The sequence below is a fragment of the Loxodonta africana genome, chromosome 3 (genome assembly GCF_030014295.1).
Source record: "Loxodonta africana isolate mLoxAfr1 chromosome 3, mLoxAfr1.hap2, whole genome shotgun sequence".
Classification (NCBI taxonomy): Eukaryota; Metazoa; Chordata; class Mammalia; order Proboscidea; family Elephantidae; genus Loxodonta; species Loxodonta africana.
In genome coordinates, this window is record NC_087344.1 from 63889682 (window position 1) to 63960726 (window position 71045).

The 71045-nt window shown below is 42.1% G+C and overlaps 1 protein-coding gene across 6 annotated transcripts; it reads left to right on the plus strand.

Annotated features, from left to right (window-relative positions):
- Positions 1–22475: 22475 nt before the first annotated feature.
- Positions 22476–51993, plus strand: GMEB1 (glucocorticoid modulatory element binding protein 1). Of its 6 annotated transcripts, none has more exons than XM_064281583.1 (10): positions 22476–22571; positions 28464–28617; positions 33507–33619; positions 34317–34441; positions 36783–36886; positions 39542–39699; positions 41276–41407; positions 41778–41915; positions 44187–44309; positions 46685–51993. In XM_064281583.1, exons 2-10 carry the CDS (start codon positions 28490–28492, stop codon positions 47383–47385), a joined length of 1722 nt encoding a protein of 573 aa, XP_064137653.1. In that variant the 5' UTR covers positions 22476–22571; positions 28464–28489; the 3' UTR covers positions 47386–51993. The 6 variants fall into 6 exon arrangements, with proteins under 6 accessions (XP_064137653.1, XP_064137654.1, XP_023410201.1 ...); XM_064281584.1 differs by having other exon boundaries at positions 22547–22571; positions 28429–28617; XM_023554433.2 differs by lacking the exon at positions 22476–22571 and adding an exon at positions 22948–23396.
- The last annotated feature ends 19052 nt before the right edge of the window (positions 51994–71045 follow it).

Consider the following 71045-nt stretch of genomic DNA (forward strand, 5'->3'; position numbering starts at 1 on the left):
TATGGGTGAGACTTCAGGCATATTCCATCCTGGGACAAAATTCCTCTTCATCTGTGAATCTGTGAAATCTAGACTACAAGTTATCTGTTTCCAAAATACAATGATAGAAAAAGCACAAAGTAGACATTTCCATTACAAATAGGAGAAATTGGAGGGAAAGAAGGGATAATGGGCACCAAGCAAGTCCAAAACCCAGCAGAATACATTACATTAGCTCTGAAGGCTTGAAAATAATCTTCTGTTCTCCAGACTGTGGATGTTGGCTATGCTGTCTGGATTCTCGGTGGAGGCCCCTCAGCCCTGGACTTCAGCTCCACCTTCCAGGACCACTGTGTTGTTAACTCTACCCCCTCAGCTTTGAATGGCTCCATTCTCCTAATCCATATGAGTGGTAACCCCACTCCCTTGGCTCCAGCAGACTCCACTCTTCTACCCCTTGGGCATTGTGGCCCTACCCCCTCAGCTTTGGGCAGCAGCCCCATCCCCCTGGCACATCTTCACAGGAGCCCCACACTCCAGAGCCAAGTTGGCAAAGATCCAACTCTTTGAAACCTAGGAGGCTGTGTCCCCACCCTTTGAGATGCAGGAGACCATGGCCCCACCCTTTGAAACTGAGAAGGCTCTGCTTTCTGCGCTCCTTCCAACAGTCCTGCTGATCTCTGAGCTGCTCCTGGCATGGCCCTTTTCTTTTATTGGAGGACAAGGGATGTAGCTCCTTTGGTCTGTTACTTGCTGTCTTAGTCATCTAGTTCTTCTGTAACAGAAATACCACAAGTGGATGGCTTTAACAAAGAGAAATTTATTTCTTCACAGTAAAGTAGGCTAAAAGTCTAAATTCAGGGTGTCAGTTCCAGGGGATGGCTTTCTCTCTCTCTTGGCTCTGGAGGAAGATTCCTTGAACTCAGACCTCCCCTGGTCGAGCCGCTTCTCAGCTGCAGGGATGCCAGGTCCAAAAGACGCGCTCTGCTCCTGGTGCTGCTTTCTTGGTGGTATGAGGGCCCCAACTCTCTGCTTGCCTCCTTTTTCTTTTATCTCTTGAGAGATAAAAGGTTGTGCAGGGTGCACCATGGGAAACTCTCTTTACATTGGATCAGGGAGGTGACCTGAGTAAGGGTGGTGTTACAATCCCGTCCTAATCCTCTTTAGCATGAAATTACAATTACAAAATGGAGGACAACCACAGAATACTGGGAATCATGGCCTAACCAAGTTGATGCACGCATTTTTTGGGAGGCATAATTCAATCCATGACACCTGCCTACAGAATTCCAAGAGGCAGGCATCATTCTTTCCTTTCTTTCTTTCTCCCCTTCAGTCTAAACTGATGGTTTTTCTGCTGTGGTAGTTGATCAGATCCATTAATCACAGGCTTAATCTCTTTAACAAAAGATTGTGTAGCCACATCCTTGGTAAACATTCTGGAAGCATATGTCCTTAATTTGTACAACAGAATTTTCTAAATCTTTAAGCTTTGTTTTCATTTTGCAAGTTCATTTTTAAGTTCATCTCTTTCCTCTTCCATTTTACTAAAAGTGGCAAGGAGAAACCATGCAGCCCCTTTAAGATCTTGCTTAGAAATCTCCTCAGCCAGATATCAAGTTCATTGCTTATAACTTCCACCAAACATTTGAACATAATTCAAACAAGTTCTTTGCCACTGCATAAAAAGCATCACCCTACTTCCATTGTCCAATTTCATGTTCATCATATTCTTTTAAAGCTTCACCAGAAGCAGATTTAATATCCACATTTGTAGCAACATTCTGTTGCTGGTGCCATATGTATTCTCAAAGATGGTAGAGACTTTCTCTATAGTTCTCCTCACTTCCTTCTGAGCCCTCACCAGAATTGCCTTTGACGTCCATGATTCTACCAAGTGTCTTCAAGGCAATCTAGGCTTTTATATTAGGCACCTTAAAACTCTTCCAGCCCCTACCCATTACCCAGTACCAAAACTGCTTTCACATTTTAGGTATCTGTTAGAACAGCATCCCGCTCTTCCAGTATCAAATTCTGTCTTAGTTATCCAGTGATGCTATAACAGAAATACCACAAGTGCATAGCTTTAACAAATTTATCCTCACAGTTCAGGAGGCTAGAAGTCCGAATTCAGGGTGCCAGCTCTAGGGGAAGCCTTTCTTTCTCTGTCAGCTCTGGAGGACAGTCCTGTCTCTTTATCTTCTGCTACCTGGCTCCTTGGAGATCTCCATGCGTCTTGGCATCTATCTTAACCCATCTCTCCTCTGCTTGCTTGTTCGATCTTTTTTATGTCTCGAAAGAGATTGACTCAAAATACAACCTGCACTAATCCTGTCTCACTAACATAACAAAGACGACCCGTTCCCAAATAAGATTATAACTATAGGCATAGTAGTTAGGATTTACAACACGCATTTTTGAGGGACAGTCTCTCACATGGAAGGTAAGAATTATACTACTAAATACCAATATCCTCCCAAAGCTGCAAGAGAGACACAACCCAGATGAACTGGCATGGCTGTGTTTCAATAAAACTTTATTTGCGAATACTGAAATTTGAGTGTTATGTAATTTTGATGTAGTGAAATAGTATTCTTTTTCGGATTTTTTTTCTCCAATCATTTAAAAATGTGAAAGCCATTTTTAGCTTATTGTTTTTAGGTGTCATTGACTCATAATGGGCCCTATGTACAACAGAACAAAACACTGCCCAGTCCTGTGCCATCCTCACAATCATTGCTATGTTTGAGTCCATTGTTGCAGCCGTTGTGTCGACCCATCTCATTGAGGGTCTTCCTCTTTTTCGCTAACCCTCTACTTTACGAAGCATTATGTCCTTCTCCAGTGACTGGTCCTCCCTGATAACATGCCTAAAGTATGTGAGATGAAGGCTCTTTCTGGCTGTACCTCTTCCAAGACATTTTTAGCTTACAAACTTACAAAAACAGGCAGCCACCAGCAAACTATAGTTTGGAGACCCCTGACCTACACATTCTACAGCAATATATCATTATAAAAAGCCATAGAGTTAGCTCAGACTAACAGCGACCACCATGTATAACAGAACACACCGAAAGCAACTACCAGATATCCACACGGTGGATTACTATGCACCCACTGAAATGTTGAAAGAAAGGCATTTGTTCTCTCCATGATAATGGTCCCCAAGTGCCAGACCCTATAATAAGCACTTTGGATATATTAGCACCTTTAATCATCACAGGAACCAATGCTGTAGGTGGTGTTATGATGCTCACTTTATGGATGACAAAACTAAGGTTGGGGGAGGCTCACATCACACAGCTAGAAAATAGCAGTGTCTGTCACTGCTCAGAGGATGCCCAAAGGGAAATATCAGCTACAGTGGAATCAATTAGAGAGGGACGATTTATTGGGAAAGTGAAGGGGGACCATTATCATGGACAGAACAAATGCCTTTATTTCAACATTTCAGTGGGTGCATAGTAATCCACCGTGTGGATATCCGGTAGTTGCTTTCAGTGTGTTCATAAGCCAAAAAAACCAAACCCATTGCTGTCGAGTTGATTCCAAGTCATAGGTATCCTATGGGATCCCTGGTGGTGCAGTGGTTGAGTGTTAGGCTGCTAACCAAAGGGTCGGCACTTTGAATCTACCAGTTGCTCCTTAGAAATCCTACGGGGCAGTTCTACTCTGTTCGTTGTCTAGGGTCACTATGAGTTGGAATCGACTCGATGGCAAACTGGTTAGTTTTCTTTTTTTGGTTTTAATCTTTACGGAAACGGACTGCCACATCTTTCTCCTGCAGAGGGGCCGGTGGGTTCAAACCACCCACCTTTCTGTTAGCAGCTGAGCACTTAACCACTGTGCCACCAGGGCTTCTCTTTGGGTTAGCAGTCGAGGGCAATTTGCACCATCCAGGGACCTGGAATACAAATGATGGTAAGTAAAATCAAGCACTCACAAAAAAAGTCAGATGTAACGTGATTAACCCCACATTCCTTAGATCTCAACTCAAATGTCACTTCCTTAGGGAAGTCCTTACTGAATCCCCCCACCCACTACTAGGTCAGCTCCCACCACTCTGTTGCACTCTTTCATAGTACCAGCTACTTCTACTTTTAAGAACTTTATCAAAATAGTTATTAAAACATTAGCTGTAAAATTAGTTGTTTAATGTTCCTATTCCCCAGCCAGAATACCAGCCATTTTAGGGCCGGAGATTTATTCATGTCTTGTATACTATTTGTTTCCCTGGTCTAGCTTAGTACCTGATACATAGTAGGCATTTGAAAAATATTTGTAGAGCATTTCATGGCTTATAAAGTACTTGTACATACACAATTACATTGTTGTTGCTGTCGTTAGGTCCCCTTGAGTTGGCTCTGGCTCATAGAGAGCCCATGTACGACAGAATGAAACACTGCCCCGTCAGGCTTCATGCCCACAATGGTTGCTATGCTTGAGCCCATTGTTGGCAGCCACTGTGTCAATCCATCTAATTGAAGGTCTTCCTCTCCTTCACTGACTCTACTTTACCAAGCACGATGTCCTTCTCCAAGGACTGATCTCTCCTGACAACATATCCAAAGTATATAAGGTGTAGTCTTGACATCCTTGCTTCTAAGGAGCATCCTGGTTGTACCTCTTCCAAGACAGACTTGTTTATTCTTTTGGCAGCCCATGGTATATTCAATATTCTTCGCCAACACCACAATTCAAAGCTGTCAATTCTTCTTAGGTCTTCCTTATTCATTGTCCAGCTTTCATATGCAAATGATGCAATTGAAAATACCATGGCTTGGGTCAGGCGCATCTTAGTCTTCAAGGTGACGTCTTTGCTTTTCAACACTTTAAAGAAGTCCTTTGCAGCAGATTTGCCCAATGCAATGCGTAATTTCCTTTCTTGACTGCTGTTTCCATGGGAGTTGATTGTGGATCCAAGTAAAATGAAATCCTTGACAACTTCGATCTTTTCTCCATTTATCATGATGCTGCTTGTCAGTCCAATTGTGAGGATTTCTGTTTTCTTCATGTTGAGGTGCAATCCATACTGAAGGCTGTGGTCTTTGATCTTCATCAGTGAGTGCTTCAAGTTCTCTTCACTTTCAGCAAGCAAGGAAGATCACTCAAAAGCGGCTGCAGCAGTATATCGACAGAGATCTGACAGAAATTTAGGCCAGATTCAGAAGAGGATGTGGAACCAGAGATATCATTGCTCATGTCAGATAGAGCTTGGCTAAAAGCGGAGAATCCCAGAAAGATGTTTACCTATGTTTTATTGATTATGCAAAAGCATTTGACTGTGTGGATCATAACAAATTATGGATAACATTGCAAAGAGTGGGAATTCCAGAACACTTAATTGTGCTCATGAGAAACCTGTATATAGATCAAGAGGCAGTTGTGAGGACAGAACAAGGGGATACTGTGTGGTTTAGAGTCAGGAAATGTGTGCATCAGAGTTGTATCCTTTCACCATACCTATTCAATCTATATGCTGAGAAAATAATCAAATTTAGAAGCTGGACTATATGCAAAAGAACGGGGCATCAGGATTGGTGGGAGACACAATGACATTGGCCGCTATTTATTGAGCAAGTGTAGGTCCTGGGATATAGAGGTGAACAAGGCAGCCTTCTCCTGTTCATTCTAGAAAACCGACTGTACTCTCCGAAGTAGGACAGAAGAATCCTCCCATTTTACAGATTTTCTGAGCTTACACTGATAGTAAGGAAGTAGCAGAGCCTTCTGAAACTAACATGGAACTTCGACTAAGGTCATAGACTTCCCAACACGATCAGTTAACTGCAGATGGGTGTGGGAGATGGATTTTTAGAGGTTGTGAGGGTTTGGAACTTTGAAGAGTGGAGGGCAAGAGGTGTCAGTTTGGCAGAGGGGAGGAAGAAGGTCTTCCCTCCTTCCTGGGGCAGATGCAAACATGGCTTCTCTGTCGGAACCAGATTCCAGAGCTGGCCTACCAGTCCTTTTCCAGGACGTTAGGATCAGTGACCATAGATAAGAAACAGTGATGTAGAGCAAGGTTTTGGGAGCCTGGGTGGCACAGTGGTTCAGATGTCGGTTGCTAACCACAAGGTCGGCAGTTAAAATCCACCCAGCGCTCCTTGGAAACCCCTATGGGACAGTTCTACTCTGTCCTATAAGGTTGCTGTGAGTCAGAATCGACTCAACAGCAACAGAGATTATATCCTCGAAGGAACCTAGTGGCACAATGGTTAAGGGCTTGGCTGCTAACTGAAATGTTGGCAGTTCGAACCCACCGAGCTGCTCTGTGAGAGAAAGATGGAGCAATCTGCTCCCATGAAGATTACAGTCTAGAAAACCCTATGGAGCAGTTCTACTCTGTCACAGGTGGTTGCTAGGAGTCAAAAATCAACTCGATGGCACCTAACAACAACAGCTTATGCTCTCCCACCATCCACCTGTCAGTTTGTCCTACTGTGGTAGATTGCGTGTTGCTGTGATACTGGAAGCTACTCCACTGGTATTTCAAATACTAGCAGGGTCACCCATGGTGGACAGGTTTCAGCAGAGCTTTCAGACTAAGACAGACTAGGAAGAAAGGCCTGGTGTTCTACTTCGGAAAATTAGCCAATGAAAACCCTATGGATCATAACATAACATTGTCTGACTTGCTTGCTTTGGCCATGTCATCCAAACCAAAACCGAACTCACTCCCGTCAAGTCAATTCTGACTCATGGTGACCCTATAGGACAGAGTAGAACTGCTCCATAGAGTTTACAAGGAGCTCCTGGTGAATTCAAACTGCCGACCTCTTGGTTAGCAGCTGTAGCACTTAACCACTATGCCACCAGGGTTTCCGGCCACGTCATCAGGAGGGATCAACTGCTGGAGAAAAACATCTCATTTGGTTGGTGTAGAGGGCCAATGAAGCCAAAGGAGACCCTTGGTGAGATGGATTGACACGATAGCCCCAACAATGGACTGGAGCATGCTTGCAATCGTGAGAATGACGCTGGACAAGGCAACACTTCATTCTGTTGTGCATAAGGTTGCCTGAGTTGGAGTCAACTAAACAGCTGCTATCTATTTATCTCTCTTTTTTTTTTTTATTATGTCCTCAGTACTGGGTTGGAGAATGGTCACGGGCTCAGGGAGCTTACACTGTAGTGGGCAAGACAGTGTAGATGCCAAATGCACAGAACAGTGGTCAGAGCAAGCGCTCCTAAATGTAACTACTAATGGTCTCCATCACAGATGAGGCCCAGAGAGGGCCTAACCAAGGTCTATAACCAATACAGGCACTGTTGAACCCCGAATTCTGTAAGGTGGGCAGGTAGTTGAAGTATAAATAGTAATAACAGCTGACATTTCTTGAGTGCTTACTACCTTCCAGACATTATTCTAAGTCCCATTGTGCATGTGAATCACTCTATTTAATCTTCACAGACCCCCTCTGAGCGAGGTACCATTACCATCTCCCTTTTACAGAGGAGGCAACTGAGGTTCAGACAGAAGACTCTTTCAAGGTCACAGAGCTAGCAGGACTTGAATCTAGTCTTCTCCGTCTCCCACACCAGAAAGCCAGCCTTTCAGTTTGGCCCTGGTGGTGGACAGTGGGTAGTGGCGGCACCGGAGTGGGGGAGGAAGTGATTCACCTGACTGTATCTAGGCTCATTCCAGACTTTCTGTTTTTGTTCACCGCCTGGCAGAGTTTCCTCCTTCTCTCTCTCTCTCTGCCTCCTTTTCTGATTCACTCTCCATCTGTTGGTAGCTTCTGGCTTCTGGGAATGTGGATGTGGGGAGATGGGGTAAGCTGTGGGGGGTGGGGAAGCAGACACAAAAGTGCAGGCAGTCCTTAAGAAACAAATCTTTTCTAAGCTCCCTCTATGTGCCAGGCAATGTTCCAGGGGCTGGGAGTTCTGCAGTGAATAAAGCAGACCCTGTCCCTGCTCTCACACAGGGTCCATTGCTGATATATATGTGTGGAGGGGAGGGGGCGGTGGTGGATACAGACAAGGGAGGAGATAGATATGTCCTATAGCGGTAAGGGCTATAAAGGAGATGTGAGAGAGACTGGGAAGTGGGCACAACTTGAGATGGTGTGAACAGGGCAGCCTGAGGAGATGAGACCTGGAGGATGGGAAGGAGCCAGCCCGCTGATGACCTGGAGGGAGAGTGTTCTGGGCACGGGGAAGCAGCACAGGCAGAGGCCTTGTGTTAGAGGAACTACAAGAAGGCTGTGTGTACATATATGAAAGGCAAGTGTATAAAGATCAAGGTTTATTAGTGGTTACCAGGGGTGGGTGGGAGGGAAGGGGAAATTAAAGCTTAGGGGACACTGAGCTTCTGTTAAGGGGGAGAGACAAATACGATAACTGTTAATGGTGATAGCTGAACAGTATGATGAACGTGATTAATATCACTGAGCTGTACATGTGAAGATTGTAGAGATGGCAAATGTTAAGTTACCTGTATATTTGTTGCTAGGTGCCGTTGAGTAGATTTTGACTTACAGTGACCCGTGTGACAGGGTAGAATTGACCCATAGAGTTTTCTAGGCTGTAATCTTTATGAGAGCAGATCACCAGGTCTTTGTCCTGTGGAACTGCTGGGTGAGTTCAAACTGCCAACCTTTTGATTAGTAGCCAAGCACTTAACCATTGAGTCACCAGGGCTCCTTCCTATATATTTACCACAATTAATAAAAAAAGAAGAAGGCCAGTGTGGCTGGAGCAGAGTGAAAGAAGGAAAGGAGCAAAGAGAAGAGCCCAATGTCAGGTCATATAGGGTCTTGTAGGCCACAATGAGGAGTCGGGATTTTGCTCTAGAGGAAAAGTGGGGGGCATTGGAGGAGCCAAGCATGGAGACTGGAAGCCCATGACTGGAAGTGGGGAGGCCAATTAGGGTGCTCTATCTGTAACAGGTTTTTTTTTTTTTTTTTTTTATCTGTAACAGAGGCAGGGATGATGGTAGCCTGGACCAGGTGGGGTTCAGAACACAGGTGGTATTCAAGGGCTTCTGGAAGGTGACTCTGCCTGAAGGAGGTGCCATTCCCTGACTGAGGTGGGGATGCTGAGGGAGAAGCAGCTTTGGGCCATGGTCAGAGGGGAGGGAGGTGGGGATAGAAATGATGAATTCAGTTGTAGACATGTTGAGTTTGCAGACTTAGTGGCTGGTTAGGGAGCTAGAGATACTGCTCCAGGCTAGAGGGAGACACTTGGGAGAAGAGACCAGAGAGTCCCACCTGGGGACACAGGCCACATTTCCTGGCTGATGGGTAATGTAGAACCCAGAAGATGCTTGAGGCTTGTTTTTAAATTGGTTATCAACATTTACAAATCCAGAGAAACCAGTACCTCTTCCAAATTAGATGCTCTGGCCACACTGGACCCACATTCTGGAAAGGCCACAGCAAGCTAGTGGGGAAGCTGCTGCCCCTCCAGGTGATGCATAAACTCCCCCACCCATCTGACCCCAGCAAAGTCCACTCAAGGCCTGATCCTGGAAGGCACTGGAGTTTACCACCTGTGGTGTGGGTGGGAGGTAGCCCTATGGAAAGGGATGAGATGGCCAAGAAGCTGGCCTGGACAGACCCATTGGAGTTGCAGCTCTGCTGCTTCCCAACCTTGTAACCCAGGTGTGCCCCTTAACTTCACTGAGCCTGTCTGGCCTCTCTTAGGAAATGAAAGATAGACTTACAGGAATTTCACCTATGGGAAAATTCCTAGCGTAGTGCCAGACACAGAGAAGGCGCTTAACGGATGTTAGTTTTCTTTCCTTTCAACCCCCTGAGTAGCTAAAGTCTCAGGAAATTGAAATGGTCAGGCCATAGCATAGACTGAGGTTAAGAGCCTAGATTCTATCTCTACCACTTACAAACCGTGCAACCTCAGTTTTGCTACCTGTAAGATGGAGACACTACTACCTCATCTTATAGATAGCAATACCTACCTTGTGGAGATTACCCAGTGCCGTCGAGTCAATTCCGACTCATAGCGACACCATAGGATAAGTTAATACGTATAAGTGGTTTAAAACAGGGCCTGTCACTTGGTAAGGGTTCACCTGACCCATTGCCATTAAGCCAGTTCCAACTCATGGTGACCCTATGTGTGTCAGGGTAGAACTGTATTCCATGGGGTTTTTGATGGTTAATTTTTCAAAATTAGATTGCCAGGCCTTTATTCTGAGGTGCCTCTGGGTAGACTTGAGCCTCCAACCTTTCGATTAGCAGCCTAGCATGTTAACCAGGGACTCCCAGTAAGGGTTAGCCGTTATTGTTTTTACTTGGCGTAGGATGAACATACTCCAGAGCTAGCAGAGTTGTGGTTCTCCACCCTGGCAGGCCGTAGAATCATCTAGGACATTTTAAAAAATACTCATGCCCGGGCCCTACCCTCAGAGATTCCAACTGAATTAATCTGGGGTAGGGCCCTGGTATAGGTATTTTATAGAAGTGATCCCCAAGTGATTCTACATGCCGCCAGAGACAAGAGCTCTATCTGCAGTGTGTGTGCGAGGGGGGAATAATTAGGAGTGAGCTCTGGAGTACAACTGCCCATGCCCAGCTCCAACCAGTCGCTAACTAATTATGTGAACTTGAGAAAACTGTTTAACCTCTCAGGTTAAATGAGTTAGTAACAAGAGCTGTGAGGTTGGATAGATCTATGGTGCTTAGGGCAGGGGCTGGCAGCTAGCAAGCTCTCCTCAGGCCTGGGCATCACCATCCCTCAGCTTCCTCGCTGTTTCCAAACTGACTGCAGCCACTTGTGGACCTGTGTACAGCTCATACCCACATCTCTCCAAGGGGGCCTGGGTGTTTCGAACATCCCACGCTGAGGTCCCTCCTAACCCTGTCTGCTGCCCCCAAAGTTATTTTTGGTCCTTCTGCTGTTCAGTTTTTTTTATTCACTCAAATGAATAGAATTATTTCCCAAACAAAATTGCTCAGAAATCAGGGAGACCCCAAGAATGCTGGAGGGAAGGGAAAACCAATATGCTCACTCAATTATTGCTCATGTTTAAAAAAAAAGAATCCTGGATGGTGTAAACAGTTAATACACTTGGCTGCTAACTGAAAGGTCAGAGGTTCCACTCTACCCAGAGGTGCCTTGGAAGAAAGGCCTCGTACTGTACTTTCAATCAGCTATTAAAAACCCTATGGAGGATAGTTCTACTGTGACTCACATGGGGTTGCCATGAGCCAGAGTTGACTCAATGACAACTGGTTGAAATGATAAAGCAAAATTAAAAAAAAAAAAAAGAATTAGAAGAAGAAAAATTGTTTTCAGTGCTTAGGAAACAGTGTTTAGTGGGGGGAAAAAAGTATAACACAAAACCGTACATTCAAGATGTCTTAGTCATTAGTGCTGCCATAAAAGAAATACCACGAATGGACGGCTTTAAAAAGAGAAACTTATTTTCTCACAGTCTAGTAGGTTACAAGTCCAAATTCAGGGCACTGGCTCCAGGGAAAGGCTTTCTGTCTTTGTTCACTCTATAGGAAGCTCCTTGTCCTTAGTCTTCCCACGGTCTAGGAGCTCCTCAGGCACAGGGACCCTGTGTCCAAAGGACACGCTCTGCTCCTGGTGCTGCTTTCTTGGTGGAATGTGGCCCCCAACTCTCTGGTTGCCTCCCTTTCCTTTTATCTCTCAAGAGATAAAAGGTGGTGCAGGCCACACCTCATGGAAACTCCCTTTACTTTGGATCAGGGCGTTGAACCGAGTAAGGGTGGTGTTACAATCCCACCCTAATCCTTTCAACATAAAATTACAATCACAAAATGGAGGACAACCAACAATACTGGGAATCATGCCCTAACCAAGTTGACACATATTTTTAGGGGGACATAATTGAATCCATGACACAAGATAATAAGGTAATGGAAAAAAATGCATAGAAAAAAGATTAGAAGGAAATATGCCAGATATTAATAGAGGTTTTTTCCTTTCTCTGCTTCTCCATCCTTTTATGCACTTTCAATTTTCTATAGTGAACATGTAATTACAGGAAAAACCATTAAGTGAAAAAAGTAAAAAGCCTTCAGTTGAATTCCTTTCCTCTTAAAACAATCATCTTATTGCCTTATGTCTTATTTCCTCCTTTGTATCAAAAATTTTTAGAGTTGTTGCTCCCTGTTTCTACCACTTCTACTCTCACTCACTACTTGACCCAAGGACAATCTGGGCTCCTCCCCAAGTGTGGAGGTAACCCCACCCTGGAAGTGTCAGCAATGACCTCTTAGTTGCCAAGTCCAGTGGCTTCTTTTTCCTTGCCAGAGCTCTCTGCAGTACCTGATGTTGTTGTTGGCGTCTCCTCTTCCTGTAAGCTCCCTACCTGTTCTCTGGGCTTCCTCTCTCCTCCATCCAGAGGCCTGGCCTTTCTGGTTGGTTTCTATGGGTCCCTCAAGTCTCGGTGTTCCCCAGGTTCGGGCCTCTGGTCCCTCCCTTTCTACATTCTTTTCCTGGGTGACCCTGTCCACTCTTGGCTTCAGTGGTCCAATCTACTCTAACAGGTCCCGAGTTCCAGCCCTGGCCTCTTGCCTTAGACAAGTCAGTCCAGCTTCATCTGAACACCTTCCATCTGGATGTCCTTCAAGTACTCCAGACTCTATATGTTCAAACTGAGTCATTTCTACTTTTCCTCAATCCCCAACCAACTCTTCCTTCACTTGGGGTCATCCTTGTCCCTTTTTCTCCCTTAACCCCATGTTCAGCTGATCACTGATGCCTGTTGGTTACAATTTGGGACTATGGCTAGAATCCAAGCTCACCGCTCATGTGCTCTGGCTCTGCCCACCCTCTCTCTTTCAGGGGGGATCACAGCAGTTTTTCCCACCTGGTTTCTTTGTCTTGGTCTTTCTCCTCTCCAGTCCATATCTTCTTATATTTTTTCTGATCATTCAATCATTCATTCAACTATCAAACTTTTGCTGTGCACCAAACTCTGCTCCAAATACTGTGTGGGGTAGGTGACAAAGACTGACATAAAATAAGGAAGTAAATAAATAATCTAGGGTATTTAAAATTGCATAAATTGCTATGAAGGTAAATAGGGGGATGTGAGAAAAAGTAACTGGGGCATGAGGAAGGGATTCTCTCGGATGTGGTCTTTGCCCTGAAATAGTCCACCTAATGAACATGACAGGTTTCCTGATGGAATCAGGGGCAGCAATGATACAGAAGAATGTAGCTGGGGACCTTACTTTAGGTTGGGAGCCAGGGAAGACAGTGAGGAATAAATGATGAGAATGAGCTCTGAAGACCTGGGGAAGGAGCATTCCAGGCAGAGGAGAGAGCTGGTGATGAGGCTCTGAGGGAGGTTGCAGGCACCCAAAGTCACCCAGGGTGTCTGAAGCACAGTGAGTGAGGGGCAGAGAAAAGGGTGGCAGGAAGGAGATCATGCACGGTGGCCCTGGGGAGGAATCCGAGTTTTATTCTAAGTGCAATGGGAGGCCAATTTTTGACAGGGAAGTGACATGATTTGGCTTTTTTAAATCATTACTTGTCTAGGGTGGATATCATTTGGGGGTGGGGTGGATAGGGATGCTGAGGGCATTCAGAAGGAGCAGCTGGGAAATTACTGAAGTGGTCCAGGGCTGAGTGTTAGCATCGGAGTTGGAGGCGACTTCAATATCCCCCTTACCTCCCTACCCGCTGTATCATTGCTCCCCACTCCTTACTGCAACCATCTGTTTCCAACCTCCCTCTTCAGTCCCATCTCCCGTTATTTCCTATGCCATTGTCTTTAAGAGATTGGCAGTTGAAAGCCACCAATGGCTCTGCAGGTGAAAGGTACAGCAGTTGGCTTCCGTAAAGATTTATAGCCTTAGAAACAACTATGGGGTTGCTACGAGTGGATGTTTTTGTATATGTTGTGCCTTTTGAAATGCCCTTCCCCACTTGTCCCCTCCATGAACTCCTATTCATCCTTTACAACTGGACTCAAATGCTATGAAGCCTTTCAGTAATCCTCAGGGAGAGAGCATGACACTTTTTCAGTGTTTTGCTCATATAACTAGGATAACACTTACTGTACTGTACTGTCTTTTATCTGTTTACCATTCTGCCCCCCAAGAAAGTGAACCAAGAGCTTCTGGAAGGAAGGAATAGAGTTTTAGTAAATGTTCTATGAGTGTACAATGCATAATCAAAACATACAGATGATTCCATTAAGGAATAGCTCATATAGGTCAAGATTCCAGTCATGATCAGCCCTCTTTACTCAGAATCATTTGCTAGTATGTAAATTTTTTTTTTTTTAATCATAAGTACAGACACTAACATTTGATCCTCCTGTACGGTCACTATGAGTCAGAATCAACTTGACTGCAAGGAGTTTGGTTTTTGGTTTTTTTAAGAGCCCTGATGCCAAACTGACTTGTCATACTGTGGTGGTGTGCCTGTTGCTGTGATACTGGAAGCTTTACCACTGGTATTTCAAATACCAGCAGGGCCACCCTTGGTAGACAGGTTTCAGTGGAGCTTCCAGACTAAGACAAACAAGGAAGAAGGATCTGGCAGTCTACTTCGGAAAAAATTGGACAGTGAGAATCTTATGAATAGCAGTGGACCACTGTCTGGTACGGTGCCGGAAGATGAGTCCCTCAGGTTGGAAGTCACTCAAAATACGACTGAGGACGAGCTGCCTCCTCAAAGTAGAGCTGACCTTAATGACATAGATGGAGTCAAGCTTTTGGGACCTTCGTTTGCTGATGAGACATGACTCCAAATGAGAAGAAACAGCTGCAAACATTCATTAATAATTGGAATGTGGAATGTACAAAGTTTGAATCTAGGAAAATTGAAAATAGTCAAAAATGAAATGGAACCCATAAAGACAGATATTTTAGGCACTAGTGAGCTGAAAAGGACTGGTATTGGCCATTCTGAATCAAACAATTACATGGCCTACTGTGTTGGGAATGACAAATTGAAGAGGAATGGCATCCCAGTCATTGTCAAAAAGAACATTTCAAGATCTATCCTGAAGTACAACACTGTCAGTGATAGGATAATATACATGTGCCTATAAGGAAGACCAGTTAATACGACTGTTATTCAAATTTACCCACCAACCACTAACGCCAAAGATGAGGAAATTGAAGATTTTTTTACCAACTTCTGCAGTGTGAAATTGATGAAATACGCAATCAACATGGATTGATAATTACTGGTGATTGGAATGCAAAAGTTAGAAATGAAGAAGAAGGAACGGTAGTTGGAAAATATGGCTTTGGTGATAGAAACGATGCTGGAGATCGCAGGATAGAATTCCGCAAGACCAACGACTTCTTCATTCAAACACCTTTTTTCAACAACATAAACGGCAACTATACATTTGGACCTTACCAGGTAGAAAACACAGGAATCAGATTGACCACATCTGTGGAGACAATGGAGCTCAATATCATCAGTTAGAACAAGGCCAGGGGCTGACTGTAGAACAGACCATCAGTTGCTCATATGCAAGTTCAGGTTGAAGCTGAATAAAATTAAAACATGTCCACGAGCACCAAAATATGACCTTGAGTCTATCCCACCTGAATTTGGAAACCATTTTAAGGATAGATTTGACACATTGAACATTAATGACTGAAGACCAGATGAGTTGTGGAATGACATCAAGGACATCATGCATGAAGAATGCAAAAGGTCATTAAAAAGACAGGAAAGAAAGAAAAGACAAAAATGGATGTCAAAAAAGAGTCTGAAACTTGTTCTTGAATGTACCGTAACTAAATTGAAAGGAAGAAATGATAAAGTAAAAGAGTTGAACAGAAGATTTCAAAGGGTGGCTCGAGAAGACAAAGCAAAGTATTATAACGAAATGTGCAAAGACCAGGAGTTAGAAAACCAAAAAAGAACATGCTCAGCATTTCTCAAGCTGAAAGAACTGAAGAGAAAATTCAAGCCACGAATTGCAATTTTGAAGGAGTCTATGGACACAAGAATGACACAAGGAGCATCAAAAATAAATGGAAGGAATACACAGAGTCACTGTACCAAAAAGAATTGGTCAATGTTCAAACATTTCAGGAGGTAGTATATAATCAAGAACCGATGGTACTGAAGGACTAAGTCCAAGCTCTGCTGAAAGCATTGGAAAAAGCCAAGTCTCCAGGAACTGACAGAATACCAACTGAGATGTTTCAACAAACGGATGCATTGCTGGAGGTGCTCACTCATCTGTGCCAAGACATTTGGAAGACAGCTACCTGGCCGACCGACTGAAAGAGATCAATATTTGTGCCCATTCCAAAGAAAGATGATCCAAAAGAATGCAGAAATTATCAAACAATACCATTAATATCACACGCCAAGTAAAATTTTGCTGAAGATCATTCAAAAGTGATTGCGGCACCACATTGACAGGGAACTGCCAAAAATTCAGGCTGGATTCAGAAAAGGACATAGAATGAGGGATATCATTGCTGATATCAGATGGATCTTGGCTGAAAGCAGGGACTACCAGAAAGATTTTTTTTCTCCCCATTTTTTTTTTTTAATTGTGCTTTTGGTGAAAGTTTACAGCTCATGCTAATTTCTCATACAAAAATGTGTACACATATTGTTATGTGACATTAGTTGCAATCCCTACAATGTGACAGCACACTTCCCCTTTCTACCCTAGGCTTCTTGTGTCCATTCAACCAGTTCCTGTCCCTTTCTGCCTTCTTATTCTGCCTCGGGACAGGAGCTGCCCATTTGGCCTTGTGTACCTGATTGAACTAAGAAGCACCCTCCTCAGGAGTATTAGTTTTTGTTTTATAGTCCAGTCTAATCTTTGTATGAAGAGTGGGCTTTAGGAATGGTTTTTGTTCTGAGTTAACAGAGCACCCGGGTGCCATGGCTTCGGGGGTTCCTCTAGTCTCTGTCAGACCATTATGTTTGGTCTTTTTACAGGAATTTAAGTTCTGGTCTGCACTTTTCTCCTGCTCCATCTGGGACTCTCTGTTGTGTTCCCTGTCAGGGTGGTCATTGGTGGTAGCTAGGCACCATCTGGAAACCCTGGTGGTTTAGTGGTTAAGTGCTACAGTGGCTAACCAAGAGTTTGGCAGTTCGAATCAGCCAGGTGCTCCTTGGAAACTCTGCGGGGCAGTTCTACTCCCTCCTATAGGGTCACTATGAGTCTCAATTGACTCGATGGCAGTGGGTTTGGTTTTTTTTTTTTTTTTTTTGGTTAGGCACCATCTAGTTCTTCTGGTCCCAGACTGATGGAATCTCTGGTTTATGTGGACCTTTTTTCTCTTGGGCTAATATTTCCCTTGTGCCTTTGGTGTTCTTCATTCTTTTTTGCTCCAAGTGGGTTGGGACCAATTGATGCATCTTAGATGGCCACTCACAAGCTTTTAAGACCCAAACGCCACTCACCAAAGTGGGATGCAGAACATTTCCTTAATAAACTTTGTGATGCTAGTTGACCTAGATGTCCCCCGAACCAGAAAGATGTTTATCTGTGTTTTATTGACTATGCAAAGGCATTTGACTGTGTGGATCATAACAAATTATGGATAACATTGTGAAGAATGGAAATTCTGGAACACTTAATTGTGATCATGAGGAACCTGTACATAGACCAAGAGGCAGTCATTTGAACACAGCAAGTGGATACTGCATGGTTTAAAATCAGGAAAGGTGTGTGTAAGGGTTGCATTCTCTCGCAATACTTATTCAGTCTGTACGCTGAGCAAATAACCCAAGAAGAAGAACATGGCATCAGGATTGATGGAAGTCTCATTAACAACCTGCCTTATTCGGATGACACAACCTTGGCTGCTGAAAGTGAAGAGGACTTGAGCCACTTACTGATGAAAGTCAAAGAAAGCCACTTACTGATGAAAGTCAAAGACCACAGCCTTCAGTATGGATTGTACCTCAACATAAAGAAAACAAAAATCCCTATAATTGGACCAGTAAGCAACATCATGATAAATGGAGAAAAGATTGAAATTGTCAAGGATTTCATTTTACTTGAATCCACAATCAATGCCCAAGGAAGCAACAGTCAGGAAATCAAGCAACATGTTGTATTGGGCAAATCTGCTGCAAAAGACCTTTTTAAAGGGTTAAAAAGCAAAGATGTCACTTTGAAAACTAAGGTGCACCTGACCCAAGCCATGATATTTTCAATTGCCTCATATACATGTGAAAGCTGGACAATGAATAAGGAAGACTGAAGAAGAATTGATACCTTGGAATTATGGTGTTGGCAAAGAGTATTGAATATAATATGGACTTCTAGAAGAAAGAGCAAGTCTGTCTTGGAAGAAATACAGCCAGGGTGCTTCTTGGAAGCAAGGATGGTGACAGTCTGTCTCACACACTTTGGACATGCTATCAGGAGGGACCAGTCCCTGGAGAACATCACACTTGGTAAAATAGAGGGTCAGCAAAAAAAAGAGGAAGGCCCTCGATAAGATGGATTGACACAGTGGCTGCAACAGTGGGCTCAAACATAACAATGATTGTGTGGATGGCAGAGGACTGGGCAGTGTTTTGTCCTGTTGTACATAGGGTCACTATGAGTTGGAACCGACTCAAGGGCGCCTAACAACAACAACAGCCCTGAGAGGAGGGTGGAGTAGGATAATTATTCCTATTTTACAGATGTGGAAATCAAGACTTAACCCTTTCTGGACCCATAGGATATGCTGTATCCCAACCACTTTTTTTTTTAATTTACATAATATAATCAACTTTGTGAAAAAAAAAAAAGTATGTATACACACATTGTGAAAAATAAAAAGTACTACAAAGAAATAGACCAAAGTGTTAGCAGTTTTCTTAGAGGACTGTTATGGATTGAGCTGTGTCCCCTCAGAATGTGAGTTGGCTGGCTGGGTCATGATTCTCAGCGGTTTGTCAGTCGTAAGATACTGTGTTCACTTCCATGATGAGATTTGATATTACGTGATCACCTCCATGATGGGATCTGCTGTGAGTAACCAATCGGTTGAAAGGGAGTTTCCTTGGGTGTGTGGGCTGCATTGGATATAAGTAGACATTCTTGCAAGGCTCCCGGACTTTTGCTCACTCTGGATCCTGCAGCTGGCTCCTGTTCATCTGACCTCCAGTGCTTGTAACTTGAGCTAGCAGCTTACCTGTGGTCTTGCCTGCCAATATTGGGATTAGTTGATCTTTGCAGCCTGTGAGGAAACCCTGGTGGTGTGGTGGTTAAGTGCTATGGCTGCTAACCAAAGGGTCGGCAGTTCAAATCTGCGAGGCGCTCCTTGGAGACTCTATGGGGCAGTTCTACTCTGTCCTATAGGGTCACTATGAGTCGGAATCGACTCGACAGCACTGGATTTGGTTTGGTTTGGTTTGCAGCCTGTGAGCAAGAGCCCTGCCCTCTGAACTGCCGATCTGGGGTTCACTAGCCCCTGTGGCTACTTGAATCAGAAGACACCATTATCCTGACCAACTGACTTAAGATGTTCCAGCCTCTGCAATAATGTGAACCATTTCCTTGATATAAATCTCTATACATATTTATACACTTTACTGGTTTTGCTTCTCTAGAGAAAACAGCCTAGGACAAGGAGAGACTATGGGTGATAACTATATTCTTCATATGTTTCTATATTAAAAAATTTTTTTTCCAACCACTTTTTATGCCTCTGGAGTTCTTTGGGAAGGAGGGGGGGCGGGGAACAAAAACCAAACCCATTGCCATCTAGTCAATTCCTACGCATAGGAACCCTACAGGACAAAGTAGAACTGCCCCGTAGAGTTTCCAAGGAGTGCCTAGGTGAATTCAAACTGCTGACCTTTTCGATTAGCAGCTGCAGCACTTGATCACTATGATACCAGGGTTTCTTTGAGAAGGAGGTAGCCCAGTTTTAATGTGTTTAGCGTCAAGGTGGAAGCCTTTTGAAACATGTGAAACTCAAGAACCCAGAGTTAGAGCCTCATTTTTGTGTAGTTTGAGCATTGTCTTAGGTGATACCTCGTGGATGTGTGAGTTTTCTAAACTTTTGACTGTTTTGCCTTTATTTCTGCAAGATAAGCCTTCCTCGCTGTTTCCCAGTTACTATGTTCTCTTTAGAATGTACTTATACCAAGAATAAGCTGTTCTTAGTCTTCATTCAGTCATAGCGGCCATTTTCTCCTTGATGCCATTCATTGTTTACAGGTGTTACTGGCTCCCTGCTTTTCTAACTTCTGATCAGTAAATAACACCTTCGCAATAAGGAATGATGCATTGCAGTGGTACTTTCCAAGAAACTCGAACTCCCCTAAGTTGTTCTTACCACACAATCTTAGGGCCCAATCATTGCTTCCACATGTGGCAGGTAGACTGCACCACTGCGAACAGTGCTGCAGTATTCCAGGGCAGCTCTCTTTGCTTCTTAGCTATTAGTACTGCTTTTATTATAATGAAGAATACATAGTAGTGGTAATTTTCCAGAGATTTGAATTCCTTTAGTTTTATTTATTTGGCCTGTAAGTTCTGCTTTTGCAGTAATGAAGAATGCATTGTAGTGGTAATTTTCCTGAGATAAAGAATCCCTTGGCTTTATTTATTTTGGCAGCAAGTACTGCTTTTGCAGTAGGGATGAATGCATTGTACCATGTTTTGAGAAGTTTCATGAAAAATAATAAAACGGCTAGAATAAAATGTATGTGCAGATATTGCGGAAACCTTGGTGGTGTGGTGGTGAAGTGCTACAGCTGCTAATCAAAAGGTCAGCAGTTCAAATCCACCAGCAGTTATTGTCAGGTGCCTTTATCTTTTGCAAATTTCCGAGGGGGGAAAAAAGCTATTTTATCATGACTCATGCCGGCATGATTTACTACATCCAGCGTCCACTGGGACATATGTGATCGCAGATAATGGGTATCAAAATCCACACAACAAAACTGTGAATTGGTCCTTTAATCAGCATGCCTTCCGTTAGTGAAAACCCATAGCATCAACAAAAAAATTAAAGGAGACAATAACTGCACCTTTTAAGGGAGGCTGCAACTTGGCCAAGGTCTCTGAGCTGCTAAAGCCAAACCTAGAATCCAGGTTGTCTGACCCCTAAATTCAATTCTATTGATTCCAGGGCTGTCTCACCTCCTTTGAATTAAAAAGCTGTAGAACTTCTGTCACCTCTTCATGTCTCCTCAAACTGAGGAGATAGAGTAGCAGAGATGTGATTCATAGGAGGAGGCAAGTTGGGGAAGCAACCCTACCCTCCCTCCCAAAAAACAAACAAACCTGTACACCACCACCTCATTTGTTCTTAATAACAACAGTAGTCATCTTAGTGGTTATAACCTGGGACTCTGAAGAAAGAAGGGCCTGAATTTAAATCCTGGCTAGGGTCACTATGAGTTGGAATCCACTAGGCAAGCCTTTTTTTAAATCACTTACAGGTTATATGACAGAGAGGGATTAGTTAACCTCCCTTGGCCTCCTGTTTTTTATCTGTAAATTGGAAGTGATAAAGAACCTACGGGAGCCCCTGGGTAGTGAAAATGGTTAAGCACTCAACTACTAGCTGAAACCTGGGTGGTTCAAACCCACCCAGAAGTGCTCAGAAGGCAGGACTGGAGATCTAAAAGGCCACAGTCTTGAAAACCCTCTCTGTACACATAGGGTTATCATGAGTCGGAATCTACTGGATAGCAAACCAACAACAACAAAGAACCTACTGCTAAGGTTATACGACACAACATTTTCCCTAGGGCCTGGCCCCAGAAAGGTCTTAATACTTTTTAATTACTATACTGGCGTCAGGATCATTTCTAAGTACTTTTCACTTAGCGCCTCACCTAGCGCTCACACTAACCTTATGCTTTATGCAAAATGGAAACTCTGGTGGCATAGTGGTTAAGAGCTACAGCTGCTAACCAAAAGTGGGCAGTTTGAATCCACCAGGTGCTCCGTGGAAACCGTATGGGGCAGTTCTACTCTGTCCTATAGGGTCGCTATGAGTCGTAATCGACTCGACGACGGCAAAGGGTTTGGGTAGTTTTTAATGCAAAATAGAGGTTTAGGTTTAGCGCTGTTAAAATAACTCCCCCAAAGTCAAAAAGCTTCTAACTGCGAGGTCTTGAATCCAGAACCTCAATCAGAAAAGGCGGACTTGGTAGACAAGCATGGGTCAGAGAATGTAAGTTTTCTGGAAGACTCATGATCAGTTACTATGCTCAAGCAGGTCTTTTGATTCCAAATTGACAGTTGGGTGGTAATTTCTCAAGGTCCGATGAGCTTTAAGCATCACAGAACAAGATCTGGGGAGGGAAAAGGGGCAGAGTCCTCCAGAGGAGTCGAGAGATCTGGCTTTGCCTGTGATTGTGGACGAGCCGGTTCTTTTATTTAGGCTTCAGTTTCCTCATCTATGAAGTTGGGGAAGACGGGTTTTTTGGGTTTTATAGTCCTCTCTAGCACTCACTTTCAAAGGCAGAAGACCCCTGCTCAGGTAAGAACCAAATCCCTCGGGATAAGAGTTTATCCTCCGCAGGGCCGGCAATAGGGACGCGTCCCCTTTAAGGCGCCAGCTCGCCGGCGGCGGCGGCCGGAAGTGTTGAAGCCCGGCCTGGCGGCGGCGGTGGCGGTAGCGGTCGTGGCGGCTTCTGCGCATGCTCCGTCGCCCGCCCGCCCTGGCCGCTCGCCGCCCGCCCGCCCGACGGAGACGGTGAGGAGGGGGAGGGGTGGGCGCGCGGGCGCGGGCGCGGGGTGGGGTGGGGGCGGGGGGGCGGGCGCGGGGGCCGTGCGGCGGCCGGCGAGGGCGGGCGGGCGCGCAGGGGGCGGGGGGCTGCTGCCTCCGCGGGCGCCTCCCCACGCCCTGTGCGTGCCGCCGCCGCCGCCGGGGAGCGAGCGGACGTCGCGGCGCCGCGGGGGGGTGGGGGGACGCTGCCGCTGGGTCCGCCTGAGCTGCCGGGCCGCCCCCAGCGCGGCCGGCCGCGCCGACCGGGCTCGGCTCCCGGCCCCGGGGCTTCGGGGCCCCAGCCGAGGGCGGCGGGGGCCGGTGAGCCCGCACTGGGGGGCCCCGGCGTCCCCGGAGCTAGGGGCCCGGAAGTCCTTGGCCGAGGGGCCAGAGCGACTCCGGACTGAGAAGCCCGAGCGCCCAGGACCCCGGCGAGGGGTCGGGGGAGCCTGGGGTACCCCCGCAGGCGGGGCCCGGGGAGCACTGGGCCCTTCGATAAAGAGCAGAGGAGAGGCCTGGGTCCTGCTCAGGGGGGAGGGGAGCCGAAAGCAGAGGGAAGCTCGGATACCCGCCCGGGAGGAGACCCTCGGAACCTTGGCGGGCGAGCAAGAGCGGAGAGTGGGTTCCGCTGAGGGAAGGAGGGTCCGAGCTTCATTCTAGGGGCGCGTTAGAGGCCTTGGCCACCCAGTCGAGGGGAAAAGAGGCATGTGCTTTTCCGAAGGTGTGTGAAAAGACCTGGGTAGTGGGAGCAGGGGGACAAGGAAGAGGACCTCCAAGGGAAAGTGAGCAGGCCTGTCTTCCCAGAAATGAGAGGTGGGTTGGGAGGATACCTTAGGGCCTCCTAAAGTAAGATGAAAAGGGTCCAAACCTGTGTGAGAGAATGAAGAGAGAGTCGAGTACCTCCTTATGTAGGTAGAGAACAGGGAAAAGATCGTGGAGAGGAAAAAGCTTAGGGTACTCCTGCTTTCTGAAGTGACAGGGAATTGGCCAGTGCGCCTAACTGAGGAGTAGGAGAGATGAGGGCAGAATCTTACCCGAGGGTCTTGGAGAGTGATCCACCATAGTAAGGCATCTCCATCCTTGAGGAGGGATCAGGGAAAGGCCTTGCTACCCAGGGAGCAGAACTGAATTCTGTCAAGATAGAAGAAATGTCAAAACCGCATACTAGCAGACATGAAAGGGGTCTTGTTTGGTGTTTATTCGGAGGGCCAAGAAGTGCTGTGTTCCTTTTTAGTGGAGAATCAGGGAAAGGGACTATTGGATGACTCTGGTCTCACAGAGAAATCATTTTCTCCCCCCTCAACTCCTGTTAATGGTCACCAAAGTTCATCTGGGAGACTTTTTAATGATATGGCTGAACTGACTCCCCTAAATTTGTCAGTCTTACATCTATTATGTGTATTTCATGTTTACTAGCTGAAATGATGACTTTTTCATTGATATTTACCTCAGAAAACATATTGAATAACTTGTACTCAACTTCACTGGGTTAGTTTAGACCTGATTTTGGTCTTGTCCTAAGCAGGAGTCTTCAGATTTTAGCGGGATGACCCTTCAAAGAACGCTTTTATCTCACTATTTCCGAAATACCCACCGTATTAGTCTCCAGTCTGGTTTATCCAAAACCTCGTTTGCTCTGGATAATTCTTTCACAGTGGTTCTCTGTAGCCTACTTGTTAACATCATTACATCTTTTAGCACTCTGGAGCACCTACTAAATGGATGAGGAAAAAAAATAAGTTTTGGCTTCAAGTAATAATACAGTTTTAACTTGGAAATTCCTTAAGAATAGATCACAGAATCTACAGGGGTTACAATAGAGTGTGGAAGAAATACATTTTGGGGTTAGAAAAATTCCATATTTGACATTTGTATTACTCACTTTCAACTACTAACTCTGCTATCCTTGTAATCAGGTGACACTCATGCTTCCTCACACACAGCATCTTGCCATGTTTTAGATACTGGTTTTTAGGATACACACAAAAATGAATTTAATCCAGAGTAGGTCAGACGTCATTTGTTTAGGTTTCCAATAGTTTATCTGAGCAGTCATGTGCTCCCTTTGAAGGTGTCTTTTTTGTCTTTGAAAATAACTGCAAAGTAATTCCTACTTTTCAGGGAAGTTTGACATACTTCCTTCTAGTGTGTTCCCCTAGAATTACAGAGTTTCTGTGATTGCACAGTAAATGCTGTAAGGCCCCTTCCATGAAATACCCAAAGGATCAACTCACTCATCTTGCCTCAGAAGTTTTTGCTGCTATAAACAAGAGCTACTCTACATTCAGCTCAAAAAGATGACCTTGCATTTAGCCAATATCGTATGTAGAGCTGGTTTCGGGGTACTTGCTAGGTACCTGGTATTTAGGGTAATAGTTATTTATTCCAAATGGCTTCTCTAAAGAATGTAGTAAGAGTTGCCATGTTGAATCAGACCTGTGTCTCTGACTGACAGTAAGAAACATTGTGGATGATTGTAATTATCTTTTCTGATGAACTCTCAGAAGTTTAGAGAAGCAGCCAAAACATTCCTCTTAGGTTCTAAGGTGTGGGAGGGGTGAGGAGTACAATATGAATTCCTACTGAGGAAGGTATTAACCACTTATTCAGAATGTGTAGAGGGGCCTCAATTTTGGGATGGAGGGTTGAAATCCTTCTGATTCTGCTGCTATAACCCATTAATTTACCTGAGATAGTTTTGTTTTAAATTTAAACTTCCTTTTTGGGATAAAAACATCTATAAATTTGCTGTATGCTAAAGTATTACATCTTTTAAATTAATTAAAATATGAAATAATAACAGAATAGTGCCTGATGCATAATAAATGTCCAATAAACGTTATCTGCTATTATTTTAATTTACCCTACATTTCAGTGGTCCAAACTTTAAAAATACTTATTGGTTCATTTATTCTAGGATTTGATAACATTTGTGTGTTTCATTGTACACCTTTTGGTCTTTTCTAGACAAGAGTCTCAGTGGTTTTGGTTCTACAGGACCAGTGCATTATTTTATTTTTTTTCCTCCATAGTTTTACTTCTTTAATTTTGAGAAATTCAGATTACCTACTGTAATATTTTACAGTTACTTTTTCCTCTAGTATATGACAGAGACCTGCGTCTCTTTCCCTTCTGTGGTTTCTTAAGAGCAGGTATTGTCCCAGTTCAGTAAATATTTGTTGAACTAGCCATATGATGGATCACCTAGCTGCCTAGGAGAATTAACACTGTAAAAAAAAAAATATATATATATATATATATTTTTTAACTCTAGGAAACATTTTACACTCCCTAAAGTTAGAAACAGAAAATTCTAGAAATCTTTTCGGGTTAGTCAAGTCATTCATTGAACAGATATTTAGCATACCTGTGTGCCAGGTAAAGGTTTAGGTAGGCAGTTCTGTAGGTGGAAGTCTGATATTCAAAAACCATTACACTCCTGTGTGCTGGGCACTGTGCTAGACATGGGAGAATTGTAGAATAAGAGAAGCAATCCTTATTCTCCCAGGGTGTACAATCTGGGCAGAGAAACTGACAGAGTAGGATGATGGCTGTGACAGGGGTGCTGCAGGTGCTGAGGGAGTAAGAACACAGGCTTGAATCTAGGAAAGAAAGTTACAGAAGGCCTCCCTGAAGAAGTGAGATTTTAAGTAAGTCGCAAAAGGTTAGCAGGGACTACCCAAAGAGGAAGGGGAGGAGAATTCCAGGTAGAGGAAACAAGTGTGAATACTCACATGAGGAAATGTGGTATATTTGAGAAACTGGAAAAAATTCAATGATAGGAGTCCTAAATGTGAGGGGAGGAACTGTGAGAAATGAGGTTATCAAAGTGGGCAGGTTTGGAGGGTGTTACGTAAGCCACGTGAAGGCGTTTGCACGTTATTCTAACAGCAGCGAAAATCCACTGAAGAATTTTTAAGTGGATAAACGGCCTGTGACTTTTATTAAGGTCACTTTGGCTGCTCTGTGGGGAATGAATTGGGAGAGACCAGAGATCAGGATACCGATGAGGAGCAGCTAGAAAAATCCAGGCAAGAGAATGTGATGGCCCAGGATATGATGGTGGTAGCCAAGATGAAGAATGGGGCATGGTTCAAAGAGAAAAATAGGTATTAGGATGGATAGGATTGGTGGTTGATTGGATTTACAAAGAGAAGGCAGAGTCAAAAATAACTCCTTAGTTTCTGACTTGAGAAAATTGATGGGGAGTGGAGTTATTTACTCAGACAGGAAACATAGGAGCAGGTTTGGGAGGGCATATGAGTTCAGTTCAAGGTGCCTACAAGACATCTTCGAAGCAGGTGGACATAGGACGTAGGGGGGTTAGCGTTCAGGAAAGAGTATGAATGTGAGAGTCATAAAGGGCAGAAGGAGAGGTCAGGTATGAGGAATTTTGACTTGGTTAGCTGCAAACCAAAATCAATTGACCCAACACGTATCAGTGCCTATGATGAAGAGGGCTGTGGGAGACATGCAGATTTTTAGATCAGATGCAGTACTTGTCCTCACAGAGAGTATAGTGATGGAGACCTAAGTCTATTCAATTACCTGCAATACAGAGCACAGTGTGATTAATACTAGAAGAGAGCTGTAAACCAGGTGCTGGGGGAATGCAGAAAAGAGTGGCTTGATAGTGAATTCATGGAGGAGTAGCCTTTGAACTGGACCGTGAAGGGAGAAGGAGATGAGGGTGAAAGGTGTTTGGGGTTTATTATTATTCCTAAAAACAAAGGCACAGAAACCTGAAAGTACATTATACAGTGGGTGGTTGGTATGGCTGGAGCTTAAGATTCTTGGGGTATTATAGCTGCAGAGGAGAAGACTGGAAAGGCATTTTGGGTTCAAATGAGGGAGACCTTGAGTGCCACAGTTAAGTATATATCATAGGCAAAAAAGTGCTATGGCAGAGCTGAGACTTGGATTAGGTCTTTTGACTACATATTTAGACTTTCATCCATTACGTGCCTACTCTGTTCAGGTAGCCTTACACAAATTCACATACTCCCGTATTTAAGTAGATACAGTGCTCTGACCGATATTCTCTTTTCAACCATGAAGACAGCTATAGAATATCCAGGGGCCCTCTGAGTTTTCATTAAGATTGGGACAACGCTTTGAGTTACTTTAGAGTCAAGGAGCACATGATGCTGGACACTGGTTTCTCCAACAGCCCTGCAAGGGGATTTAAGGCGAGATCATCTCTCCATTCGGTCTGAGGCAGAGGTATTAAAAAGCTCCTAGAGGTCATACCATCGGCTTCAGCATTTACTAAACAACCACACAACGTAATCCATCTTCCCTTTCTCATTCAGTTTAGTTCAGTTAGTCAGCAGGTACTTACTAAGTATTCACAAAGCACAGAGCACTTGGTGAGGCATAATGGCTGGTTCCAAAGAAAATAGATACGATTCTTACTTTCTAGGAGTTTATTGTTTGGGATGGAATTAATAGTGTGCTGATAAAGGAGCTTTCCAGAAAAACAAACAAACAAACAAACCCTGATTTGTAGGGCTTGTCAATTTCTGTGATGTAAATACCTGCAACGTGGCTGATTTCAAACAACCAACTTGATGTCACTGAACATGAGCTTGGGAACAGATACACACAGGCGGTTCTCACTAACGGGTAGAGCTGGCTCCAGTACATCGCTAGATAGATCAGGCATGCTAAGAAAACCTACAATAGCTAGTGAGTACTGAGGCATTGCTGGGAAGACCAGAGGCTATGTCACCCCCTTCTCATAGTTGCCATCCTTTTCAGAGGTCCGTAATCTCCAGGGTGCCCTTGAAATTGGTCGTCATTGTTTTGGTATTCCCTTCCTATGATTTCTGTCTTTTCAATCCAGAAAAAAATGACTCACGCTCTTGTTCCTGATGGCAGCTCATCTACCTGACTTCATGTGAAAGATGGCTAATGCGGAAGTGAGTGTCCCAGTGGGGGATGTAGTTGTGGTACCCACTGAAGGCAATGAAGGAGAGAACCCTGAAAACACTAAGACCCAGGTGATCTTGCAGTTACAACCTGTGCAGCAAGGGTAAGCAACTAAAGATTTGAATATTCAGAAAATTTTGAGAGGTTTAAAAGGAGGGGGAAATTATGATTATATGTTGCATAGTACAATGGAGCATTCAATATTAACCTCTTAGAATGACCAAGCTTTCATCCTTTTAATGTTATATATGGTATATTCATCATTTTAATAATTATTACAACAGTTAGCTGTTTCCTTGTCTCTCTCCTTCTCCTGGAGGGTAAGTTATATGGCTCCCTCGTCTTATTTATCCACGCTACTTAGCACAGGATCTTGGTACCTGTTTACCGAAAGACAGTGTCATTAGAGTTGGAAGAGATCAGGCAAGGCAACTACAAAAGTATTCCTGCCAGAAAGCTCTTTGGACCCATATGGATGGGCACATTATCAAGCTTGGTCTATCAAAAAATATGTATCAACCACCTGTCTCTAACAACAGCAACTATAATATGTCACAAAGGTATTGAAAGAAATACAGCACATAGTTCCTACCATCCTGGAGCATGCATTCTAGTTGTGAAAAGCAAAAAAAAAAAAAAGTAAATGAAAAGATCACTGGCATGGCAAAATCTGAGAAGCACTGAGTGGCATGGTTAGGAAGTGCTTTGGAGTTCAGAGGATGACTGAATTTGAAAGAAGAGATGAGATTTGAAAAAATGGATCTTGAAGGATAAATAAGAGTTAGATAAGAAAGGAGGGAGTTATTCTGCGTTGGGGATGAAGATTTCCTCATAATACTAGAAATGTTCCTGGGCAAATCCATAATCCAGCCCCAAACTAGTAAATAGGGTACCTTGTCTTAAACACTTCTGGAGAAAGGGATTCAGAACCTCTCTTGGTAATTTAAAAAACTTTTTAGTATAGAAAATTTCATATATATACAAAAATAATATGATGAACCCTCATGTAAGTATCTATCATCCAGCTTCAACATTTGGCAGCACATGACCAGTCTTATTTCATCTCTACATTCACCTGCTCCTGAATTTTTTTGAAAGCAATCTGTCATTAGTATGTATCTCAAAAAGATAAGATTTCTTAAAAATATAACCATAGTTTGTGGGCATTTCTGAACATTGTTAAGCATGAAAGAAGTATTCTAAGCTCTATAAGGGAAAGTTGATATAAATTCTTCCTGATATATAGCTGTTTTTTTTTTTTTAAAAAAAAATAGCTGGTAGAGTGATTTAAATATTCATTGGCATCAACAGATTATGCATGCCCATCCAGATTGACTTGTTTGAAAACTTCACTCCTTATGCACACAGAAAGGGGTAGGTTCTTGAGTTCTCTGTAGCTTTGTTTTCTCATGGAGTCACCATTTCTTCTCTTTCCTAACGTGCTCCAATTGTCACTTGTTCTACCCCTAGTAGAGACAGAAATTTCTTCTCTACTATTTATAGATGTAGTTATTTTGAAGATTTAGTTGCATTTATTTTTCTTTGGTCTGCCTTTTTTATTTTTCTAATCATAGTGGTTTTTTCGGAACCATCTGGCTGCTTAGTTAGATATGGGCATCTTTGTACAACATATATTGGCTCAAGCCGTTTTTCACGTACTGAATTTAGTATGTGAGCTGATGAAGAAATTTTGAGATACGGCACTTTGAGATGCCTGCCAATCAATGCTCAATCAATTTTTACAGTATTATTTTTATTTTATTGCACTTAAGCCTTATTTTATAAAAATGAATGGGAAACAAAACATTGAAACCAGTGATAAGTACAGGTCTCATGAGTTTAATATACTTTAGACAGAGATGAAAATCACTGAGTGTCAGTTTTCAGCCTCTGTCACACTTAGCCTGATTGGCTGTGAGTTCAGGTATGCAGCAAAGAAACAAGGAACGTACATGAAATGCTTTGGCATATATTGGTAAAGATTATATCCAAAATGCAAGAAATAATTAGGGATTTTATATAAATGTTTTTAGATTTCAGTGAGCAGAACTCCGTTCGTATGTCTTTGTAGCTTTTACATGTATAACATTTTATACTTGATTTCAAGTATTCATTAAGTACAAGTTTTCAGGAGTACATTATGAAGCAAAAGTAGACTGTCTAGTAACAGTCTCCTGGCATGACTATATACAACCTGACACATTGTATAAGGTGATACTTTCATATTAAAACAAGATTGGCTTTAAAAGATGTCCACCTGTAACTTTTTTTTTTTTCTTTTTTAACATAAATACTAAGGTACAAGGCTACAGTTAATGTATATATAATTTATAAGGCTATAAATTCTGGGAGTTTTTCAAGATAGAAGACTTGTTTAGTATATGCTTTCTTAAAAAAGAAAGGAATGGCTATTAGCTTTTTCAAATAAAATCTTTTATAACATACTCAAAAAATTTCTAGGAGAAGTGGAGGTGCTAGGATTCCATCACCATTCTTAGTTTTCAGTTCACTTTGGATTCATATTAGAATTTTTAGCATAATGAGATCAGGGTCTGGTGACTTTAGTACTATGTAAGGTTACTCAGTGTGCTGACTGACTGTGTTCTGTAGAGGAAATTCAGCCCAAATGTAATCGATTGAGCTGAGGAGTTGTGAAGTTGAGGAGTAGTGGCCCTGCTTTCCATTTCATGTTCATACCCTCCCTAATAGAAACTTCTTAAGTCTTAGGAAGATGTATAGATCAGTAGAGTACCTGTTAGTTTATGTAATAATAATTCTGTTTTTGAGAATCCTTAGTTTTTAATCCAGTATTCAGTTAAGTAGAATATCTTTCTGTAACATTCTGGATAAAAAGAACTTAACTATATGTGGATTATCAGTTTTCAGAGAATTAGAATACAATAAAATAGACCTTTTTTTTAACTTTAAAGTTCTAGTAAACATAAATTTTACCTTCGATGATTCACTAGGCATGTTAATATCTTACAATGCCTCGTTAATGTTATGTAAAATGATTTTTGACCTTAGCTGTAGTAGGTATAGAGAATTAGGCAAAATCTACCATTACTCTGAATTGCTTTAGAAAATATTTCCCTGATAAGATCTTGTTTACTCAAAAATACAGACTATGCCCCGTACTTCCTGCTCTGAAGTACAATTTACTGGCTGTTGAAGTTATGTATAAATAAGAATTTATTCTTTTAAGGGATTTTTCACATATTCATCACTTAGAATCAGTTTACTAATCTTACTTGAAGCGATAGTTTCTCATGTTCACCACAATCCTTATTTATTGAACAGCTGTTTATTGGGTGCTTCGCCATGCTCTAGGTAGTGTGCTATGTGCTGGGCAGGCAAAATTGAATAGATGAGTAAGACATAATCTCTGCTCTCAGGGACCTTTTAAACTATGACCAAGGGGAGACAGGTAAACAAGTATATACTATTAAGAGTTATAGATGTGTGACAAAGTACTTTTGGATCACAAAGGAGGAAGTGAGTGATTATACTGGAGGCATTGGGATGGAAGAGGTAGGAAAAGCATCATAGAGGCTGCTTATTGAAAAAAGAATAGATGGGGCAAAGGGAGAAGTAAGAGCAAAAGCAGAAGGTATAAAAAAGATGGCATTTTGAGGAGCCACAAATAAAACTGGGGCTTGGATTGTAAAGTAGGGTTTGGAGAGAATTGAAACTAGGGGCCAGATCTTAGAGGGGCTTAAATATCATCTTAAGGATTTGAGGCCTTATTTTAACAGATAGGAGAGGGTTCCTGAAGGACTTCAAGGAGGGAGTTATGTGATCACGCTGGTGGGAATATAGTAGATCAGGTAAGTGTAAGGAAACTAGTCCAGATGATGAGGCCTGAATTAAGGCAGTAGCAGTGGGGGAGAGGAGATTGGTGTTAAAGAGACGCATCTGGTAGTTATTTGGCAATTGACTGTGTGGGAGTTGACGAGGAGGAAAAGGGAGCAATCTAGTGTAATTCCCAGGTTCTGGCTTAGACTTCAGTATGCTGGGTGATGCCATTAACAAGGATGGGAACTATAGGAAGAAGAGTAGTAGTTTGGGGAGTAGGAGAGGGAAGATAACATGGTTTAGACATAATGAGCTCAGCAAAGTCCTATGGGACATCCAAATGGATTTATTCATTTAGCAGTTAACTATGTTACGGTGTGGAATTTAGAAGGGGGTGGGGGGAGCCTGAGACAGAGGTATCACCGTGGAGGTAGGTGGTCACTGATGCAAAGGTTTACTGAAATATTATTCAGGCAGTGCTTTCAACTAGCAAGGTGTAATAATTACACATTAGGTTTATTATAGAAATGAAACAAAGGACTTTGTTGTATCATATTAGGTTATCTGAGCACATTTCTTAGACAGTAGAGACATTTTAGAGTGACTTGGGTTATATATAACCTTTCCCTAAGTGATGCCTCTAGTTACTGCTAGTTATTGTGAGCACGGTCTCTTACTTTTTTTGTTTTTTCCTCATTAGGCTCTGCTCATGTCAATAGTTTGGTTATGGTGCCTTAAAAAATGCCAAAGGGCCCAGATTCCAACAAGGGACATCAATTTCTGTGGTTAACATATTACTTTTCATGGTTCTTCTGTTTTGAACTGTCCAGTGATATTACTTTTTGGTCTTATCAGGATAATTGTATAATGTGACTTAATCTTGTACTAAACTGTATGTCATGAGATTTAAAATTATGAAGAGAAAAGTTTGGTGTAGTATAGTAGCAAGTAGTGGTGTAAATGCAGTAACAAGAGCAGAGTTACTTGCCTTTGAGGTGAGGAAAATTGTTGATTCGTTTCCATGATAGTAGCTGCTAAGCAGTCCTGGGCAGCTTGGGTTTTAAATGTAAGAGTGAACTAGTCAAAGCACTAAGATTTTTGTAGAGTTGTAAAGTATATTTTATTCCTTATGGGATAGATTAAAACAAATTTCTTAACCCCATGTTGTGAATATTAATTTTTTCATGATTTATGTAGTTTGTTTATCGATGGACACTTTTACAACAGGATTTATGAAGCTGGGTCGGAGAACAATACAGCAGTTGTGGCAGTAGAAACTCACACAATACACAAAATTGAGGAAGGGATTGGTAAGTCATTTTGTTATTCTGGTTCCTTTGATCTTAGCTTACTTGGTTGAGATTTCTTGCCTTTTGTGCCTTGATTTTCTCCTGCTCACTGTGCCCTGCCAATAATGCAGCTATCAGTTTGATGGTGGCACATCTAGAGATATCACTGGCTAGGTGTTAAGGCTGTCAGCTGGTAATGATTGTTTAGCATCAATTTGCCAGGGTTGCTGAAAAGATCTTTAATTTGTAAAAATCCCACAAAGAAACTGGAGCCTCAAGGTTGATCCCTGTCATTGGGGAAGTTGCTGATGAGACTACTCATAAGATGTTGACTGGAAGGTGGTCAGTGGAAAGAAAATAGACTTTGAAGTTAGAGGGACCTGAGTTTGAAAATCACTTCCTCACTACTTAGCTGTGTGTCCCTGAGAAAGTCACTTCACCTTTCTCAGTTCCACATACATGATGTAAAATGGAGGAAACACTCACTGCTTCATATGATTGTTCTAAGAACTAAATAAAATGATGCATGTAAAGTACATAGCACATAGTGGGAACTTGGTAAGAGATAGCTATTAGGCTAAACTTCTTCCAAAGAATTCCTAAACAATACCAGCAAGTATGAACTGTTAGCCCCTCAGAGGAACCAAGAAACTAGGTTTTGAATTGAAGCTTTGGTGAAGAGCTGTTCAATAAATAACTGATATTTTTCCATTTTCAGATGCAAGCACTATAGAAGCAAATGAGGATATGGAAATTGCTTACCCCATAACTTGTGGGGAGAGCAAAGCCATCCTCCTCTGGAAGAAGTTTGTATGTCCAGGAATAAATGTGAAGTGTGTCAAGGTAATTATCTTCTTTCCTTGCTGGGGCCTATTATGGGACTCCTTGTTTTCAAAGGGTGTGGTTTTGATACCTCCTCCCTCTCGTCCACCATATCAGTGTTTTTTATTTTTGTGGCTTTAGTCCCATTGTGTCACAGTAGGGAGAATAAGGACATTGGAGTGAAATTGACCTGGGCTGAAGTCCCACTATGATACAAATTCTATGAGAACAGGGAACTTGTCTGTCTTGTTCACAAATGTTATCACCAGCACCAAGAATGGTGTTTGGCATGTCGTAGGTGACCAATAGATACTTGTTTGTTTAATAAAATAAATATTTGTTGAATGAATGAATGGAGTCCTGTCTCTATTACTGACTAGCTGGTGGGTGACCTTGAACAAGTTATCTAATATTTCACAGCCACATAGATTCAAGTGGTAATATATATATAATATACACACTGTAAGATTGCTAGAAGATTAAGTGAAATAATATATGTAAAATGCTGTTGTGTAGGATTTTATCGTAGAAAATTAATAAAGAGACACTCAGGTTTGACATGCATAAACTCATTTAGTTTATTGCAAGGTAGTCATGGTAAAATCTCACAATGTTTATTTAGAACTGGAGAATCAGAATTAACAATTAAAGTTAGAATATTAGTTCAGTGGTTGGAGTCCAGATCTTTAGACTTCAGGCTTTTACCTTTAACAAGAACTTTTAGAAGGAAGGCTTAGCCACAGCTTGAACTCAGTGGAGACCCCTTGTCCAAGGTTGGTGCTGACAACAGAATCTCAGTTCCATCTCTTCCTTCTCTCAGTGAGTGAGCCGAAATTTAGGGTTTATATGCGAATTTGTCATCTTGGTTCCTTCCACATGACAAGGGTGAGTGTGACATCAAAGGCTAGTATGTTATGTCTTTTCTGCAGGGTTGGAGAGTAGCATAATGGCATATCTTTTCTTCAAGGTTAGAGATTACAGAGGTTGTTCAGATCTGTGCTATGTTTCCTTGTGTCACAGCATGCTGGGCAAAGTGAACTTAAAGGTTGTTTACATTCTTTACATACATCACATGCTTCTGTGTTTCTATGTCTGTTGTTAGGCGCCATCGAGTTGGTTCTGACTCATAGCAACCCTATGTACAACAGAACAAAACACACCCCGGTCTTGCGCCATCCTCACAATCGTTGTTGTGTTTGAGCCCATTGTTGCAGCCACCGTGTCAATCCATTTCTATGTCTAAGTTCAGAAATTTTCTAAATAATTTTCTTAAGACTTACAAGTTTCTAATGACTTATAGTTAATGTTAGAGAGCCTCTCAAAGGTAGACGTATTTCTGTTCCTAAATTCATATTATGAGTGATTATACATACATATTTTAGAAGCATAATAGTGACTTGTATCTTGTGAGATTTGAGAGCATTGTAGAAACATACAGAGCAAATGCCTTGCCCTGGTATGCATTGTGGTAGAATTAATAAACATAAAATAATCTTTATGAGAGCAAATGTGTAAGTGACTGTTCGGTCTGTGTCCATTGGTAGCCACAGCTGTGTCCACAGAAATTAGTCACCTTCAGTGGCATCATCCTAGAATCATTAGAGATTACAGAGTTTTGAGGGCCTGCAGTGCTTTTGATCGTGCCGTATTTGTATTTTCTGCCACATCCTGAATCTTGACATTAGGACTTGATAGATCACTTTGTTTTATTTGAATAGCCTTTGCAACACTAGACCTAACCACCTGATTCAAGCCCTAAGTGGATTTTAGGAGCTAATCAAGATACTAATCTCAGATCCTCCTGATGTCCTCTGTAGCTTTGTACCAGAAAAGAACACTGTGCTCATCCTCCCTGGTACAATAGGGCAAAACCAAACCAAACCCATTACCGTCAAGTTGATTCCAACTCATAGCAACCCTATAGTCAGAGAAGAGCTGCCCCATAGCGCTTCCAAGGAACGGCTGGTGGATTTGAACTGCCGACCTTTTGGCTAGTTGCCAAATACTTAACTACTTGTGCCACCACGGCTCCACTGTAGTGCAGGAGGCTGGGTAATACAAGCCTATAGCTTAGGAGGAGCCCTGGTGGCATAGTGGGTAAGAGCTTAGCTGCTAACCAAAAGGTCAGCAGTTCGAATCCACCAGCTGCTCCTTTGAAGCCCTATGGAGCAGTCCTACTCTGTCCTATAGGGTTACTATGAGTTGGAATTGGCTCTTTGGCAGTGGGTTTGATTTTTGGTTTTATAGCTTAGAATATTGCTTGGATATCTTTGTACATAACAAGTAGAGTTATCTCTTTCTTTTCCTTCTTGGCCTGGCTAAGTTGACATTGGATTGTTTTGGACTTTTGTTTTGACTTTAGTTCAATGATCAGTTGATCAGTCCCAAGCATTTTGTTCATCTGGCTGGCAAGTCCACCCTGAAGGACTGGAAGAGAGCCATTCGTCTGGGTGGAATCATGCTCAGGTAAGCTCTAATGGCAAGCACACGCCTTCCAACACACTTTGGCACACTTAATCATGGAAACCTTGGTGGCGTAGTGGTTAAGTGCTACGGTTGCTAACCAAGGGGTCGGGAGTTAGAATCCGCCAGGCACTCCTTGGAAGCTCTGTGGGGTAGTTCTACTCTGTCCTATAGGGTTGCTATGAATCGGAAACGACTTGACGGCACTGGGTTTGGGTTTTAATCATGGGAGAATCTATTCTTTTCTCTTCAGTTTGAAAATTTTTTTCTGTCTGAAGGATTGGCTTGAGCAATCCATGCGTTATCTGACCTTCATCAACTCATTCTTAAAATACCTGGAAGGGAAGGAAGACCAAATTAAATTAACTCTTCCTAGCATCTAGGGCAGGGTTTTCTGACGTCAGGATGTTGGGTAGAATCATCTCTGGGCAGAGAAGCTCAGGAGCAGCTGACAGTCCTGCGTGAGATCACCAAGCAGAGGCACAGCTAAGCCTGGTGCTATGGAAGTGTGACAACCGTGGAGAAGTGTAGGCTGACTAACAAATCTTGATCACCTGGTAAAGTAGAAGGGTGCTGTCGATGCATAACGAATGCAATCCTTGCCATCGTTGTACCAGAGAAGCAAACTTCAGAATGTGTACTCTTTCCCACCCTTTTTTATTTTATTATTTTTCATTGTGGTAAATAAAAAAAAAAAAAAAAAGCATAAAATTTGCCATTTTAACCATTTTTTAAAAATTGTGATGAAAATATACACACCAAAACATTCATCAGCACAGCTTCCATGTTCACAATTCAGTGACATTGATTACGTTTTTTTCATGTTGTGCCACCTACTTTAACCATTTTTAAATGTACAATTTGGTGACGTTAATTACATTCACAATGTTTTGCAACCATCACCACCATTTATTTCCAAAATTTTTTCATCACCCCAAACAAAAACTCTGTACTTATTAAATAATAACCCCTCATTTTCCCCTCCTCCCAACCTGTAGTAATACCTAATCTACTTTATATCTTGATGAATTTGCCTAATCTTGATAGTTCATATAAGTGGAACCACATAACATTTTTCCTTTTGTATCTGGCTCATTCACTTTATTGTGCTTTAGGTGAAAGTGCTTTTTATTCTTTCTGAGGAATCTGTCCTAAGAAATTATCTATAGTGCTTGTAGAGATTCAAGGATAAAGATGTTCATTACAGCATTATTTATGATGATGAACACGGCAGTCTGAAAAATGCACAGTCAAGGGACATCTAAAGTAAATTATGACTCATTTAAATATCTGTGAGTATATACTGTGGAATTTTATGCAGTCATTAAAATATTTCTGAAGAGTTTTTACATGGAAAAATGCTTATGATGTAATGAAAAGAAAGAAAACAAAATATAAAATCACTTAAACAATGTGATTTTAGCTGTGTTAAAAACACCACGCGTCAATAAAATTAAATGGAATAAAATATGCCAAAACAATGACAGTATCTCTTTGTTTTAGATTTTTTTTCTAAAGGACAGTTGTTTTCTTTATAGTTTTCTGTGTTTTCCACTGAAAATGTTAATTTTTCCTTCACATTTTTTTTAGTCAGAGACCCATAAACAGAATTAAAAAAGATTTTTTTTTCAGATAATTTGTGTACAAAATCAGTAGTTGCGTAAAATTGGGGAAGAATACCTTTAACTTTCATTTTTATTGTTCTTGGTCTGTTTTATTTGCTTAGAAAGGAAAGTACTGCCAAGTTTCCCTAAATCTAAAAGGAAGAAGAATGCCTAAGAATTCTTCAGTAAAACCCAAGTGACGTTTAACATACAGTTTAGTATAATTAAAATACCCCGTGTTTTTGCTCATGGCTTATATTAACAATGTCTTGTGGATCCAGGGAGAAGGGCATTTTCTAGTGAGCGTTTAGTAAAATCAACTTTGCTCTCTATTTATTAAAAAAAAACCTGAAACTCATTGCTGTTGAGTTGATTCCAACTCATAGCGACCCTATAGGATAGAGTAGAACCGTCCCATAGGATTTCCAAGGAGCACCTGGTGGATTTGAACTGCCGACCTTTTGGTTAGCAGTCAAATTCTTAACCACTACACCACTAGGGTTTCCTCTATTTATAGGAGAGTTGTGATATATATCTATATATATATTTATACACATATATGTATATATAATTTTTTTTTTTTTCAGTGAAAAGAAATCTGCTGAAGCTTTCTATCCCTGAAAGTGGCAACAAATCCTACTGGTCTAGGAGTACTAATACATCAGAATCTCATCACAAAATTCTAATTCCCCTGTGTCATTTCTCAGCTGTGCTATGATATGAGCTAGTCTTTTAGGCTTTTAACCAAACCCTTTTCAGTTTGGTTTCAGTGAGGTTCTCTGGGGAAACTTAGGTATTGTTAGGAGTAGAACCTAAACTTTAGTGGTAATAGGAAATAGAGGAGAGTAGGAGGAGTACTGGTAAACGTAGGTAGGACCAATGAAAATGTTATAGCCCCAGTTAGAATTTTTGTAATCTAATGACTTTTAATACTATTGGGTCTCACTGATCTACAAAGTAGACTTAGCAACTTTGTCTCTATTTATCCCTGAGGGCCGGTTTCCTCTAGATGAAATGCCAGCTCAACTGGTACTTCTTGTCTCCCTTTGCACAGGAAAATGATGGACTCTGGACAGATCGATTTTTACCAGCATGACAAGGTTTGCTCCAATACCTGCAGAAGCACCAAATTTGATCTTCTCATCAGCAGTGCAAGAGCTCCCGTGCCAGGACAGCAGACAAGTGTGGTGCAGACACCCACCTCCGCCGATGGTAGGGGGTAGGAAACCACCTGAAAACCCACTGTATTTTTCTGCAGCAGTATACCCCTTATGCCTCCCATTGTTCCTTAATTTCAGTTCTCGGGAGTGTTGATGTGCCTTGTCAGGTATGGTAAACTTGGGTGGGATTTCATGCTTTGGAAACAGACCTTTTATTTTCTTCCACATGAGTCCCGTTGGCCAGACCTCCTTCTTTGCTTCTTTCTTACAATGTGTGGTAAGCACTAGACAGATAGCTCAGTAGTTATAATGCTTATTCAAGTGTTTCACTTTGGTGCCACTTGTCTTGTCTGGGTTGAGCTTACACTGTTTTGAAAACTGTTTGCTCAACTAGTGGTCAAGTCAGGAAAGTAACTTAGAATGATGAATGGTTTTCAGCCATTGAACCAAGATATATCCATGTCTCACTGGCTGGACTAGACTCAGAAGACCCTGCTGTAAGGATCAAACATATAGCTGAGGCTTCCTCACAGATGGATGGCAGGATGGACAGACACTTAACTTCAGTATTGTTGAGCTTGGAACTAGGGCTCCGAATGTCCAGAAAACACGTAGCCATGGGAGGTGATTATTAAAGATTTAGTTAATCCAGCTGGAGACTTTGCACAGGTGGATAGTATGTGTCTCAACTACTACCAGAAGATTTATAACCGTGCCTGACAGAGTCACAAGAATGCTAAAGGATATAAAAGGTTAGGGAAGTACTGTGCTAAAAATGACCTCTCAATGTTTCTTCTGGCAAGCCCTAATGTCCTGTGAGTAACCACTGGGTGAATAGAAGCCAAATTTTTTGGAAGTAAGTCATTTCGGGAAAGTATAAAATACCTAGCAGTTTGAATTTTTGATCACTTGATTCTTTCTCTTGAAAAGTGAAAAATGCTGTGAAATTATTTTCTTTCTTTTTATTTGGCCAAAACTCCTTTGCTTGATTATTGATATTGCTGGTACTCATTCGTTTGAATACTGACATCTTCTGCATGTAGTGTCCGCACTTTCCTATATTTCTGTTTGCATCAGTTTGATTTTTCTCAATTCTTTTTGATAGGAAAGGTTTTTTCCTGTGTGAATCTGCTGAATTTTTTGGTCTCATTTCTCTTATATAGGCTGATAAATAAGCTGTAACAACTTCAGATATCCTAGATGCTTAGTATCAAACGGGCTTATAATAGGGCTCTTGGCCAGCCACGATGCATTTCTCTTAAATTATTCTGGGTCCTTTTCACCCTCGATAAGTCTGGGGCAGGCATCCTGCCAATCATGCTCACCTGCATTCTCTTTCAAAAACATACCTGCTTAGCAAGCAAATTGCCCTTTGTGATTTTTTTCAAAACCTATCTTTCATTTTCTATTCAGAGCAAGAAGAAAATGTTTTCTTTTGCAAGGCAGGTTCTCTTTAGAAAAGCCAATCATCTTGGCTTATCTAGGATTCTAGTTTTTAAAGTTTGGATCTGTAGGCAAAAGGCCAGAATGTTAAAATAACAGCAGGGGCTCAGTGGCTTTGAGCATGAGGTAGAGAATAACTATGATTTTTTCATAAAATTCACTGGCCTCCAATGGACTGCTTCTAGGTAGCATCACACAGATTGCCATCTCAGAGGAGAGCATGGAAGAGGCAGGGCTGGAATGGAACTCAGCCCTCACTGCTGCCGTTACCATGGCCACAGAGGAGGGCGTGAAGAAAGACTCAGAGGAAATTTCAGGTACCTTCCTGTGGGGCTCAGATATGTTCATCCTCAGTATCTCCTGTGGGGTTTTGTGACCCTTACCCCTTTTCATTATGCTTCTGGGCACAGAAGCCCTCCTAATTATTTTTGTTGGCTTTCTTCATATATAATAATACTCAGTATAGCCGCAAACATCTTTATTTTAATCCATGCAACAACCCTGCAAAGTCACATTTTACATATGAAGAAATTGGAATTCAGAAAGTTTTCATCTTACCAGTTTTCTCAGAAGTGGCCCAACAAGAAATACTTTTGAATTGAAATAATTTTGAATTTAACATTGTAGAGAGTATGCCTGAGTATATAGCATCCCTTGTTTATTCTCTCTCTTTCACCTTTGTGCCAGAGGACACTTTGATGTTCTGGAAAGGAATAGCTGATGTAGGGCTGATGGAAGAGGTTGTCTGTAATATACAGAAGGAAATAGAGGAGCTACTCAGGGGAGTTCAGCAGCGGCTCATTCAGGCTCCATTCCAGGTCACAGGTAAGTGAACTAATCCTAACAATATGTTCATTTATTGAACACTCACAACTGTAGGCTGGTCCTGTTAGCCTCATGACAACCCTGAGCTATAGGCATTATGACCCCCCATTTTACAGATAAGGAAATTAAGGCTCATAAAAGTTAAGGCACATACTCGTTACCTATTGCCTTCGAGTCAATTCTGACTCATAGTGACCCTATAGGACAGAGTAGAACTGCCACATAGTGTTTCAAAGAGCAGCTGGTAGGTTGGAATTGCCAGCCTTTTTTGGTTAGCAGCCGAGCTCTTTACTTACCCCTGTGCTACCAGGGCTCCAAGGCTCATATACCCACCCACTGCCATCGAGTTGATTCGGACTCATAGCGACCCTATAGGACAGAGTAGAACTGCCCCCCTAGAGTTTCCAAAGAGCGCTTGGAGGATTTGAACTGCCGACCTCTTGGTTAGCAGCCATAGCACTCAACCACTACGTAACCAGGGTTTCCAAGGCTCATATACATACTGAAAATTGGAGAAATCTAACTGGTTTTAGAGTGTTCTCATATCCTATCAGTTAAAGGCTTCTAGAACTGTTGTGTGTACTTGTAGCTGTTTTTGAATATTCACAGGATGCTTACTGCTGTGAAGGATATAAAAGGATGTTCTAATCATCTGATATAAACGGGGTCATGATGAGACCTCATAAGCTCGTATATTCAGTGAGTTCTTACTTAGATTTGTTAGTTGTTTTTTGTTACTTCTTTTTAACCATATGCTATATACACTTAAACAGCTTTATAACCCATATGAACATACACTTTAACAACTTTGGAGCAATTTTTTTATTGTTAACTTAGAAGAATGCATGCTTGGAGTGAAAAAAAGGCAAATAATATAGAAAGCACTCTATTTTAGATAAGGTGGTCAAAGAAGGCCTCTCTAAGGAGGTCACATGTGAATTGATGAACTAGCCAGGTAGCAATCTGGGAGAAGGAACATTCAAGGCAGAGGGAACAAAGATCCTGAAGTGAGAATAAGCCTGGTAGGTTCAAAGAATTACAAGAGCTCTGGTGTAGCTGCAGTGGAGTAAGCTATGGGGAGAGTGATAGTGATGAGCATGGAGAGGAAGAGGGGACAGTTCAGTGAGCCTTGGCCATAACTTTGGATTTTTTTCTAAGGTGATCGTAAGCCATCATGGTGATTTTGAACAAGGAGAGTGAGGTGATTGGATTTATATTTTTAATAATCACTCTGGTTTCTGTGTGGAAAGAAGACTATGTGGGCAAGAGTAGAGACAGAAAGACCACTTGCCAGATTCTTGAAAGAATTAATCCAGGCAAGAGATGGTGGTGGCATTGATTAGCGTGGTAGGGATAGACCTAGGAAGAAGTGCTCAGATTGGGGATGTATTCTGAATGTGGAACTGATAAGTCTTGCTGATGGATTGGATGTGGGGTGAAAGGGAAAGGAAGAAATCCTAGATGACGTACACATTTTTACCTGAGCAGTGAGTGGTGATGCCATTTATTGAGGAACAAATTTAGAGGGGAAATCAGAGTTGGTCTTTTACTTGTTACATTGAGATGCCTCTGAGGCTTTCAAATGGAGATTTTGCTCAGATTGAAGGATATATGAATCTGGAATGCAGGAAAGAGGTCAGGGCTGAAGATATACATATGGGATGTGTCAGCATGTACGTGGTATTTAAAACCATGGAACTGGAGGAGATGACTGTGGAAAACAGTATGGGTTGAAAAGTGTCCCACTTAAGAAAGTAATGACAGCAAATATTGATGACTCTTTCTAGAAGTTTTACATAACGGGAACAGAGAATAATACTGCATACCAGTCCCTATGTTTTGTACTTCAAATATGTTATTTGTAATTTGCATATCTATCTTGCAGGTAAGTATTATTGATCTCATTTATTTCAGATGGGAAAACTGAGGAGTGAAATGATTTGCCCAAGGTCACACAGAGAGGAAGTATCAAAACTGAGATTCAGACTTAGCTCTATCTAATACAGTGACCATGTTTTCCAAACCAAAAGTCAAAACCTATAACCAGGTGTATGATTTTTTAATTTATTTATGTGGAAAGACTTACCAAGATATAATTAAATAAAATTAGTTAGACGTGTGATAAATCTTTATTAAAATTTTTTTTTAAAAATACATGAAATTAGAGTCCCATCGTTTCTGCGTTGTTTCATATTTATAAGCAGCACAACAGGAAGTTGGTGGAACATTTTTCTGTTTTAACTCAACAGGTGTGTCTTTTGTTTTAAATAGATGCTGCTGTTCTCAATAATGTAGCACATACATTTGGCCTAATGGACACAGTCAAGAAGGTTTTGGACAACAGGAAGAACCAAGTAGAGCAGGGAGAAGAGCAATTTCTCTATACTCTGACAGGTGTGTGTGTGACTGATCACCCTTCTTAGGTGTATTATACTGATTTCCTTGAGTCTTGACATTTTCCTTGTGACTTGTCTTGGGACTGGCTTTTTTTTTTAATTCACTTAGTGTCAGATTTTGTTCTTCCTTTATCACAGCCTCAGGTGAGGTGGCGTGGTGGGAAGCAAAGGAGACACAAAGGTAAAAACAGAGAAGCCAGCATTGCAGTCCTCCTTTTGTGTCTTTTTGAGAATTAAGATGTCTACTGAAATGATAATTAATCCAGTTATGTTGGTGCCAGAAGATACAAATTGAAATTAGCCTTTGTCTTTTTTACGTTTTTTGATACTGCCCCTTTTGGTGAATGTAAATTTAGCACCTTCTCCATTATTCGTGGTAATCAGAAATTATGAGAACATGAGTAATTTAACTCTGTATCAAGTACTTACTTTGTGTCAGTCTCCAAAATTTTAGAAATTCAAAATTGAGTAAGACAGTCTCAGTCAAGGAGGAAGCAGACCTAGAAAGAAATAAGTTTTGTGACAGATGAATGTCACAGCTAGGGTGGAAGAACAAAAGGAGTAGTTGCTTATGCCTATACTTATACCAGTAATTAAGAGAAGTATTTGGAAGAGGTAAGGCAGGTGCAAAACACAAAACAAGTCAGAGGTATGGATTTTTAGCCTTTGAATAATTTAGAATATATTAGTTATGGAGCCAAAAAGAAAGACTCATTTAGTAAAAGAGAAACAATTTAGGTTGTTTTAAATTTATTTTTATACCCAGTTTATATTTTAAATTCAGTTACTGAGTGCTTTCAGAGATACCCTATGTCATTGACCCTCCTGAGAATGCCAAGATGGCTAGTATCCTTATTTTACAGATGATCCAGTAGCAGCCCAGAGAGGATACATGACGTGCCTGAGGCCACATCACTACTTGGCAGCAAAGCCAAGAGTAGGACTCTATCTTCTTATTCCTGATACAGAGTTCTGTCTCATCTCTAAATTTTAAGCCATCAGAAAAAAAAATTTTTTTTAAAGAAATGTAGACTTTAAATTCCTTTTCCGTATTATTTTTTAGATAGCTTTAATTGTAATATATATAAAATTTTGTTTTCTGCTTTTTTCACTACAGCATTGGTGTACACAGTACCTTACCTAGACATCCCTCTAGGGATGATATTTAAAATTGCTAAATTTTCTTTAGCAGCTTATATAATGTTGGAGTGAACTTGTATAATTTTTTTTTTCTTTCTGTGCCCTTTTAAACTACTTCCCAGGACTAAGTTTAAGATTAAATAGCATTGATAATTTTTTAATGGATTTTTGTGACCTATTGTTAAATTCTCAAGATTACAGCAATTTGTGATACCAGTTTGAGCACACCAACATTGGTCATTGTTATTTATAATATCCCCTGATTTAAAATTAAAAAAAAAAAAAAAAATTATAGGTTTAATTGGTACCTTGTTTAAGTTCCCATTTCTTTGATTACTACTGAAGATAGAAAATATCCAGTATTTTATAACTTTAAAAGGTAGTATTTTATAAATTTGAAAGCGTTACTGACCCGTCTACATCTTTTATTCCAAACAAGGAAGTGACTTTTGCTCTGCTTTATAGGTGTAACCAGTTATTTATTGGATGCTTATTAGGTACTAAGCAATAGTACTAAGCAATAGGGAGGTTCAGGTGTAGATGTGGTATCACCAGTGGTCGGCAAGGTTGGATTAAACACTTGGGAAAAAGAGAGTGATAGGCTTATTATAGTGGAAAAACCACCCAGCTGGCCACCAGAAGACTTTTGTCCTGGCCCCACTAAAATGAATGAGAACTCTAAGACCTCCTTCAGTTCTGTAATTCTTAGGGATTTCCTCTGTCACTTTCTGTAGACATTTTTGGGCCAGTGAGAGACAGGCCATTTGGGTCACCAGCAAAGTTTTCCAGCTAGCATGGCAAGATGATCCTGCCTTGAAGGGCAGTTTGGGAATCACTATTTTTCTAAGTGGCCATTGTAGCTCCTTTGTAGGTCTGAGGCAGTTCCAAAGGGATTGTGCAGATATTCCTAATTTTCATCTTCTCAAAACCAACTGGATGTTTCTTAGGTTTCTATTTTGGCCACAGGTGACAAAATGCTAGAGTAGCCTCTGGGGTTGAGGTATACTAGGATCATAGACTGAAAAAGATTCTGAACTGTTCCCCTGCCTATAGTCTCACAGTGAAATGTAATTATTGGAAGGACATCATCCAGTCTAGTTTTCATTTTGAAACCAATGAGTGACTTAACAGAGGTGACATAGTGGCAAAACCAGGACAAGAACCCAGGTGTCCTGGGTTCTACTGTTCTCCAACTTGTACTTCCCTTCATATGGTCTGTCTTTTCTTCCATAGACTTGGAACGCCAGTTGGAAGAGCAGAAGAAGCAAGCTCAGGATCACAGGCTGAAATCCCAGACGGTTCAAAATGTGGTGCTGATGCCTGTGAGCACTCCTAAACCTCCAAAAAGGCCCCGGCTCCAGCGGCCAGCCTCCACCACCGTTCTGAGCCCTTCTCCTCCTGTCCAGCAGCCTCAGTTCACAGTCATCTCACCCATCACCATCACCCCAGTGGGTCAGTCATTTTCCATGGGTAATATTCCAGTGGCCACCCTCAGCCAGGGCTCCAGCCCTTTGACTGTCCACACACTGCCTTCTGGCCCTCAGCTCTTCCGCTATGCCACAGTGGTCTCCTCTACCAAGAGCAACTCACCAGACACAATGACCATCCACCCGTCGTCTAGCTTAGCACTGCTAAGCTCCACCGCCATGCAGGATGGGGGTACCCTGGGCAACATGACCACCATGGTGAGCCCTGTGGAGTTGGTGGCCATGGAGTCTGGCCTGACCTCAGCAATCCAGGCTGTTGAAAGCACCTCAGAGGATGGGCAGACCATCATTGAGATTGACCCAGCCCCAGACCCAGAGGCTGAGGATACTGAGGGCAAAGCAGTCATCTTGGAGACAGAGCTGAGGACTGAGGAGAAAGTTGTGGCTGAGATGGAAGAACACCAGCATCAAGTCCACAATGTGGAAATTGTGGTCTTGGAGGATTAACTGGGGATATCGGGGCCAGGAGATATGTTTTGGTTTGGAATTTTAATTATTTGTTTATTTTTATCATTGTCCCACTCATTTCCACATAGGATCCTTTTTTTTTTTTTTTTAAAAAAAAAAAAGACAAAATCTTGTTGTTATAACTGAAAATGTTGGGTCCTTCCCACCCCCTCATTGAAAAATGGACAAAACAAACTGCCCTTTCAGAAGTTGAGAGTAGGTCACTCAATGTACTAATCTTCTTAGATAAAGGAAGCTATTTCCTTTAGAGGAGGCATCAAGACAACCAGAAACCCTGTCCAGAAAGCCCTTTCCAGGCTAGTCTGTCTGTGTACGCATGTGGTTTTATTTTTGTTAAGAGGCATTGACCAAACTCTGGAACACAGATCTGACATTGGAAGGCAACTCACTCACATGTGGATGCATAAGGGTACTTTATTTTGTATCCTGGGAAGTGGAAAACTGAAACAAAAGGAAGTTGAACTCTGCTTGGAGGGAAAGGTGGCACACCAGCAGCGGCTTGAAAAGGGAAGTGCTTTGGCAAGGATGGGGCAAGGAAATTATATTACTTCCAGAAGTGTAACAGATGCCTCTTAAGATCTCTGAGGGCTACCACCATGAGTGCCAGTTTTGAGGTAAAGCAGGTGATGGGTAGAAGGGTACATCTCCATGGAGCCATGGCAGCAGTGGCCTGTGGCTTTGCAGAAATAGAAATCCAGGGGTGCCACAGCTATGCTTCGGGGTTCACCTTGTCCACCCCTCCCCCACCACCTTGTCAAAGCACTTACCCTCCAAAGTTGGAATCAGTCCATTCGTCTGCAAACTGCGAGATGTGGTGTGAACTGCTCTTGTTCTTGGACTGTGGCTGTCGTGGGGGTGGGGTTTCAAGGCCACCATTTTTTATTGCATGACTCCAGGAGCAAGGGAGTGCCTCACCCGGGCCAGCTGCGTTTTTGGTGGGGCCCTCTTTGGGCTTTGGAACCAAAAGCAGCCACTCATTTGGTGCTTCCTCTTGTTCTGTCCTCCATCCCTCAGCTCTTATCAGCATCTGTCTACTGGATACCACGCTCTTCAGCTTTTTGGCTGGTTTTGGGAGAACAGTGACAGGTGCCTGCCTGCCTTCATCTCCTTTTAATTCATTTATCATTTATCCCACAAATGTTTCTGTGAGATACTGAGCTCATCACAAATCTTAGGCTTGGCAGGGAAGACTCAAGACTCCCAGCCTTTCCTGAGGCACCGAGTAGATGTCTCCTCCTGAGTGAGCTGGACTCCCTGGGAAAGAAGAACTGTCTGCAACGTTATATTATAGGAAATTTACCAGGAATGTCAATAATAATGTCCTGGGGAGGGGGGAGGGCTATTCTGTTTTTTTTTTTTTTTTTTTTAAGTTGTTTGTATATTTAGAGCTGGGCCATTTCCATGCTGTGATTCCCTCCCTCTCTGACCCTCTTCAGTGTTTGGGGTAAGAGTGGACCCTGGTTTTTATTTCTTTGATTGCATTGTTTACTGCACTAGGGAAAATATAGGGAAACTACAGACAATTAAAGGAAAAATAGGTCAAAAGAGAAAGCACATACCTTAGGAGTGGGAGGTTTTTTTTTTTTTAATTATTATTAAAAGCAAAACTTTGACCTGTAGTTTCTTTGTTTTTGAAGAAGGCACCTACCTGAAGCCATGTTTCTTCCAATTGATGTTGGAAGCCCTGTCAAGCAATGAAAATTGTGTTCTGCCATCCCTCAGATGGCTGTATGTAGCCAGAGAAGCCCTCTAACTTGAGAGGGTCAATCTTAAAAGCCTTAAGGGTGGGGTTTCTGAACCCCATACAGTTGTGGTTTTCAGCTTTAAAATTGTCTGGGGTTTTATTTTTCTTTTCAAAATATTTGATAGGCTTAGCAATCGGCTTAGAACAAACCTTTGGCCCTTTACATGTCTTTAGTGATGGAAGTTTTATTTCCTGCTTCTTTAGGTTTTCTGTTGGTACATAAAAACAAAAATTCTAGGACTGAAACTACCACTTGAACCCAGAAAGGCACCTCTCATTCCACTGCGGTTTTTAGGGATGCTTTTCTCTTTCCCAGAGGTGAGAGGACCAATTTGGGACAGGAGAGGAGCCCTAGAGAAAACCTACACACTAGCTCAGGTTCCTTTCTTTCCTCTGTCACAGCTCTTGTGAGAGGTTTAAGGTAGCATGAGCATCGGGCTTCCAAAGGCAAGAGATCTCCCCCTCCTAAAGACAGCCTGTTCACTTTCACTACCTGAATATTCCTGCTGGTGAAAATACATGAGCTTTGTTGTTTTACTGGTCTTCCAATAGCCTGTCATTATTAATAGATGCTATGTTACCCATGGTTGAGTGTGGGTTCCCGCACAGCCCTGGTCTAGATGATCTCAGATGGGGTAAGACATATGCAAGCCATTGATGTGTGCACAAGCGGTTGCAATGAATCACTCAAGCTGACTGGCAGTAGCCATTTACCTTTCTATTCACTCGTTAAATAAACATTTATAAATACCATCTATGTGCCAGGCTTTGTGCTAGGCACTGGCAAGGAATTCATACTCCAGAGGTTTTCATCCTGGGGTTAAGAACTATATTTCAATATAATCGGTTTCCTCTGTAATCCTGTGTATTTTATTTTAAGCACTGAAAACGATTATTCTGAGAATTGGTCTGTAGGTTTCGGCCAATTGCCAAAGGCATCAAAAGGTTAAGAACCCCTTCTCCAGTTAATGAGAGACCAACACATCATAACGGGGTAAGCACAGTGATAGAGCTATTGGCTGAGAGCTGAGAGAACAGACAGTTCAATCACCTAACCAGGCTTGGGGTGGGGTGAGAATAAAACAAACCCTGTTGCCGTCAAGTCATTCCAACTCATAGCAACCCTACAGATAGGGTAGAACTGCCCCCTAGAGTTTCCAAGGAGCACCTGGTGGATTTGAACTGCCAACCTTTTGGTTGGCAGCCATAGCTCTTAACCACTATGCTACCAGGGTTTCCTGGGGTGGGGTGGGGTCAGGTAAGAGAATATATGAGTACTTCCTGGAGAAGGCACATACCTAAACAGATTTAATGGAGACAATTTTCGGCTACTTTAGCCCCACATCATCATTTTCAAGTAGTTGGGCTTATTTATAAGAGAAAGAAAGATCCTTAGTCTCTTGTTACATCTGCCTACAGAGCCAGGCAGAGTTAGCACTGGTAGTCTCCTGAGCACACCCCACTGGGGAAAGCTGGGTCATGTGATGGCTTCTCCGAGTTTCCACCAGTGGGACCCAGTGTTGAATCCAGTGCAGGACTTGAGTCTAGCTGGTAGAGGGGAAATGGCATGTGATTTCCATAAAGGCTTTGGAGTCTGCTGTATATCTGTGTCATCTTGGCCATGTCCCTGTTTGGTTCTGCCTTGTTCTCCTCAGTTTCAAGACCCCTCTACCTCACACACACCCAGTCCTTCTGAAATAGAAAACGGACAGTAGATTTGAATATTGAAGATTCAGAACAACTTCATGTGAAGATTTCTTTCATAACTTCACGCTAGAGAGGGAGGACCAATATTAAATACTTTGAATGTTAATATTCAGTTCAGATGGTTCTCTTACCCTTTAGTGGTGGCATTTTATCCCATTTCATGAAAGGCACTAAGGGTAAGTCTGTATGGTGAGAGAGTATTGGTATTGTTAACATTTGATTATGAAGATAGCAAAAATCAAGAAAGAAATGTGGACTTAACCAGCTCATTATGAATTATCGCTGGCCCAGTTTTAGGACTATTAAGGAGGCAGAAAGGACAAAGAAAAGGCTGAACTCTGAAAGAAGGCATGAAACTGATTTACCTTGAGCAATACTTTCCTGGTACAGGAGCCCTGGTGGCACAATGGTTAAGGGCTCGGCTGGTAACCAGAAGGTTGGCAGTTTGAATCCAATAGTTGCTTCTTGGAAACCCTATGAGGATAGTTCTACTCTGTCCTATAGGGTAGCTATGCATTGGAATCGACTCAACAACAACAGGTTTGGCTTTTCCTAGCATAATTGATCACTTTCCTGGGAGTGGGGTAGATCCCTCAACGCTTAGGATAAATTTCTCCCTGCAAAATTGTCATGTAGTCTGTAGTATATTGCAGTAACAACCAAGGTTGTTCACTAGACAAGGGATCCCAAAGGATTAGTTCTGCTGGATTTGGACTCTGCCTCTGGAAATTCTGTTCTTGGTTACCTTCCCAATCCTGAAACACCTTTCTTATCCCTGAGCTATGTCATTTGACCTCCTTTAGAAGGTACTGTTGTTGCGTGCCATCGAGTCAATTTCAACTCATGGCGACCCTATAGGACAGAGCAGAACTGCCCTGTAGGATTTCCAAGGCTGTAATGTTTATAGGGTCACTATGAGTCGGGATGGACTGGATGGCAATGGGTATGGCTTTTGGGTTTAATCTTTACAGAAGCAGATTACCTGGTCTTTTCTCCTGCAGAGTGGCTAGTGAGATTGAACCATCCCCCTCTTAGTTAGCAGCTAAGCACTTAACCATTATGCCACCAGGGCTGCTTCTAGAAGATATTAAACCCGTTGCTGTTAAGTGCTTCCGACTCATAGCAACCCTACAGGACAGAGTAGAACTGCCCCATAGGGTTTCTAAGGCCGTACATTTTTATGGAATCAGACTGCCACATCTTTCTACCGTGGAGCAGGTGGCCCAGCACTTAACCGCTGCAACCCCAGGGCTCCTTTAGGAAAAAAAAAAAAAAAAAAAGCCCCATTGCCATTGAGTAGATTCCAACTCATAGCAACCTACAGAACAGAGTAGAACTGCCCCAATAGGTTTCCAAGGAGCACCTAGTGGATTCAAACTGCCAACCTTTTGGTTAGCAGCCGAGTTCTTAATCACTGCACCACCAGGGCTCCTAGAAGGTAGTACTTTGTAATTTCTTTGTTCACTCCCCCACTTTGTCATCCATTTCTAGCCCAAATCAAATACAGTCTGTTCCCAAATTCTGCCATGTCAGTAACAACTTTTGAGACAATCACTTTTCCACTCAAGGTACCTCTGGAACCTCAGCTTCAGCATACATCCATAGAGTGCAGGCTTCACTCTTAACACAGGCTTGCCAACTTCACCAATACCTGGGGTGTGCTTGTGCAATGACTGTAGGTAAGTCCCCCGAAACACAGAGATTCTAAAACGTATCTTTTACACCTGATTGATTCTCTACCCAAGGTCCGTAGCCCAGGCTAAGACACCTCATTTCCTAGATAAATTATTTCAGACCATTATGATTCCTACATCCCCACAACTACTTGAAATTTCTGTTATATCTTGTCTCTAAACACTCTTGATGCTCTCTCAACCTGAAGTAGACCACACCCTACTTTGAAATTGCTTTCTAGGTTCTCCTCATGCATCTATATTCTCCAGCTCTACCTCTACAGAGAGACATGACTTGAAATATGGTATCCATGGATTTATTTTTCTAGTTTGGGAATAAGAATGAGCAATAGGTTTGGACTACATATAAGGGTAAATGGGAGACTGGGTAAGGACCTAGAGGGAAAGAAATTCCTCGTTGGGCTTGTAGGAACTGCTCTAATGAAAGCATCCATAGAGGGGTGTATTAGTTTCCTAGGGCTGCCGTAACAAAATACCACAAATTGGGTGGCTTATAAGAACAGAAATTTATTTTCACAGTTCTGGAGGCTAGCAGTTCGAATTCAGCCTGTCCAAAGGACCATGTTCTCTCAGAAGGCTCTAGGGGACAATCCTGTATTGTCAATCACAGCTTCTGGTAGCCCCAGGCGTTCTTTGGCATTAAACCATAGCATACCTTCCTAGCGACATGGGTTTCTTCCTTCTGTCTCTATATCTCTTCTCTTTTACCTGAATATCACTCAGACTGAATTGGGACCCAACTTACCCTGGCAGCATAGTGGTTAAGAGCTATGTTTGCTAACCAAAAGGTCAGCGGTTGAATCCACTATCCGCTTCTTGGAAATCCTCTGTCCTGTATCAAACAACGTTCAGCTGCTATTCATAAGGTTTTCACTGGCCAGTTCTCTTAAGAAGTAGACCACCGGGTCCTTTTTCCTAGTCTTAGTCTGGAAGCTCAGCTGAAACCCGTCCTCCATGGGTGACCCTGCTGGTATTTGAGTAACAGTGGCATAGCTTACAACATCACAGCAACACACAAGCTCCCACAGTATGACAAACTGACAAATGCATGGGGGAAAGCCCTCAGGTTGGAAGGTACTCAAAAGACGACTGGGGAAGAGCTGCCTCCTCAAAGTAGAGTTGACCTTAATGATGTAGATGGAGTCAAGCCTTTGGGACCTTTATTTGCTGATGTGACATGACTCAAAATTTGAAGAAACAGCTGCAAACATCCATTAATAACTGGAATGTGGAATGTACAAAGTATGAATCTAGGAAAACTGGAAGTTATCAAAAATGAAACGGAATACATAAACATCGATATCCTAGGCATTAATGAGCTGAAATGGACTGGTATTGGCCATCTTGAATTGGGCAATCATACAGTCTACTATGCCAGGAGTGACAAACTGAAGAGGAATAATGTTGCATTCATCGTCAAAAAGAAAATTTCAAGATCTATCCTGAAGTACAACACTGTCAGTGATATAATAATATCCAGACACCTATAAGGAAGACCAGATAATACTATCATTCAAATTTACATACCAACCACTAAAGCCAAAGATGAAGAAATGGAAGATTTTTACCAACTTCTGCAGTCTGAAATTGACTGAATGTGCAATCACGATGCATTGATAATTACTGGTGATTGGAATGAGAAAGTTGGAAACAAAGAAGAAGGATTAAAAAAAAAATAATAAAAAAATATGGCCTTGGTGATAGAAATGATGCTGGAAATCACATGATAGAACTCTGTAAGACCAATGACTTCTTCACTGTAAATACCTTTTTTCACCAACATGAACAACAACTATACATGTGGATCTCACCAGATGGAACTCACAGGAATCAAATTGATTACATCTGTGGAAAGAGACAATGGAAAAGCTCAATATCATCAGTCAGAACAAGGCCAGGGACTGACTGCAGAAAAGACCATCAATTGCTCACATGCAAGTTCAAGTTGAAACTGAAGAAAATTAGAACAAGTCGACAAGAGCCAAAGTACAACCTTCAGTATATCCCACCTGAATTTAGTGACCATCTCAAGAATAGATTTGATGCATTGAACACTAAGGATCGAAGACCAGACGAGTTGTAGAATGACATTAAGGACATCATACATGAAGAAAGCAAGAGGTCATTAAAAAGACGGGAAAGAAGGATCAAAATGGATATCAGAAGAGACTCTGAAACTTGCTCTTGAACATTGAGTAGCTAAAGTGAAAGGAAGAAATGATGAAATAAAAGAGCCGAGTGGAAGATTTTAAAGGGCAGCTAGAGAAGCAAAACAAAGTATTGTAATAACATGCAAAGGCCTGGAAATAGAAAACCAAAAGGGAAGAACATGCTCTGCATTTCTCAAGCTGAAAGAACTGAAGAAAAAATTCAAGTCTTGAGTTGCAATACTGAAGGACTCTACAGGGAAAGTATTGAAGGACACAGGAAGCATCAAAAGAAGATGGAAGGACCAGCTGGCCATCTAAGATGCATCAATTGGTCTCAACTCACCTGGAGCAAAGGAGAATGAAGACCACCAAAGACACAAAGTAATTATGAGCCCAAGAGACAGAAAGGGCCACATAAACCAGAGACTACATCAGCCTGAGACCAGAAGAACTAGATGGTGCCCAGCTACAACCGATGACTGCCCTGACAGGGAACACAACAGAGAACCCCTGAGGGAGCGGGAGAGCAGTGGGATGCAGACCTCAAATTCTCATAAAAAGACCAGACTTAATGGTCTGACTGAGACTAGAAGGACCCCGGAGGTCATGGTCCCCAGATCTTCTGTTAGCCCAAGACAGGGAACCATTCCCAAAGCCAGCTCTTCAGACAAGGATTGGACTGGACTATGGGATAGGAAATGATATTGGTGAGGAGTAAGCTTCTTGGATCAAATAGACACGTGAGACTATGTGGGCAGCTCCTGTCTGGAGGGGAGATGAGAGGGCGGAGGGGGTCAGACAGTGGCTGAATGGACACAAAAATAGAGAGTGGAGAGGAGTGTGCTGTCTCATTAGGTGGAGAGCAACTAGGAGTATATAGCAAAGTGTATATAAATTTTTGTATGAGAGACTGACTTGATTTGTAAACTTTCACTTAAAGAACAATAAAAATTTAAAAAAAGAAGATGGAAGGAATACACAGAGTCACTATACCAAAAAGAATTGGTCGATGTTCACACATTTCAGTAGGTAGCATATGATCAGGAATCCATGGTACTGAAGGAAAAAGTCCAAGCTGCACTGAAGGCAGTGGTGAAAAACAAGGCTCCAGGAAGTGACCGACTACCAACTGAGATGTTTCAACAAATGAATGCAGCCCTGGAAGTGCTCACTTGTCTATGCCAGGAAATTTGGAAGACAGCTATCTGGTCAACTGTCTTAGTTATTCTAGTGCTGCTATAACAGAAATATCACACGTGGTTGTCTTTAACAAAGAGAAATTTATTTATTCACAGTAAAGTAGGCCAAAAGTCCAAATTCAGGGTGTCGTCTCCAGGGAAAGTCTTTCTGTGTGGGCTCTGGAGGAAGGTCCTTGTCATCAATCTTCCCCTGGACTAGGAGCTTCTCAGTGCTGGGACCCTGAGTCCAAAGGATGCACTCTACTCCTGGTGCTGCTTTGTCGATGGTATGAGGTCTCGCCTCTCTGCTCAGGTCCCTTTCCATTTATTTCTTGTAAGATAAAAGGTGGTGCAGGCAGGCCACACTCCAGGGAAACTCATTTTACCTTGGATCAGGAATGTGACCTGAGCAAGGGTGTTACATCCCACCCTAATCCTCTTTCATATAATCTAATCCTGCCTCCTTAACTATGGACAGAGATTAGGTTTTACAACACATGTTATTAGGCGCAGTTGAGCCCATTCCTACTCCTAGCGACCCCAAGACCCTATGTACAACTATGTACAAGAGAACAAAACACTGCCAGGTCCTGTGCCATCTTCACAATTGTTGTTACACTTGAGCACATTGTTGCAGGCACTGTGTCAATCCATCTCGTTGAGGGTCTTCCTCTTTTACCCTGACCCTCTCTCTGCTTTACCAAGTGTGATGTCCTTCTCTAGGGACTGATCCCTCTGATAACATGTCCAAAGTATGTGAGACGCAGTCTTGCTATCCTTACTTCCAAGAAGCATTTGGCTGTACTTCTTCCAAGACAAATTTATTTGTTCTTTTGGCAGTCCATGGCATATTCAACATTCTTCACCAACACCTGATTTCTATTCATAAAGTTTTCACTGACTAAATTTCACTGCCAGAAATTCAAGCTGGATGCAGAGGAGGACATGGAGCCAGGGATATCATTGCTGATGTCAGAGGGATCCTGGCTGAAAGCAGAGAATACCAGAAAGATGTTTACCTGTGTTTTATTCACTATGCAAAGGCATTTGACTGTGCGGATCATAACAAATTACAGATAACATTGCGAAGAATGGGAATTCCAGAACACTTAATTGTGCTCATGAGGAACCTGTACATACATCAGGAGGCAGTCGTTTGAACAGAACAAGGGGATACTACCTGATTTAAAGTCTGGAAGGGCGTGCGTGAGGGTTGTATCCTTTCACCATAGTTATTCAGTCTATATGCTGAGCAAATAATCCAAGAAGCTGGACTATATGAAGAACGCAGCATCAGGATTGGAGGAAGACTCATTAACAGCCTGCGATATGCAGATGACACAACCTTGCTTGCTGAAAATGAAGAGGACTTGAAGCACTCACTGATGAAGACCAAAGGCCACAGCCTTCAGTATGGATTACACTTCAACAAAAAGAAAACAAAAATCCTCACAAGCGGACTAACAAACAACATTATGATAAATGGAACAAAGATTGAATTTGTCAAGGATTTCATTTTACTTGGATCCACAATCAACACCCATGGAAGCAGAAGTCAGGAAATCGAAAGTCAAATTGCATTGAGCCAACCTGCTGCAAAAGACCTCTTTAAAGTGTTGAAAAGCAAAGATGTCAACTTGAAGACAAAGGTGCGCCTAACCCAAGCCATGGTGTTTTTGATTGCCTCATATGCATGGGAAAGCTGGACGAAGAATAAGGAAGACTGAAGAAGAATCGATGCCTTTGAACTATGGTGTTAGAGAAGAATATCGAATATACCATGGACTGCCAAAAGAACAAACCAATCTGTCTTAGAAGAAGTACAACCAGAATGCCCTTTGGAAGGAAGAATGGCGAGACTATGTCTCACATACTTTGGACACGTTATCAGGAGGGATCAGTCCCGGGAGAAGGACATCATGCTTGGTAAAGTAGAGGGTCAGTGAAAAAGAGGAAGACTATCGATGAGATGGATTGACACCATGGCTACAATAATGTGCTCAAGCATAACAGTTGTGAGGATGGTGCAGGACTCAGCAGTGTTTTGTTCTGTTGTACATAGGTTCCCTATGAGTTGGAACCTACTCAACGGCACCTAACAACAACACTCTGTCCTATAGGGTCACTATGAGTCAGAATGGACTTGACTGGAAATGAGTTTTTTGTTTGCTTATTCCAGTATGACCTCATGTTAACTGATAACATCTTCAAAGATCTATTTTCAAACAAGGTCACCTTCATAGGTAACAGGGTGTCTTAGGTTGGGTTCTCTAGAGAAGCAAAACCAGTAAGTGTATACATATATTTATAGAGAGATTTATATCAAGGAAACAGCTCACGGGATTATAGAGGCTGTAACTCCCAAGTCTGTGTATTAGGATAGAGGGTTCTCTCAATTCATGTAGCAGCAGGGGCTGGCAAACCAAAGATTGCAAACATTGGTAGGTTGGAAAGTAGGGTTCCCGCTCTCCGGGTGTGAAGATCTACGAATTCGAAAAAATGCAGATAAGCTGGTATCTCAAGTCCCAAAAGCCAGAGGTCAGATGAACAGGAGGCAGCGCAGGATCCAGAGTGAGCAAAAAAGAAAGTCTGCTTATATTTGGATGCAGGCCACACTCCAAGGAAACTCCCTTTCAACTGACTGGCTACCCATACGAGATTCAATCATTGGTGTGATCACATATAAACACTGAGAATCATGGCCCAGGCCAAGTTGGCACAATTTTAACCATCACGCAGTGGTTAGGTAGGACTTCAACATATCTTTTTTGGGGAACACAATCAATTCATAATGGGGTTTACCTGTGTTTCAAGTGTAATTTTTTTTTCTAACTTTCTTTGCTGTTTTCTTAAAGAAGTCTATACACTGTAGATCAAACTGACAGCCCACAGCCCTGATTCGCCCTGAAGACTTGCTTTGTTTGCTTCACGGTTTTGTTTTAGCTTTTTATTGAAATATAACATGTGTACAGGAAAGTATACACATAATTGTACAATCTGATATATATAACAAACTGAACATACCCATGGGAATCATGTAGTAGTACCCTTTCTGCTTTTTTTTATTTGACATTATATTTGTGAGATTCATCTACAATGTTGTGTGAACTCGTAGTTGGTTCCTCTCATTGCTGTAGAGAAGTTGTCACTGTTTTGCAAATGATCCATTCTACAGTTGATGAACATTTGGATAGTTTCCGGGTTAGGGCTATTACAAATAGCGCCACTATCAATGTTCTGAATTACGTCTGTGGGTGAACATATGTGTGCATTTATGCCTATACGGTTTTAAACATTAGGATAGTTCATATGAAAAAGTCCAGATACAGTTCTTGAAAAAAATGAAAAACAGATCTGACTAGGTCCACATCTCCTCACTTGACTGGAACTGAGGCATGACTTAGATGGGGCATGGTTCTTCCAGTTCATCACAGATTCTGCCATTCCTTCCCACAAACCCAGGCCTACTTATTTTGGTATCTTCTTTTTTTTTTTTAATTCAATAACCTCTTAGGACATTCTTCAGGCATCTCTTCCATCAGGTAACTGCAAGGTTATTTCCTCACTTCCTTCAAGTCTCTGTTCATATGTCACCTTATCAGAGAGGACTTCACTCACCATTCTATATAAAACAGCAACTTCCCCCTGCACTATACTTCCTATTTACCATCTGTCTTGGTTATCTAGAGCTGCTATAAAAGAAATACCACAAGTGGATGGCTTTTACAAAGAGAAATTTATTTCCTCACAGTCCAGTAGGCTAGAAGTCCGAATTCAGGTGTCAGCTCCAGGGAGAGGTTTTCTCTCTCTGTCGGCTCTGGAGGAAGGTCCTTGTTATCAGTCTTCTCTTAGTCTGGGAGCATCTCAGTGCAGGAACCTCAGGTCCAAAGGAGGCGCTCTGCTCCCAACACTACTTTCTTGGTGGTATGAGGTCCCCATGTCTCTCTCCTTGCTTCTCTCTTTTATATCTCAAAAGAGATTGGCTTAAGAGACTACCCAATCTTATAAACCTCATCAATATACTGCTGCTAATCCATCTTATTACATCATAGTGATAGGATTTACAGCATACAGGAAAATCACATAAAATGGTGGGCAATGACATAATACTGAGAATCATGGCCCAGCTAAGTTGACAGATATTTTTGGGGGACACAGTTCAATCCATGACACCATTTGACATACATTTATTTTCTCCCCCCACTAGAATGGAAGCTCCATAAGAGCAGGGACTTTCTTGTCTCTTGTTGTTGTTGTTAGGTGCAGTTGAGTCGGTTCTGACTCATAGTGACTGTATGTGCAACAGAACAAAACACTGCCTGGTCCTGCACTATCCTTACATCGTTACTCTTGAGTACATTCTTGCAGCCACTGTGTCAATCCATCTCATTGAGGGTCTTCCTCTTTTTCCCTGGACCTCCATTTTACCAAGCATGACATCCTTCTCCAGGGACTGATCCCTCCTGGTAACATGTCCAAAGTACGTGAGACGTAGTCTCACCATCCTTGCTTTCAAAAAGCATTCTGGTTGTACTTCTTCCAAGACAGATTGGTTCGTTCTTTTGGCAGCCCATGGTATATTCAATATTCTTCGTCAACACAATTCAAAGGCATTAATTCTTCGGTCTTCCTTATTCCTTATTCATCGTCCAGTTTTCCCATGCATATGAGGCAATTGAAAACACTATGGCTTGGGTCAGGCACACCTTAGTCTTCAGGGTGACATCTTTGCTTGTCACCACTTTAAAGAGGTCTTTTGCAGCAGTTTTCCCCCTTGCAGTGTCTTTTGGTTTCTTGACTGTTGCTTCCACGGGTGTTGATTGTGGATCCAAGTAAAATGAAATCCTTGACAACTTCAATCTTTTCTCTATCATGATGTTGCTTATTGGATTTTTGTTTTCTTTCTGTTGAAGTGTAATCCATACTGAAGGCTGTGGTCTTTGACCTTCATCAGTGTCATGGATTGAATTATGTCCCCCCAAAAATGTGTGTATCAACGTGGCTAGGCCATGATTCCCAGTATTGCCTGGTTGTCCTCCATTTTGTGATTGTAATTTTATGTTAAGAGGATTAGGGTGGGATTGTTACATCACCCTTACCTGGGTCACCTCCCTGATCCAATATAAAGGGAGTTTCCCTGGGGTGTGGCCTGCTCCATCTTTTATCTCTTAATACACAAAAGCAAAGAGAAGCAAGTAGAGAGTTGGGGACGTCATACCACCAAGAAAGCAGCACCAGGAGCAGAGCGTGTCCTTTGGATCCGGGGTCCCTGCGCCTGAGAAGCTCCTCGACCACAGGAAGATTGAGGACAAGGATCTTCTTCCAGAGCCAACAGAGAAAGAAAGGCTTCCCCTATAGCTGATGCCTTGAATTTGGACTTGTAACCTACTAGACTGTGAGAGAATAAATTTCTCTTGTTAAAGCCACCCACTTGTGGTATTTCTGATATGGCAGCACTAGATGACTAAGACAATCAGTAAGTGCTTCAGTTCCTCTTAACTTTTAGCAAGCAAGGTTGTATCATCTGTATATTGCAGGTTGTAAGTGGATCTTCCTCCAATACTGATGCCTCATTCTTTTTCATATAGTTCAGCTTCTCGGATTACGTGCTCAGCAAACAGGTTGAATAGATACAGTGAAAGGATACAACCCTGTTACATACCTTTCCTGACTTTAAACCAGGAAGTATCCCCTTGTTCCCTTGAAATGACTGCCTCTTGATCAATGTACAGGTTCCTCATGAGCACAATTAACTGTTCTGGAATTCCCATTCTTCCCAATGTTATCCATATTTTGTTATGATCCACACAGTCAAATGCCTTTGCATAGTGAATAAAACACAGGTAATCTCTTTTTAAACATCTTTCTGGTATTCTCTGCTTTCAGGCAGGATCCATCTGACATCAGCAATGATATCCTTCATTCCTGTCTCTTAGTCACTTCTGTTTTCACAGTCCCTGGAAGAGTGCCTGGCATATAATAGGCATTTGATAGATATTTGATGCATGAACATACTACTACTAAAGCAAAACCAAAACCAAAAAACAAACCTACTGCCGTTGAGTTGATTACAATTCATAGTGACCCTACAGGCAGAGTAGAATTGCCCCATAGGGTTTCCAAGGCTGTAATCTTTACCGAAGCAGACTGCCATATCTTTCTACCGCAGAGAGGCTGGTGAGTTCTAACCACTGACCTTTTGGTTAGCAGTTGAGTGCTTTAACCACTTTCTGTATATTAGGTTTACTTAAAGTTGGGCCCACCTGTGGACATAATTTTCAGCTGTAAGACCAGGCCTAAACTGGAATGCAACTTGACTGGGATTTTAGAGATCTAGGACCATGGTGAAGTTCCTGGCTGGCGCAAACAGTTCAGTGATTGGCTACTAGCAGAAAGGCTGGTGGTTGGAATCCACCCAGAGGTGCCTTGGAAGAAAGGCCTGGTGATCTACATCCAGAAGGTGAAAAACCAAACCAAACTCATTGCTGTTGAGTCATACCAACTCATAGTGACCCTGTGTGACAGAGTAGAATTGTCTCATAGGGTTTCCAAGGAGTGGCTGGTGGATTCAAACTGCTGATCTTTTGGTTAGCAGTCGAGGTCTTAACCACTGCACCATCAGGGCTCCTCCAGAAGGTCACAGTCACTGGAAATCCTATGCATAGTTCTATTCTGTAACACATGGGGTCACCGTGAGTCGGAACTGAGTCGATGGCAACTATTTTTTTACTGGTTAGGGCCATGGTTGTTGTTGTTAGGTGCCATTAAGTCGATTTCAACTCATAGTGACCCCATGTGACAGAGTAGAACTGCCGTAGGGTTTTCTAGGTTGTAATATTTACGGGAACAGATCACCAAATCTTTTTTTCCATGGAGCTGCTGGGTGGGTTCAAACCCCCCACGGCAGCTGTCTTAGTTACCTAGTGCAGAAATACCACAAGTAGATGGCTTTAACAAACAGAATCTTATTCTCTCAGTTTAGGAGGCCAGAAGTCCGAATTCAGGGCGTCAGCTTCAGGGGAAGGCTTTGTCTCTGTGTTGGCACTGGGGGAAGGTCCTTGTCATCGATCTTCCCCTGGTCTAGTAGCTTCTCAGTGCAGGGGCCCCAGGTCCAAAGGATGCGCTCTGCTTCTGGTTCTTCTTGCTTGGCGGTAATGAGGTCCCTGTTCTCTCTGCTCACTTCTCTCTTTTATACCTCAAAAGAGATTGAATCATGATACAATCTAATTCTGCAGATTGTGTCCTGCCTCATTAACATAACTGCGTCTAATCCTGCCTCATTAATGTCATAGAGATTAGGATTTACAACACACAGAATAATTACATCAGATCACAAAATGGAAGACAACCACACAATACTGGGAATCATGGTCGGTCCAAGTTGACACATATTTTTGGGGGTCTCAATTCAATTCACAACAGCAGATGATCAGATTTTGCTGCCGCAAGCTTTTTCACCACCTTTCAGAGTACTGGTGAGAGAGTATTGGGGAGAGGAAAAGTCCACTTACTTGATGAAGGATTTTAGAACCCAGAGCATCTGTCTGACACAGAAGCGCTAATTTATCACTTGGTGAATAGCCTGTTTGAAATGATACTGATATCAGGGTCCCTGGTTAGGACTCCTTTATCTCTTTGCCAAGCTCCTAAAATGCACAATCCTCAACCCGCTAGGGAACTACCTACTTCATAGGACATTAGGAGTATTGTAAAGTCTCTGCCAGCTGAGTAAAAAGCAAATATTCCTCTGCTTGAGGAATCAAAATGGGAATATGGAAACACCATGCCTCAGAAATGTTGATGTTCCCATTGACCAAGCCATCTCCTTAACCTTTCTAAGCAAATTGCCCTTCACATTTTTTTTTTAAACAAAGAATACCTTCTGAATTACTTCACAGAGGTAGAGATCCATAGACCTTTATCTGAAACCCTTTGTGCCAGATGTTTTTCTAAGCAAATTGGACAGACTCTATTCTTGCCTTTGTAGAGTTTAAATTCTCTGTAACCACCCAAGAATGGAAAAGGGTAGGATTTATCTGTAAAACATTGTTGCAAATAGTTCAGACACACATTCATTGGTTTAACTCTTCTCTTGGCACACATAATACTGAGGACTGGTAGTATTCTGGTGCTGTCCCTTGATACTCTCTCCAGAAATCCTGTTTGCACTCCATTTTTCTCACTGGTCTATTGTCTTAGATTGCAACTGTAAGCTGCTCCCTAACACAGATGTTCCCCAGTGGTACTTGGATTTTTAGATTCCATGTATCAATAAACAAACTAAAAAAAAAAAATTTGGGGCGCCCAACATGAGATTCCTAACATTATATTTTGCCAAATAAGGATATTTTTAAGAATTGCCAACTATTATTGTCAGCATTTTAACATCAAAAAGGTGGCAGAGAAATAATCTTAGAATAAAGAGCAGTCTTTTATATACAATAAGTTTAGCTTTATGAAAAACTCACTACATTGTTATGAACTCCCCCACTTTCTGGAGAACTGGTGAAAATTTTTGCTGTTACCTCCAGACTCTGAGTTGAACTTCTAATGCTCTTTTAGTGCCGGCTCTTTCTTGGTTCTTGTTCTTTTCTGCCCTTGCTGTCTCTAATAACATTTCTTGGCTACGCACGGCTGTGAACTCCTTGTGTTTAAAGGCCACCTGGCCCAGCTGTATGTCATTTCTTCCTTCACCCTAGTTCTCACGTTGCTCTTTTCATACCTCCATTCAGGGATTCATAAGCCTGCACATTAAACAGTCAATTGTCGATTTACCCTGGGAGTTCTGCAGTGCCTTTTCTTTACATTCAATTAAGCTAGTTAAGTCTGCACATGTAACTTTCAACCCAGATATTGGCCCCACTAGTTTTTCAATAAAATGGGGATTGACACTACTCAGGAGAATCTTGCCAATGAATAACAGATTAATTTAACAAACACTCACTTATGACCTACTATGTAGCAGGTATTAGATTATAAAGATTAATAATTAAACATGTTCTTTGCTCTATAAGCAGTCATAGATTTATTGGAGAGGCAATATGTAAGTTAGGGGTTCTCTTAAACTGGAGTCCATGGGATGGATGGGCTTGAGCAAGGGGGTGGTCAATGAGATTGCAGGCAAAAATTTGGGTGCGTGTGCATTTTTCTGGAGAAAAGATTCATTGCTCTCATTAAATTTTCAACAAGTCCAGGAGTTCCAAAACAAAAGAAACATTGATGTAAATGGTTTTAATATACTAGAATAGGTTACCCTAAGGAAATATGACCAATAATATGGCTGAACAAAGAGTACTTTCTTTCTGCTTGGGGGAAGAAATAAGCCTGTATTGATCAGGATCTTGAAAGACATATAGGAATGGGCTGGGGAGATGGGGAGGGCATTCCAGGTAGAAAGAACTGCATGTGCAGAAATATGGGCTCTGGAAAAAAAATGTGTATTTGGGAAAGAGTTCAGTGTGGCTAGAGCATGGAGGACTCCATGGCACTGGGGTTTTTTTTTAGAGCATGGAGGAGTTCCTGGGAGGTGCAAATGGTTAATGTTTTAGGCTCCTAAACAAAAGCTGGAGGTTCGAGTCCACCTAGAGGTGCCGCGGAAGAAGTACCTGACAATCTACTTCCAAAAAATGAACCACTGAAAACCTAATAGAGCTTAATCCTGCTTTGACGCTCAGGGAGTCATCATGAGTTAGGATCACCTCAACGGCAACTGGTGGTAACTGGTAGAACATGGAGCTCACGAGGATCCACTGGAGTCGAGGCTTCAGAAATATACAGGGCCAGCGAGTGGCAAGCTTTGTACCCTATGTGGGCCACAGAAATCTTAAAAAAAAAAAAAAGGTACTTACACTTTATATGAAGTATAAGTGAAGTATATAAACATTTCTCACAGAAGGTGTTTTCTATTCCTGTCATATTAAGGGGGTGACTTGGGTGCTGGGAAGCTTGGTGGTGTAGTGGTTAAAAGCTCGGCTGCTAATCAAAAGATCAGCAGTTCGAATCCACCAATTGCTTCTTGGAAACCCTATGGGGCAGTTCTACTCTGTCCTATAGGATCACAATTAGTCAAAATCAACTCGATGGCAATAGGTTTAGTTTTGGTTTTGGGGTGATGAGGTCTACTCTTCTTGATAAAGGGCTCAGAAGGTTGAAAAAGTTTGAGACCCAGAGCTCTAGGACCCAGCCCAGCCCATGGCAAAATTCTGAAGAGTATGCAAAAATTTGCCTTTCCCACTTCTCTCTCTTTTATTCCTTCTCCTTTCATATATCCAGAAGGATCTCTTTGGTTTCCACCTTCCAAAGGAGTAAAATGATGGAACTAGAAGGCACCTCAGAGGTCATTTTGGTCCAACTTCTTTATTATTTTCAGTCTTGGAGGTAAACCCAGAGCAAGGAACTGATTTGCTCTCCTGGTTTCTCTGTGGACCATGTGTGATTGTATATATCTCCTGATGAGGCTTTTCCTCCTCCTCTACCAAACTTTACTGTTGAAGTACCTGAGGATATGGTCCTGGGCCTTTTTTTCTTCCTGCCCTCTTCTGAAGAAATCTCGTGGACTCCTTTGGTTTTAAATAATATCTTTGTGTCAGAGATTCCCAGATTTGTATCCTATGTAGGCCAGCCCCATTTTTCTAAGCCCCAACCCTTTAATTGCCTACAGAAGGTTTTCATCTGATGTTTTGTGTTTACCTGAAACCCAGCATGTCCAAAGGTAAATTTATCTTTCTCCATCCCCAGAAATCTTCTCTAGTATTCTCCATCCCAGAAAAATGGCACCTTGTCAGCCCACTTGTTCCAATCAAATCAAATAGCATCCTTGATACCTCCTTCTCCTTTAGCAGCAACACCCCTACCTCCAATCAATCGCTAAAACCTCTTTTTTAACCTCTTGAAACTTCTCAATTTCATCCACTTCTCAATATTGTTATCCAAAGCAGGTACTACTTGGTGTGGCTTCTTGTCAATAAAGAAACACCAAGGTGAGGGGGGAGGAAGAGCATTTACCAGCAAGCACACAGGCAAGGATCAAGGAGTGTACACCTCAAATCAAGCTCCCCAAAGGGAGGCAGAAACTTTTATACTCCGTCTCACAAGGAAGCGCATACAAACATTATGGACTACACAGATTATCATTGTCCATAGGCGCAGTAAGTCAAATTGCATTTTTTTTCTTTGGCATGTAGGCTAGTAAACTGGGTTTGATTGGCTTGAGCTACATGCAATGCTTTGAGGACGATGGACAGGAGGGGGAAGGTTCTGCTTGGTCTGAGCAGCTGGCTAACTGAGCCACACCCAGCATTATCACTTCAGGTTTTGTTTGATAATGGCTAAGCAACTACTTCTCACATAATTTTGACAGGAAGGATCAGTCCCTGGAGAAGGACATCATGCTTGGTAAAGTGTGGGGTCCTCAAAAAACAGGAAGACCCTCAGTGAGATGGACTGACACAATGACTACAACCATGTGCTCAAGCGTAACAAAAATTGTGAGGGTGGTACAATACTGGGCAGCGTTTTGTTCTGTTGTACATAGGGTCACTATGACTTGGAACTGCACCTAAGAGCAACAAGCGGCTCCTGGCTGCATTGGCTATCACTATCTGCACTGCTATTAGACCATGCCACCATTATCTTTTTTTTTTTTTTTGGTAGTGAAAATATACATAAAAAAAGTCACCAATTCAACAATTTCTACAAGCATAATTCAGTGACATTGATAACATTCCTCATGTCATTCAACTATTATCACTATCCTTTTTCAAAGTATTCCACCGCCATTAACTCGACGCTCCCTAAGCAAAAGCTCCCGCTTCCCCCTCCCACCCATCCGTAGTAACCACTAATCGTCTTTGGCTTCTATATATTTGCTTATTTCATGTAAGTGAGATCACATAGTATTTGTCCTTTTGTGACTGACTTATTTTGTTCAGCATAATGTTTGCAAGGCTTATCCATGTTGTGGCACATAACAGGACTCATTTCTCTTCATGGCTGAGTAGTAATCCATTGTATGTATATGCCACATTTTGTTTATCTATTCATCTATTGATGAACATTTACGTTGTTTCCACCTTTTGATTATTGCAAAAAGTGCTGCAATGAACGTTGGTATACAGATTTCCGTTTGCATTCTGCCACCATTATCTTTTGCCTGGATTTCCTGTACTATGCTTCGAACTCCAAATCTACTGTCTTCCTAAACTCTTAAATCTATTTCTCACAATGCAACCAGAGAGAACTTAAAACAAACACGAGTATGCTACTCTCCTGCTTAATCCTTTATTAGTTGTTCGTAGGCTAAAGACTAAAGTCCGTACTTCTGTCCTTTCTGCCCAATTTTCCGGTCTAGTGCCACCCTCTCTCTCATTACGCACCAGTCATGCTGGCCTTCTTTCAGTTTCTCATTAGTGCCAGGCTCCTTCCTCGCTTAGGACCTTTGCACATATTGTTCCCTCCATTCCCTTCCCTTCTTGCCTGGCCAATTTCTGGTCATCCTTTAGGCCTTTGCTGAAACTCACTTTCTCAGAGAACACTTCCTCGGGCCCCTGGCTAGTCTAGGTCTGCCTGTACTTCCTCATTGCACTTTTCACAACTGTAATTAACTGTTTATTTCAGTGACTATTTGCTTACCCCGGAAACCCTGGTGGTGTAGTGGTTAAGTGCTACGGTTGCTAACCAGAGGGTCAGCAGTTCGAATCCACCACCAGGCGCTCCTTGGAAACTCTATGGGGCAGTTCTACTCAGTCCTATAGGGTCGCTATGAGTCGGAATCGACTCGACGGCACTGGATTTATTCACTTACTGTCAGTTTCCCTGACTAGTCTATAAATTTCAGGGGGAAGTGATCTGTTTTAAGACTCCCCAGCAACTAGCACATTATGTGGCCCTCCATAAATACTTGTTCATCCATCCAGTGGCACAGCTGAAACTAGAACCTAATCCATGTCCAGTACAGCATCTTTTCTCCAAACTATGAGGGTCTGTTTTTTTTTAAGGTGATACCCTACACTTAAGATGTCCCCTACCTCTTCCCAGTGAAAAATGTATCAGTCTCGTGTGTTCGATTTCTTGGTTTCTTCAGGGGCCTGTTAAAGCCAATCTGGAGAACCAACCCAGGTTTAGAGATCATCCTTCTCCTAATGGTATTTGCACTTAACTAGGAACTCCTGAGAGCTGCAGTTAATCCCAAAGGAACTAATCAAAATGTCAGGCACCAGGAAGATATTATTGAAGGAGGGAATTTTCACTACCATCCCTTAACGGAATTATAGGAAAGAAACTTACAATATACCAGCCATGCTTCAATGTCTTTTTTTTTTTTAGCATTATTTTCACAATAAGCCTGTTAAACTAAATCAAACGCATTCCCACTTATAGCAACCCTATAGGGTAGAACTGCCCCATAGGGTTTCCAAGGCTGTAATCTTTACGCAAGCAGACTGCCACATTTTTCTCCCCGGTGCAGCTGGCGGGTTCGAACTGCCAACCTTTCAGTTTTAGCTAGCAGCCAAACTCTTTAACCACTGTGCTACCATGCTCCTAGCTAGCCTGTCGTTAGGTGTCTTGGAGTCGGTTCTGAATCATAGTAACCCTGTGTACTACAGAACGAAGCAGTGCCCTGTTGTGCGCCATCCCCACAATCTTTGCTATGTTTAAGCCCACTGTTGTAGTCACTGTGTCAATCCACCTCTTGACGGTCTTCCTTTTTTTCAATGACCCTCTTAGGTAGATGGAGCCCTGGTGGTGCAGTGGTTAAGAGCTCAGCTGCTTAACTAAAGGTTGGCAGCTCAAATCTACCACCCGCTCCTTGAGAATTCTAGGGGCAGTTCTACCCTGTCCTGTAGGTTTGCTATGAGTTGGAATTATAGCAATGGATTTTTTGGGGGGGGGGGTGCGGGGGTTGGGTAGGTATTATTATCCTATTTATCAAATTAGTGAATCTCAGAGATTAGTAATTTACCTAATTTTGCAGATCTGGTGGGGAGCCAAGTATTTTGAATTTCCTTCCAAAATATGACTCCTGGCCTAATACTCTTCTTACAATATCTTGACGCCTCCCAGGGTAAGTGCGGGCAACTGCTTACACAGTTTACACATAGATTTGGGTTGTGAGATTAATGGGTTATCTTAAAAAAATAAAAAAAGGAAAAGTATTATTAGGTTTCTTTTATTCCTCAGGTGGGATCCATGCTCTGAGACTTGACATTTTATTGTCTCCACTAAGAGCCTGTCACACTGGGTGCCTAACCTTACTCATTCCAACCATAATTGTGATTCTGGGTAGAAAAAAAAAAAAAAAAAACGCTTTCAGCTCTTTCAAGCAAAATGTGATGTAAAATCCAAGATACTGTTATTATTTATTTTACTACTGAGTCCACCACAGCCTCCTGCATCCAGGGAGTGGATGAGTATCAGGTTGACACTTCCCAGTAAACCGAACACTTAATAGTGCATTACTTACCTGTTTACTGCTATTTGCTACAACAAAAGCTATTAGGAGATGGCTATTCTGGGATCAGATATCCCTGCAAGAGTTGGATTTGCCTCCAATTAAAAATGTTTGTGCCCGTCTTTTGGATCTCCTCTGGATTCTGGCTCCTGAATACAGGATCTCTTCCCTGGAGGTGGAGGGATACCATTATGTTCCTCTTAGGGTCAGTTGCACCTGGCTATTTAACGGTTTTGTGACCTTGGACACATTGTTTAACCTCTGCTTCCTTAGTCGTTAAAAAAAAAAAAAAGACATAGCTATTTTGAAGAGTGAAAACACCTAATAACAAAGCCTGGCACACAGCAGGTATTAAATACTTCTAATTCCCTTTCTTGAGATGCACAGATTTATAGGTTCTGTGGGCTCCTTAAAAGTACATGTAAAATTTTGTGTAGATGTGTGAAGCGTATTTTTCTTAAAGTCCACAGTTTAACAGATCATCACGCGGGCCAGCAACTTCCCTAAAAAGGAATTGTACATTCTCCTTCCTGCAGTGCCAAGCGTTGAATCTCTTGCAGGGGACCGGATTTTTTGTGTATATTTTTGCCACTCTGGGCATCCTTTGCTGCAGCCAGCTAACAGACTTCTGTTAGCAAAGGAGGGCGACGAGGCCCCTTGTGGGAGCTTCTCTCCCAAGGCAAGACCCCCAAGAAGTTTCCCTGAGGGCTCCATGAC

Coding starts and splice junctions, on each gene's coding strand:
- GMEB1 (XM_064281583.1), top strand. CDS start 28,490: ATGGCTAATGCGGAAGTGAGTGTCCCAGTGGGGGATGTAGTTGTGGTA. Junction 34,442..36,782: donor TAAATGTGAAGTGTGTCAAG/GTAATTATCTTC, acceptor TTTTGACTTTAG/TTCAATGATCAGTTGATCAG. Junction 36,887..39,541: donor CTGGGTGGAATCATGCTCAG/GTAAGCTCTAAT, acceptor CCCTTTGCACAG/GAAAATGATGGACTCTGGAC.